Source organism: Panicum virgatum, chromosome 3K, assembly GCF_016808335.1.
Source record: "Panicum virgatum strain AP13 chromosome 3K, P.virgatum_v5, whole genome shotgun sequence".
Lineage (NCBI taxonomy): Eukaryota > Viridiplantae > Streptophyta > Magnoliopsida > Poales > Poaceae > Panicum > Panicum virgatum.
In genome coordinates, this window is record NC_053138.1 from 24,881,573 (window position 1) to 24,949,309 (window position 67,737).

The 67,737-nt window shown below is 47.4% G+C and overlaps 9 protein-coding genes across 12 annotated transcripts; 4 read left to right on the top strand and 5 right to left on the bottom strand.

Annotated features, from left to right (window-relative positions):
- Positions 1-3,099: 3,099 nt before the first annotated feature.
- On the top strand, positions 3,100-8,596 carry LOC120698583 (embryogenesis-associated protein EMB8-like). Of its 2 annotated transcripts, none has more exons than XM_039982271.1 (14): positions 3,100-3,527; positions 3,640-3,729; positions 4,347-4,414; positions 4,503-4,594; positions 4,716-4,805; positions 5,003-5,125; positions 5,228-5,305; positions 5,590-5,675; positions 5,953-6,001; positions 6,236-6,292; positions 7,301-7,431; positions 7,507-7,590; positions 7,829-7,895; positions 7,963-8,596. In XM_039982271.1, exons 1-14 carry the CDS (start codon positions 3,271-3,273, stop codon positions 8,467-8,469), a joined length of 1,779 nt encoding a protein of 592 aa, XP_039838205.1. In that variant the 5' UTR covers positions 3,100-3,270; the 3' UTR covers positions 8,470-8,596. The 2 variants fall into 2 exon arrangements, with proteins under 2 accessions (XP_039838205.1, XP_039838204.1); XM_039982270.1 differs by having other exon boundaries at positions 3,101-3,527; positions 4,497-4,594.
- Positions 8,574-10,174, bottom strand: LOC120698584 (transmembrane protein 18-like). Its single transcript, XM_039982272.1, has 4 exons — positions 9,923-10,174; positions 9,685-9,790; positions 9,028-9,176; positions 8,574-8,932 (listed from the first exon to the last, which is right to left on the bottom strand). The coding sequence occupies exons 1-4, from the start codon at positions 9,974-9,976 to the stop codon at positions 8,837-8,839; spliced, it is 405 nt and encodes a 134-aa protein (XP_039838206.1). The 5' UTR covers positions 9,977-10,174; the 3' UTR covers positions 8,574-8,836.
- A 5,472-nt stretch (positions 10,175-15,646) lies between these two features.
- LOC120698585 (uncharacterized protein At5g49945-like) lies at positions 15,647-18,714 on the top strand. Its single transcript, XM_039982273.1, has 3 exons — positions 15,647-16,788; positions 17,853-18,056; positions 18,143-18,714. Exons 1-3 carry the CDS (start codon positions 15,763-15,765, stop codon positions 18,368-18,370), a joined length of 1,458 nt encoding a protein of 485 aa, XP_039838207.1. The 5' UTR covers positions 15,647-15,762; the 3' UTR covers positions 18,371-18,714.
- Positions 18,715-19,236: 522 nt separating this feature from the next.
- LOC120698586 (bifunctional aspartate aminotransferase and glutamate/aspartate-prephenate aminotransferase-like) lies at positions 19,237-22,939 on the top strand. Its single transcript, XM_039982274.1, has 10 exons — positions 19,237-19,479; positions 19,592-19,802; positions 20,172-20,265; positions 20,349-20,452; positions 20,821-21,069; positions 21,179-21,292; positions 21,519-21,602; positions 22,075-22,245; positions 22,315-22,428; positions 22,546-22,939. The coding sequence occupies exons 1-10, from the start codon at positions 19,394-19,396 to the stop codon at positions 22,684-22,686; spliced, it is 1,368 nt and encodes a 455-aa protein (XP_039838208.1). The 5' UTR covers positions 19,237-19,393; the 3' UTR covers positions 22,687-22,939.
- A 560-nt stretch (positions 22,940-23,499) lies between these two features.
- On the bottom strand, positions 23,500-25,619 carry LOC120698587. The gene is made up of 2 exons (XM_039982275.1): positions 25,367-25,619; positions 23,500-24,172 (listed from the first exon to the last, which is right to left on the bottom strand). Exon 2 carries the CDS (start codon positions 24,135-24,137, stop codon positions 23,844-23,846), a length of 294 nt encoding a protein of 97 aa, XP_039838209.1. The 5' UTR covers positions 24,138-24,172; positions 25,367-25,619; the 3' UTR covers positions 23,500-23,843.
- Positions 25,620-28,665: 3,046 nt separating this feature from the next.
- LOC120701348 (cypmaclein-like) lies at positions 28,666-29,506 on the bottom strand. Its single transcript, XM_039985442.1, has 3 exons — positions 29,336-29,506; positions 29,172-29,205; positions 28,666-29,067 (listed from the first exon to the last, which is right to left on the bottom strand). Exons 1-3 carry the CDS (start codon positions 29,393-29,395, stop codon positions 28,886-28,888), a joined length of 276 nt encoding a protein of 91 aa, XP_039841376.1. The 5' UTR covers positions 29,396-29,506; the 3' UTR covers positions 28,666-28,885.
- Positions 29,507-35,209: 5,703 nt separating this feature from the next.
- Positions 35,210-40,346, bottom strand: LOC120698589. 2 transcript variants are annotated; one of them, XM_039982278.1, is made up of 4 exons: positions 38,909-40,346; positions 38,561-38,600; positions 35,572-38,484; positions 35,210-35,455 (listed from the first exon to the last, which is right to left on the bottom strand). In XM_039982278.1, the coding sequence occupies exon 3, from the start codon at positions 37,727-37,729 to the stop codon at positions 36,449-36,451; it is 1,281 nt and encodes a 426-aa protein (XP_039838212.1). In that variant the 5' UTR covers positions 37,730-38,484; positions 38,561-38,600; positions 38,909-40,346; the 3' UTR covers positions 35,210-35,455; positions 35,572-36,448. The 2 variants fall into 2 exon arrangements, with proteins under 2 accessions (XP_039838212.1, XP_039838213.1); XM_039982279.1 differs by lacking the exon at positions 38,561-38,600 and having other exon boundaries at positions 38,909-40,345.
- Positions 40,347-40,476: 130 nt separating this feature from the next.
- LOC120700757 lies at positions 40,477-51,909 on the top strand. The gene is made up of 7 exons (XM_039984990.1): positions 40,477-40,862; positions 40,956-41,173; positions 41,814-42,325; positions 42,439-43,244; positions 45,770-46,036; positions 46,132-46,349; positions 50,487-51,909. Exons 1-7 carry the CDS (start codon positions 40,733-40,735, stop codon positions 51,801-51,803), a joined length of 3,468 nt encoding a protein of 1,155 aa, XP_039840924.1. The 5' UTR covers positions 40,477-40,732; the 3' UTR covers positions 51,804-51,909.
- On the bottom strand, positions 51,800-58,877 carry LOC120698588 (amidophosphoribosyltransferase, chloroplastic-like). Of its 2 annotated transcripts, none has more exons than XM_039982276.1 (2): positions 57,164-58,876; positions 51,800-52,109 (listed from the first exon to the last, which is right to left on the bottom strand). In XM_039982276.1, exon 1 carries the CDS (start codon positions 58,805-58,807, stop codon positions 57,176-57,178), a length of 1,632 nt encoding a protein of 543 aa, XP_039838210.1. In that variant the 5' UTR covers positions 58,808-58,876; the 3' UTR covers positions 51,800-52,109; positions 57,164-57,175. The 2 variants fall into 2 exon arrangements, with proteins under 2 accessions (XP_039838210.1, XP_039838211.1); XM_039982277.1 differs by lacking the exon at positions 51,800-52,109 and adding an exon at positions 53,087-53,399 and having other exon boundaries at positions 57,164-58,877.
- Between the last annotated feature and the right edge of the window lie 8,860 nt (positions 58,878-67,737).

Below are 67,737 nucleotides of genomic sequence, written 5' to 3' on the forward strand. Positions count from 1 at the left end.
GATTTCTACAGGACGCTGTACACCTCAGAGGGGACGATAAATATGAACCTGGTCCTTGATATGGTTCCAGCCAAGGTGACAGCGGCTATGAATGAGAGTTTGGTGGCCCTTTTTGATAAAGATGAAATAAAGAGGGTGTTGTTTCAGATGTTTCCCACTAAAGCGCCGGGGCCTGACGGTTTGCCGGCACATTTTTTCAGCGTCATTGGGAGCTCTGTGGTGATGAGGTTACTGAGGTGGTACTTCGAGTCTTGCGAGGTGAGGATGATCCATCTTTGATTAATTGCACGTGCATTGTTTTAATACCAAAGGTGGAGAGCCTGGAGGAACTGGGTCAGTTTCACCCAATTAGCCTATGTAATGTAATATACAAGATAGCTTCAAAGGTGATGGCGAACAGAATGAAGTTTGTTCTACCGAAGATTATTTCTGAGGAATAGTCGACTTTTGTTCCAGGCCGACTTATCACAGATAATATAATTACAGCTTATGAGTGCATGCATTTTATGAAGAAGAAGAGAGCAAGAGATAACAAATTTTGTGCGCTGAGGCTGGACATGAGGAAAGCATATGACCGTGTGGAATGTGGCTATTTAAAGGCTATAATGATTAAGCTGGATTTTCACCAGATATGGGTTGAGATGATTATGAGACTGGTCACTACAGTGTCTTTTTCTGTCTTATTCAACGGAGATCGTCTGGATAGTTTTGTTCCGACAAGGGAAATCCGTCAGGGAGACCCAATCTCGCCTTACTTGTTCTTGTTAGCAGCGGAGGGCCTTTTGTGTCTGTTAAAATCCAAAATTCAGTCATCGAGCCTCAGAGGGATTAAAGTGGCTGCCTCGGCCCCGATGGTTAGCCACTTATTGTTCGCGGATAACAGCCTGCTTTTCTTCAAGGCAAACAGGGAGAGTGCGGAGACGGTGACGGATGTGTTGAACACATACTCCCAGGCCTCGGGTCAGAGGATCAACATGGATAAATCTTCTATACACTTCGCCAAGGGGGTGAGTGGCGGCATCAGAGAGGAAATCATGGAGACCTTGGATGTGCACAATAAATCTCTAAGTGAGAAGTATTTGGGAATGCCCACGAATGTTGGTACTGCTACGAATGGAGCTTTCAAGTATCTCAAAGATAGAGTTTGGAAGAAGGTCCAGGGGTGGATGGAGCAAACACCGTCAGCTGGTGGAAAGGAAGTGCTCATCAAGGCAGTGGCACAAGCGGTGCCAACCTTCTCCATGTCTTGCTTCAGATTGCCGAGAGGGCTGTGTCAGCATATCGATAGTTTGCTGCGAGGCTTCTGGTGGGGGAGTAAGGAGGGGAAGAGGAAGACATGCTGGGTAGCTTGGGAGGAGATGACAAAATCAAAATATATGGGAGGATTGGGATTCAGAGATATTGAGCTTTTCAATCTTGCACTGCTTGCGAGACAAGCCTGGCACATTTTGCAGGAGCCGGCCACGCTCAGCGTAAGGGTGTTGAAGGCAGTTTACTTCCCTAATGCAGACTTTCTTGATGCAGAACTTGGCCCATCTCCATCCAGAGTTTGGAGAGTTATCATTGACAGCAAGGGAGTTCTACAACAGGGTCTGATCAAAAGAATTGGAACGGGTGAGGACACAGATGTGTGGAGAACAAATTGGTTACCAAGAGATGGTCTCATGAGGCCGATCTGCTGCTTGAGCAATACACCGCCGGTAGTGGTCAGTGAGCTGATCGATCCGGTGAGTTTGTCTTGGGATCTGGATAAGCTAACTTCCACTTCATACTGATGGACTGGGAGGTAATTAGGAGTATACCCCTATCCACTCGAAGACAGGAGAATTTTTGGGCCTGGCACTATGAGAAATCGGGAGTTTTCTCAGTTCGTTCTGCGTACCGAATGTTGGTGTCTAACCGAGAGCACAGAACTGATTGGATTGATCACAACCCAGGTCAGTCAGATGTGAGAGCAAAACATAAGGACTGGACAGATTTATGGAGTGTTAAAGTTTATTCCAAAGTTCGAGTCTTTTTGTGGAGACTTACAAAACAATCGATCCCGACCGGAGATGTCCGTTATCACAGAAATATGGCGCAGCACAGCAACTGCTCCATATATGGAAGGTCGGATTCCTAGCGCCACTCTTTGCTGGAGTGCAACATGGCCAAGTGTGTCTGGGTTTTGCAAGGTGAACCTGTGCTAGAATTTCTAAGTCAGGCACAATATGAGGATGCTAGGGGATGGCTACACGAGGCAGTGGCAAATTTAAAACATGAAGACTTTGTGCATTTGACAGTCACGATGTGGGTGATTTGGTATGCTTGAAGGAAAGCCATTCATGACGAGATGTTCCAAAGTCCGTTATCTACTCATAATTTTATTGAGCGGTTCTTATCGGATCTGGAAACAGCTACTCCTACGGAGGTAAAACAGAGACAAGGGGGAAGGATCAGGCCTCAGGTGCCGCGCTGGATCCCATCTCCTCAGGGAGTGTTGAAGGTGAATGTTGATGCTGTCCTATCCAAAAATTCAGATACTGCAGCCGTGGCCGCGGTGGCAAGAGATGAAACGGGAATGTTTCTTGGCGCATCAACCCTGGTTGTCGAGGGAATTACCTCACCGGAGGTTGCGGAAGCAATGGCTTGCCGGGAGGGACTTGCTCTCGCAAGCGATCTAGACCTGCAGCAGATCAGAATTGCCACGGACTGTGTCAATGTGGTGAAGAGCATACATGGGCAAGGTATGGGACTTTATAGCCATATCTTTAGGGAGATCAAGGCAGGGGCGGTTTGGTATGTGGACACTCAATTTGTTCACGAAGGTTGGAATTCTAATGGTGATGCTCATAGACTAGTTAAAAGTTCTATCTATGAAGTTATAGGACAATATGTCTGGCTTCTTCCTCCTCCTGATGGAGTTTTTACGAACTATAATTTTTAATTTGAAGGTGGTACTATCTATAAAAAATCCGGACCAGACGCCGGTGTCTTTCACCTAGAATCCTTCTGGAGAGGAGCACTCGGTGTCGCGGTTTGTGCGTCACTGTTGTCAAGCGCCTGTTTTTCCTATCAGCCATTCGGACACAAGCAAAACACGACGAAACGGCTCACGTGTCCGCCCATCGCTTCCCAGGTCGCAAACGACTCATCAAATCGCCCGCCTCCCTCTCTTACTCTCTTCCCCCATCCATCTCCTGCCCCCTCCGCAGCGGCGAGATCGAGGTCCTCTATCACGGCGGTCTTCCCGTGTTGATTTCGGCAAGCTCGCACGCGTTCCCCATCCCGATGGAGGCTGCCGCGGTCTCCATCGACGGGGAGTCGGCGGGCGAGCTGCTCCTCCGCGCGGCGGCGCTGGTGCCGTGGACGCGCTACGCGCTCGCGGCCCTCGCCCTCGCCGCAGTGCTCCTGTACCGGTTCCTGGAGCTCCACTTCCTCGGGGACCTCCTCCGCGGCCTCCGCGGCGGCCGCGTCGCGCTCACCTTCCACCCCGAGTCTCAGGTGTACCACCGGGTCGCCTCCAAGTGCCGCTCGCTCCACGGCAGGTGGGATATGGGATCATACTTACCACGAGGCTGCCGCTGTGCGGGTTCGTGCCTCTACCGGAGAAAATTGCTCATGATTTTTCCAATGTTGCAAAAAAATTTGGTTGCGCAGGTACCTCGCGACGCCGTGGCTGGCGAGTCCTCATCTGCAGACGTTGTTCCTGAGCATCTCCGGCAGACCGCCGTCGTTCACCTATCGGAGGTTGGTGTAAATCATTGTCATAATTAATGTTAAGAATTTAGAGCTGCGTTCTTCCTGCTGTTGTGCGTTTGTAGTTTTCCTGCAGTACTAGTGCGTACATATTGGTTGTACCTGTACAATTGTTTAGTGATATTGATGTGACTGGCATGTTTCTGTGACTGTTATGTGAGTGCACACATGAGGCTTTAATTTGGCTATCCAATTCTTCTGTTTCATGGCTGTTGCACAAATTCTCCAAAAACACAGTTCTGCTACATGCGTGCGCTATAGTTATCATGTAAGTATGATGAATATGAAGATATTGTAGGGAGGCAAAAAGTAGCTTTTCTAAAGGCCTTTTTGGTCCTGCGGATTGCCTGAGTTGCGGCGGTCAAATCAGCTGCCAAACTCTTGGTGAATAATGGTGTAGAAAAGGACAGAAGGGTCACTGCGTTTCTTAGACATACTAGAGGTTTTGTCCCTAAGTTCAGAAAAGGAATTTCGGCAATTTGTAGCACATGTTATGTGGAACCCCCATGTGTTTTTTTAGTTTGGGCGTCACAAGATAAAGCTCCGCAATGCTATATAAATTTTATGGTTGTGCTAATCTTTCAAAGTGATTGGACTATTGATTGCAGGCAGCTGTACACTGTTCGTGATGGTGGAACCATTGCCTTGGATTGGTTGCTAGCCTCTGATCTTGAAGGTTCTGCAGATTTTGGATAGTTTGGGATTGATCACTAGAAACAGGGATGATTAACCTTTTTTGCCTTTGTGCTATGTTGCAGCTGCAGATGCTGATTCTTGTGATGAATCCAGTAGTAAGGATGATTCAACGCCACTTCTTGTTGTGATACCTGGATTAACTAGTGATTCTAGTGCTGCTGTAAGTCCCTAGATAGCTCTACAAACTGATAAGTTGAACAGGAACAAGAAGTTGAATGCATGATCCATTTGTCATTTTGGCTATGAGTTTATCCTAAAAAGGATGCAGGTTTTTGTTGCAGTATGTCAAGCATTTGGTCTTTTCTATGGCAAGCAAAGGATGGAACGTTGTTGTAAGCAATCATAGGGGTCTGGGTGGCATCTCCATAACAGTAAGTTCTCTAATAAAAAAATCTTATGATAAATTGATAATACATGATTTTCTGTTCAAGCAAGGATTTTTTGTAAGTTAGTTAAACCTTGAATATATGTTCTAACACCAGAAAAATCAGCACCAGCATCAGTCGCTAATAAAAGGTTTAGCTGCCTATTGCTACTCGAGTTTAGTACTTATTTTTTCTGTTGGCAGTCTGATTGCTTCTATAATGCTGGATGGACGGAAGATATGCGCGAAGTTGTTAATTTTCTTCATCAGGAGTATCCAGAGGCTCCACTATTCGCTGTTGGGACAAGCATAGGTGCCAATATTGTGGTGGGAGTTTCTGCCCCCTCCCTCTTCCTGTGGAAAATTTGCTGCAGCTGTATTTAATAGCTTGAGCTTATTTCCATTTTGTCTTATATGTTGCCCATTTAGGTCAAGTACCTTGGAGAAGAAGGTGAAAGCACCCCTGTTGCTGGTGCTGCATCTATTTGCTCACCCTGGGATCTGCTGGTTAGTGACAATAGTCAATTAATCTAGAGAGCGGCATCCTTTTTTTTTCTGGTTTTACTATAGTTCATTTGTGCATTAACATTTTGGTTTGCTTCTCAACTATACTTTTCAAATACTGTGACTTCTTTGTCCATTCAATTACTCATTAACTTCCCTAATTGTCTTAGTTAATAAGCTACAAATGATGCTCTTGTAGTACTTCAGCTTACCAACACTACACTTTGATCTTCACTGACTATGTACATGTGTATTGTTAATATTGCAATATCACTGCAATTATGCAGGTGACCAACAGATTTATTTCACGCAAGCTTGTGCAGCGATGTTATGACAGAGCCCTTGCAATTGGCCTCAAGGGATATGCAAAACTGTATGTACATGTTAGGTTCTTCCCTACTATGTTTTAAGCAAGATTTTCATTACATATGATCTGCCTTTACCTTTATGTTTTTTCTGCTGAGTGCTGACTAATGTGTATTAATTACTGAAGAAATCCTTATCTGGTTGCCCATGCTTTGCCTTACTAGATCTCTACCATCTAGAAATTAACGGTCCTTTTATGTGTAACAAAATGCAACTGAATAATACAAGATGGAATCTATTTTTGTTCCATACTCAGTAGTTTTCCCATTGTCTTACTTTCTCAGACACCAACCTGTCTTGGCACGACTTGCAAACTGGGAAGCTATTACCTCGGTAAGCTAGCACTCATCAGTTTTTCTTATAGTCATGCAGTTGTGTCATTCAGTTACCTCGGCAAACTTGCAAATCCTCGGTAAGCTATCATATTTGTGTCATTCAGTTTGCATTAGAAAAACAAAAATAAAGTTATTTTGTTCACTCAGAAATTTGACTGTTTTTTAATAAATTAGCTGGTCTGGTCATACAAAATGGTTGTGCTTATTCATTCTTTTTCCTTTCTTTCATCAGTCAAGCTCTATCCGGGAATTTGACCGTCATGCCACTTGTGTCGTTGCAAAATATGAGGTATTTTTTCTAATGATACACCGTCTGGTTATCAACAACCAGTGAAGTGTTCATATTAGATTGTCTAAAACTCTTGGTTACAATCAGCTCCACTGTTGTTGTTATTCATTGTTAGTGACTTACCTTTTTTATATTCCATTGAGAATTAAGTGGAATCAAGCAAAATGACTGAAATGGAAATGGATAACAAACATCTTCCCTACCCTTGTTTGGTCAGGGGATGGCATCCATATTGCTTATAGTCATAAGTTAGTGCATCAAATCAAAATTCTTGGAGAGAAGTAACTGAATCATCATCAAATTTACCTTCTTGTGAACTACTATTTCCTTTAGAATGAAATGACACACTAGAGTGCATGTGCATCCAGTCGAACTCATATTCTTTTTGTCAATATATTGTTCTTAATATGTAGTTTATCTGACCGGAGTTGAATTTTGTGATATTTATATGATATCGCACCTTTTTCTAAATATGTGGATGTGCTCCTAAAATATTTTCTTAGATTAGCATCTCATGGCTGGTGAGTAATGAAAATGCACAAATTGAACAAATCTGAAGTGACAATGCTCTCACAATACAAAATCAGGCAAGTTTGTATTTGTAGAATATTTAAACTATAGAATTCAGGTTACTCGAACATGTGTCAACTTTTTGACAGTTGGTTTGGGTTCCAAGTACCAACAAGAACTTCATGAACCAGAAAACTTACTGATGCAAATCAAGAACAATCCTGTGGATCTTTTTAATTCAGTTTGGTTCATGATAGCTTAGACCGTCCACAGCGATAGGAGTAAATGGAGGAGTAAATCTACTGTTTGGCACTGTAGATGTACTGTTTGGCACTGTAGACAGAGAGGGCGTGGGAAACGAGGCAAGAGCAAATTTGCTCTTGCTCTTGCCATTGTGGACAGCCTTATACAGTTCGAACACCCTACTGCTGTTCTAGCAACTTATCTGCTGTATAATTTTTAGAAAATAAATTCTGCATAGTGACTAAATATTTTCAGACAGTGGACACATTCTACCGCAAGTGCAGTAGTGCAAACTATATTGGCAATGTGTCAGTTCCCTTGCTTTGTATTAGTGCTTTAGATGACCCACTCTGCACAAGGGAGGCCATTCCCTGGGATGAATGCAGGTAAACATCTGATGAAATCTCAATATTCCGAGCATTTTTATTTCCGTGGATTGATGAGGCGCTCAATGGATCTAGGGCAAACAAAAACATTGTATTGGCAACTACTCCTAATGGTGGACATCTTGCTTTCTTTGAAGGCCTAACTGCTAGAAGACTATGGTAAGATTTTTTTTTATTGAAAAGCAACCAGCATGAGCTTTGCCATTGCCAGGCATATATTAATTAGAGAAGAAGCATCTTAAAAACAACCATGGCTATGGTAAGTTGTTTGGAAAAAATTCTTAGCATCTCTACGTGCTTTCCACTTGCATCTCCTTGTTAACTATGATGTGAGTTGTCTATTTGATCAGCCAATTGTGATTGGCATTCAGTTTATATCTATCTAAATGGTTGACAGGTGGGTACGGCCTGTTTCCGAGTTCCTCTGTGCTCTACATGATAGCTCCTATATGCATCGGCAAAAGGTGGTGTTTGGTTGTAATTCAGTATCACCTTTGCTGACATGGTATAACATGTTATAGTTGAATGCAGGCACAAGAACATGGTTTGCACTCTTCATTGGAATCATCAATTGACAAGAGTCCATATGTGAATTTCATGGAAGACGGAATGGTAGCTGCCGTAACTAATGAAGGTCCTGACAACATTGACTCCTTGGATAACCAGATTGTTGGTGAGATTGAACTCAGTGATGGCATGGTTGCCATACAACAGAATGAACACAATGGAGAAATACAGAATGAGAATTACAGTGGGATGGGTGATAAAAACAATTCAGAAGGGAATGTGACATCTGTTCAAGGCCATGAAGGAAATCATAGACAGAGAGAAGGGCCATATGCAAATAATATAGGTGATGCCATTGTCCCTGTTAGGAGATCCATAAACAAGCTCACCCGGTCGCAGGGGAAGTCGGTCTGGTTGCTTGCTTACATTGCTGTTGTAACGTCTTGGCCGTTGCTTGGAACCCTAGGTTTTTTCCTTTTTAGGAAACGGTTTAGCAATTCTCTGTTAGCTAAGAAGCTGAAGAAACTGTAAACATTTCACGTACACAGATGTGTTTCGTCTGGAACACGTAAAATCCTTGTAGCATCCATTAATACATGTATGTATACATCAATCCATGGTAATAAAGATCCAGCTGAGACATAATAGCATTTGTGGTTTTTCTTGCGAGGATGCTTGCTGAGTTTGTTCCATGAAGGCTAGGTTTGCAAACTGTGCTGATTTCATTGAAATTACATCCCCACGTCAGAGTACATCTACAACCGAAAATACGATGGTACATATGCCAAATCTGTTTTCTCATGTAGTATGCCAACAATAACTATTATAGTTCATGACCAGCAAGAACAGTAGCAATAGGCACCCATTAAGTGTAGCACGTACAGCACGATTTGCTTTCTCAGTCCTGCTTGTCGCGAGCAAGTTGGGCCCGGTGCCTAAGCTCTGCTCTCTTCCATTTCACCATCAACCGACATAATGCAATGAGGCTGCTAACCTGGAATGGTAAGGAATACATCATGAGCTGAATTGCAATTAGATTGCTTATAATGAACAGAAACTTTACATCAGGGCAGGCAGGTTTTTACTAACCACACTGACAATAGATATGAAAATAAGAGGCCCAGACCAAATGACAGAGATGAAAACTCCAGAACGGTCAAAGTAATTCTGACTGGCAAAGCTCTTCCAGTTCTCTCCCAGGTATCTGTTCATCTTTTCCGCCATATACACTCCTGAATCTGTGCAGGCAAAACCATGAATCCAATAAAAGGGGGCAAATCAAGAAACCGGGTTCCAAATTTCCAATCTTAGACATCCTATTTGGACCAAGTGTTGCAAGATAATGTTGACTGTTCCTTAAAAGAAAATATAATGTGGATATTCATACTATCATTCAACTCTTCTTTGAAATCTAGAAGAATGATTTATGTCATACTAGCATCAATTCCCTCAAAGGTCTATAGAAGATGAGGCCTCATAGAAGAGAGCAGGAAATTTATGTGGATTCAAGGAGCACACTAGGGAAAAAATGATCAATGTGTTATGTATATCGGCAGCTCGAGTGAGTTAATGCCTACTAATGTGGGAGACACCAATTTTTAATTTACTTAGTGAAATTTGCACTGACCAGTACACTACTAAATGCAGTCCATATACAAGGCTTGCTTTCCCTCAACTGAAATCCATCAGTCCATATTACAAGGCTTGCTGAGTAAGAAATAGAATATGAGAAACAGTAGAACTCACAAGCAAGGAACAACAGCAACAGCTGAAAGTTAGCGTTCCTCCTGAACCCGACGGCCGTGAGCAGCAGAATCACATGGAATGCCATCAAGGACATCAGCCATGGCTCCTGAAACAGTTGCACATTCAAAGCGCAACGCAACGCACGATGTTTGTTAGCTTTGAAAGGGAGAGAGAGAAAAGAGAACGAGATTTCGGTGATCCGGATGCGATCTCCTATTGGGGGATTCGGGAGTGATACCGTCCAGTCGACGGCGCGGACGAAGGCGCGCAGGTTGTCGGCGGCGGGGTCCATGCCCCGGCGGAGCTCGGAGGAGAGCGCCTGCACGAGACCAGACAACTAGTCCAGGTGCGCCGTCATGGCGGCCTGAACCTCCTCCATCGGGCGACGCGCGCGGCGGGGCTCGGGCTGAACCGGAGAGTTCGGGAAAGGAAAGAGACGAGTTATTTGCGCGTATAGCCCTCACGTGTTTGTATTTTGCACATGGACTGTAGGCATACCCTCAGATCTGACCTTAACTTTTAAGCGTTTATCTTTGTTCATCAAAGATGATTTCCTGAGCGAATGCCAACTAAGTTTTTAAGATGGATTTAAAACCTAAGTTAATGAAAGTCTATTTGCCACTCTAACCTAAGACCAATTTCAATAGAAATGTCATAGAAGTATGGTGAGTATTAAATATTATACCATGTCAGAAAATGAGTATTAAATATTATAGTACCATGTTAAAAAGTTTGCTAAAATGGCCGAGTCATTTATTAGGATAGAGGATAAGAAGCTTAGTGGATGCTTGCTACTTGCTCCAACCCTCTACTACTGTTAAATCTTTATTCTCGTATCTTTTTTCTTCTGGGTACCTTTTATCTTTAATTTTAGAAAAATCAGTTGAAATAGCATGTGTCAAAATTATAAAATATTTTTTGTAGGGGTGGATCCAGCATGGGTGCAGGGGCTCAAGCCGCCTACTGCCAGGAACTCCATGAAAAAAGAAGGAAAAGACGAGAAAGAAAAATATAAAAGAAAGGAGAGAAGAAGAAGAAAAAGAGGGCGGGAGAAAGAAAAATGGAGATGAGCCCCTCAAAGCGCAAGTCGTGGATGCGCCACTGATTACCGTAGGATTTGATTAGAGCTCCACCATCACAAACAGATCTGACCATAGCCGTCCAACCGCTCCACCATCACAAACAGATCTGACCATAGCCGTCCAACCTGACCTCCTCAAGTCTATCTCTATAAATGAGCCGTATGGAAGTGCATTCCAAGTCTGGAGCCGTATGGAAGTGCATTCCAAGTCTGAAGCCGTATCCGTCCAAGGAAGTACAAGCCAGGCGTTCCAACAATTCCGTGGCATGCGAGGCAATCAAGCCCATGCCTGCGGGAATTAGGACAACACTGTTGGAAGCACTCCCGGACGTGTCTATAAAAGACGGTTCTCTGCTGCATGCACGAAGGCATCGGAGAAAGGATCGGAGAAAGGCATCGCAAAGGCATCGCGCACAAGCCAGAGCGAGAGTAGCTAGCAGAGAGAGTTCCAGTTCCTGTTCTCCACTGTGCATGGGCAAAGCTCAGGCCAAATTTTCCGATCTGCTGTAAAACTCGGGCTAGACATGATGTAGGGTCGAGATGGCGGACTAGAGGGGGGTGAATAGTTCTTTGTAAAACTAATTGCGCCGGCTAACCAAAACTTATGCGGAATTGAAACTATTCGCTTAGCCAAGACTTCACCCCTCTAACAATGACTCTAAAGCACCTCCAAAAAAATCCTACACAAAAACAAATGGAGTGCCAAGTTAGCAAGAGCTCTCCTAACAATTCTAATGCCAAGCCACACGAGTCTAAGCACTAGTACTTCACAAACCGGGGGAGCTCCTACACAATTCTAATGAGCAAAAGCACAACGCCAAACCTAAGCTCACTAGATGCTCAAGAACAAGAATACACAATCCAAATCCAAGAGCTCAACTGGCTTAGCTACACAATCTTAGCAAGAGCCACTAATTAAGCTACACAAGCTAAGTAGTTACACTAGAGAGCAACTACACAAGCACAAGATATAGATGAATGTAAATACAAGGCTTGTGATTTGGAGAATGCAAACCACCGAGAAGAGTAGACAAAAATGACACAATGATTTTTATCCCGAGGTTCACTTGGTTGCCACCAATCTAATCCCTATTGAGACAACCTCCAAGGTTGCCGCCGATCCTCTTGCTAGTGGTGACTCCCAAGTCACACTCTCCCACGTGGAGTGCTCACACCGAGCTCTAGCACATGATCCGACCGAACCACTTGTTGCTCTTCACGTCTCACTCAACTAGAGTTGCTCTTCGCGGCTCCCGCGGGGTGAGCACAATACCCCTCACAATCTCTTCTCCGGAGCACCGCACAATCTTTTTGCGGGCTTCAACGGAGTCTCTTGCCCCCAAGCCGTCTAGGAGGTGGCAACCTCCAAGAGTAACAAGCACACCGGCTTGCAACACGATCACCTAGTGCCACTCGATGCAATCTCTCAAAGCAATCGCACTAGAATCGCTCTCTCACTCGATCGGATGATTACTATCAAGTTAGAGTGAGTAGAGGGCTCTCAAGCACTCTCACACATGGACACCAAGTCCCCAAGGTGCTCAGCAACCTCAAATGGCTGGCCACACCTTCTATTTATAGAGGGAGGCCCCAAACTAGCCGTTACACTCAAATCCCATGAAAACAGAGTTTTCGCGGACTGTCCGCCTCACAAAGACCGGACCGTCCGCCATTCAAAACCAACGGCTAGAACCGCAGTGATTATGTGTCAGGGTCGACCGTTAGAGCCCCGGGCGGACTGTCCGCACACCTGGGGCGGACCGTCCGAGGTTCAAAATTTTGAACCAACCGATTTGCAAACGTCTCTGACTAAATCTGGAAGTGACCGGCGGACTGTCCGTTCCCCAGGGGCGGACCGTCCGCCGTTCAAAAGGTCAGCACACATAGAAACCGCAGTGTTTCTGTCCCAGAATTTTTAGTAGGAGGCGGACCGTCCGCCCCCAAGGGCCGGACCGTCCGCAGTACAATTTGGACACCCAAGACAGAACTACCAAGTTTCTGCGCCCGTTTCAACTTTTAAAGGCGGACCGTCCGCCCCCATGGACCGGACGGTCCGCAGTTCATTTTGGACCACCAACAGAGCCAAAAACGGTTCTGTTCGAGCTCATCCGAGATAACGGCGGACCGTCCGCCCACAAGGAGCGGACCGTCCGCAGGTTTATTTCCAGCAGAAATGTACCTCGGTAAAACAGCCATAACTCTTAGCTCCAATGTCCAAATTTGGTGATCTTGGACTCTATGGAAAGCTTATTCAGAGGGCTACACAATCCAACTGAATATTTGATCCACAACACAATGGATCAAGGCAGTATTTCCCTCCAAGAGCCAATCTAATCTCCGAAGAACACCGAAAAATCTTTCTTGATCCCCAAGTTGATAAACATCAACTCCAACTCTTTCTCCTTTGCAAATGTGCCAACAACACCATGTGCATGTGTGTTAGCATTTCACAAACATTTCCAAAAGATTTTCACTTGATCTCACCACGCCACTCGATTCTAGCAACATCGCAATGTTAGATCGCTCAAGTGACACTAGATGACCGATATGCAAACAAGTTTGCCCCTCTTGATAGTACGACCATCTATCCTAAATCCGGTCATGCACTTCTCTACACAACCTTTGACCGGTGAAATGAAATGCCCTACAAGTCATACCTTTGCCTTGCGCATTCCATTTCATCTTCCCAAATATTGATGCCACACAAGCACCAAACTCCATCAAGCCTTTTGATCATCATCATGAGTCAACACTTGGCTTGATCTTTCTTGAATGATATGATCCACTCCATATCATCACATGACCTTTTTGGTCCATCGATCTTGACCTTGCTCGCTCTTCACCGTTGCCTCGGTCCATCGGCGTCAAATCTTGCCTAAGCTTCACCGCCTCGCGGTCCCTCGCTTTAAAGCCTTGACTTGTCCTTCTACATTGCAACCGGTTCATCAAGCCAAGTCTTGTCTTGATCTTCTCCACTTTGGTCACATAACTCCATATCATGTCTCATATGCAATGAGCTCCTCGATCACACTATATAAGTATAGCATCAACCCTTAGTCATTTCTCCTCCATGGCACATGTTGCTCATACTAGTGTCTTTGTGTGGACTAATCTCCTGTGTATCTCAACATAAATACTTATTAGTCCACCTAAGTTGTCACTCAATTACCAAAACCAAACAAGAGCCTTTCACATGAACTAAATTTTTCAACCCAAAACTTGAGACTGACTCCAACAGCGGAGATGCATTTTGGAGAGGCAAACTCGATTTGCCTCATGTGAATAGTGACGCCCTGAAGCTATTTTTGTTGACAACTCCAACAGCGGTGCCAAATCGGAGAGACAAATCGACCTCCGCCACAGCGCCGCTCGCCCTCCGCCACGACCCGGCCTCCGTGCGCGCCGGCCCGCCTCCATCCGCGCCGGACCCGCCTCCCTCCCGCGCACCGGCCCCGCCTCCATCCCGCGCGTGCAGTCAGTCCCGCCGCCGCGCGCCCCTCGTCCCTCGTCCTCCCTCTCGCGCCCCCCTCGTCCCTCCTCCTCCCTCGCGCTGCCGCCGCGCCCGCCGGTGCGCTGCGCTGGCGGCGGCGGCGGCGTGCTCTCCAACGCCTACGGCGCGTGGTCCAGCAACCGCGCTGACTCCGTACCCGGCATCGGAGCCGGAGGTGGTCGCGGCCGTGGCGTGCGCAAGCGCCGCCGGCGCCCGCGTCAAGGTCGTCAGCGGCTTCGCGCACACCATCCCCAAGCTCGCCTGCCCCGGCGGCGGCGGGAACGCGAGCACCCTGCTGATCAGCACAGCGAGGCTGGCGGGCGTGGAGGTGAACGCCGCGGCGCGGACGGTGACCGCGGACGCCGGCACGCTGCTGCGGGCCGTCATCGACGCGGCCGAGGCGTGCGGGCTCAGCCTCGCGGCGGCGCCCTACTGGGAGGGCGTCAGCGTGGGCGGGCTCGTGAGCACGGGGTCCCACGACAGCTCGTGGTGGGGGCGGGGCAGCGCCGTGCACGACCACGTGGTGGGCCTCAGGCTCGTCGCGCCCGCCGGCGAGGCCGCTGGCTAGGCCACCGTCCTGCCGCTGCGCAGGGGCAACGAGCTCCATCTCCACCCAAGAACGGCAGCTCGAGCTCCGGCGCCGCCGGCCACCTCCTCCTCCGGCCTCGGCCACCTCGTTGTGCCTCCTCCTCTGTCCTTCGCCGTCCACCTCCTTCCGCAGCGCCGCGCCACCGCGAGCGGCGAGCGGATCGAGCGAGCACCGGCAGCCTCCTTCTCCCTCCCCTGCGCGCGCGGCTGCAGCTCCTCTGCGCTGCCGTGAGGGCTGCCGCACGGATTTGCCTCCGAGGAGAGAGGGAATCCATTTTTAGCTCACCTCTCTCCTCGCGATGGAAATTACCTGCTCGTTTGCCTCATCTGTTGGACACATCTATCGTCATGCACAGTGTCAATGGTGGTGCAAATATAGCTCTGCCTCGTATTGTTGGGTCAGCCTGAGAAAAACCTACCCAACTCAACTCAACCCAAAAATTATAAAAAGGATTATGTTTTCGTCCAACTCACTTGTCGGAGCCCCTCAATGTCATTTGGGGCATAATATTTAATCAAATCAATTCACTCATTATTAAACCAACTATGTTTGGTTAGTAAAAAATTGGCTCATTTCAGCTAATTTAATAGTGTTCTATAATAAGAGTAAACCAAAATAGCTGAAAGCAAACAAACGGATCAGAGCTAGCAATCCAATTACAGCCAGAGTAATTCGATCGCATTACATTTGTGATGTGGCCTGTCCATGTGCAATTCACATTTTTTGTCCCTGCATTTACAAAATAACAAAATAGCAAAAACCACAAAAATCTCAGATCCGATCCAAACCCAACGATCAACCACTTCGCACAATCGCAAACTCGCACGACTCTTCCCTTTACCCCTCACCTTCTCCACACCGCCGCGCTAGCTGACAGCATCCCCCATCGTCTTCCCCAGCACACACACCTCCTCAGCCATGGCGGCGCCGAGCTGGATCCGGCTCCGGCCGCCGCGGGCCGCCCTCCTCATCCTGCTGCTCCTCGCCATCAACCTCACCTTCTCCTTCGCCGCCAACTTCGAGGGCTTCGACTCCGACGACCTCCCCTCCGCGGCCGGCGGCCTCGATGCTGACGATGACGAGGAGGGGCTCGACGGCGTCGACCTCCCGCCCCCACCGCCCATCTCCCTCTCCACCTCCGCGCCTTCTCCTCCCGTGACGACGACTTCGGCGCCGAACCCTAACCCCGCCACGCCCACGCCTCCGAAGCCGACCCCGGCGCTCGATCTCTGGGACGAGGACGAGTTCGAGGGCATCCCCGTGCCGGAACCGATCTCCTCCGAAGACTCCGCCGCGCCGGCCGAGGCCGCCCCTTCAGATCCCTCCGCGGAGACGGAGGCCGAGGCTACGCCGGCCCCGAAGAGGACCCCCGCGGAGCTCCTCCGCTCCTTTTCCGTCGAGATCGCCTGCGTCAGCTTCCTGATCTGCTTCGTGCTCAACTACTTCACGGGGAAGAAGCAGAACGAGAACATCGCTCTGGCCTGGGCCACTAAGTTCGCCACTAGGGACTCCATCTTCGACAAGAACTTCAGCCTCCTCGGCACCGGGGATGGCAAGGACACGCCGCTCCTGCTCAAGGAGGGCCAGGACGTGTTCAAGTTCTATGCCAGCGGGAGGCGCTTCTGCCAGGGCATGCTCGCTACCATGGAGATGCGCGCGCGGCACGACCTGCTGTCAAAGTTCGTGGAGCTGGTGTTCCCAAGGAAGGACACCATCACGTTCGAGGTGGTGATGAACGAGGACGCCATGGACCATGTGGTTCTGGCCGTCGCCAGGAAGAAGGCGGCCAAGACGATGCAGAAAGAGGAGAGGGATCTGCAAAGGTTTGCCAACGTTCTCACTTCGGCACCCGCTGGGAGGAAGTGGGTGTCAGATGAGCTTGCTGTGGTTGCTGAGTCAAAGGAGGTTGCTGGGGATATGATCACTGAGGCTGTGCTTGACCAGGTGAGATCATACCTTAGTTCAGAATTCTGGTTTTGTAGATTCATGCAAGTAAAGTTAGATACTTACAGTATGTTGCTGACTTCAATATTTAATGAACTAGCTATTGTTACTGTCGAATCTCTTTAGAGCTAGCGTAATCGTTGAAGTTTTGTAACTGAGATAGCATCACAATTTTTTAGTTTTTTTACTATTTTGTGAAACGCTAACTTTGGAATGCGGTTGACGTGCAAAAGTTATGCTAGTAATAAGATTGAATCTTATAGTTCTGATATGCAAAATGAGCCGAGCTTGTCACTTTGAGGTAAAACTGTTATCAATAGCAATTTCCAGTGGTCCATGCCATTGCACCTATCGTTCTTTACAGGTAGCATTTTGTTTCTAATAGGTGGTGAGATACTTTGAACTGATGAAATGGATTAGCCTTTGTTTATGTATGGAATTGTATAAATGCGGATCTACAGTAGCATCTTGGTATATTTTGACTACTTTTTATTAATTTTGATTTGAACATGCCGTTTTTTGCCCTTGAGTTTTTTCATTCTGAGAAAGATTTTGCATATGGTGTGCTTGTCTTGAATATTTTCTTGCTGTTTCTCCTTTTGGACATTGATGAAACCCTTGTGTCCAGGGACATTTACTGCCATGCTAGAGATTTTCCATGATTGAAGTAGTTTCAGTTGTGTAATATGTGATGTGGTTACGAGATTATTGGTACACTGATAATGAGATGGTTCGGTAGACTTTGGCAAGGCTCAGCTTAGCTTTAAATCTGTTGTAAGCTGAATTAGTGTGTTGCTGTATTTACTGGAAAACAATAAGTATATCCGAAGACCCATGTTTGTTTTCAAACATCATTAACCTTTTACTGGCAATTTTATATTCATATTTCGAGGTCAGACAATTAGGAGAGAAAAAAAAGGCTAGTCAGTTGGACTTACATACTGTATTAAGACCTGGGGCCTAGGCTTAAGCTACATTGAGTGGACCAAATAAGCCAATGCAACTGACTCACAGTTTATCTTGTATGCATTGTGCCTTACTGTGCTTCTAATGATTCTTTCCAGGTCCTTGGTGAGAAGGCATTTGAGAAATTTGGAAAGTGGTTCATCTCGTTTCATTTTTCAGATCAATTGGCAGGATCCTACAAGAAGGTCCTCACGTTCAAGTTTGTACTGCCAGATGCAAGCAACATGTCTGAGATGACAAGATTGGTTGCTCTTGTACCATACTACATTGATCTGGTTGGACGTTATAAGCTCAGCTCGCATGTGAGTATCCTCTCCAACCCTTCTTAAAGTTCATGATCATATTGTGGTTATTTACATCTAAAGTTTTCTATCAATGCTGTTGGCAGGCTCGCTCGAAAACTGATGGAGCTAGAACAAAGGCTGCTCAGGAGGCCTTCAGGGAGCTTCAGAGTGCCAGGCAGGAGGCCCTGCAAAGGAAGAAGACCGAAAAGAAGAAACTTATGGAGGAGGCAGAAGCCAAGTTGAGCGCTGAGGCACTCCGAAAGAAAGAAGAAAAAGAAAGGGCTCGGCAGATGAAGAAGTCTGGTCCCAAAGTGAAAATGCTCCGTTCTTAATAACGTCAAGAATCTATCATAGCTCGGGCTTCCGCTATTCACTCAGTTGATTAGCCTATAGTTCAGTACGTGCTAGACTCATTTATGTTCCAATTTTGGGCCATCATATTCCCCTGTTGTGAGAATGAGCAAAAAGGATTGAGGAGAAAAGAATCCTCACAGGTGTTTCGGCTTCATGGATGCGTGCCAGAGAGATCTTAGCCCAATTTGCCCACGATAGTTCAGTCACCTTAAAAAATTGGCAATGCAGCAACCCTGTTGTAAGAAAACTGGAACTTACATGATCCGCTGTGTAGAATGTTGATAGAATTATGATATGAAGTTCAATGCTTGGATTACATGCATTCATGTTTGAGCAAATTTACTGAAGAGCGAAAGGGCCTCTAACCTAGGGTTCGTATGCTTGCTGAAGTGAATTTAAAGTTGGGAATTGGGAATTTTCTTGATCCGTGGTTGAGGTATGAGCCGGAATAATCTATTTGGCTGGTTTGATTGGGTTGATTTCGGCTGAGTAGTATTTTGTAAGAGAGAATAAGCAGAAAACAAACAAGCCAAACAGAATAGCCAAACATAACAGAGACCAACCCTCAAGCCACATATGAGAGAGAGAGAGAGAGAGAGAGAGAGAGAGAGAGAGAGAGAGAGAGAGAGAGAGAGAGAGAGAGATTGAAGAGCCAAATGACTTTTTTGTGGGTGGGCAAAGCAATAATACTTGGAAGAATAGATGGCGAACTTCTAATCTCCTGTACACTTGAAAACGGAAACGAGCCAACGAAACCGTTTCTTTTTAATTTTTTTTGAAACGATCGTTTCTTTTCTTTGGCACGGCACCAAACCCCCAAGCCACCAAACCCAGAGCCCAAGCGCAGCAGCGAAACACACGGGTGGGTCTCCGGCGGCGAGGCGACCCACCTACCACCCCCACCTTCCCCTTCCAAAGCGAGCAGTACAACCGAGCCGAGCGCTGCCCCGCCACTTCGCACCAACGCGCCACCAGCCAGCCAGCAGAGAGCCGCTGCTCCAATGGTCTCCTTCTCCTCCTCCTCCACCCCGTCCTTCACCGTCCCCACCAAAACCTCCCCCGGCACCGCCTCCGTCTCATTCCCCAGGTGAGCCGCCTCGGTCCCTTTCGCTGCCTCTGCCAACTCTTCCTCTGCCGCGTCGCCGTCGCCGTCGCCGTCGCCGTCGCCGTCGCTGAAGGCTCGTCTCTTCGATTCGCAGGGCGAGTGAGTCGCGCAAGCGCGGGGCCAGGATGGCGACGGTGAGGGCGGAGGCGGTGGACGCGACCATCAGCCCGCGGGTGAGCGCGCTCCGCCCGTCCAAGACCATGGCCATCACCGACCAGGCCACCGCGCTGCGCCAGGCCGGCGTGCCCGTCATCGGCCTCGCCGCCGGGGAGCCCGACTTCGACACGCCGACCGTGATCGCCGAGGTATGAGAATCGAGCCCCGCGTTGTCAATTAGTTCCGTAGGCGAAAGGGAAGGGGGTCAGCGGGAGAGCGAAAACTGGAATAGCTGTATCCCTTCATGGTTTGGTAGCGCTTTGGTCTAGATCGCGGATTAGTTTAGATCTTGGTGTAATGCATGTATATCCTCCTAGAGTTGGTGAACGTTCTAGCCAGCTTAATTGTAAGTACCTTAACGATGAATTGTTTCGTCGATTGAAGTAACCACATTTTCGTTTGGATCATAGCAACTCTGAATCTCAGAACAGAGCTCAGAGTAATGCGTTATGTTGCCATTGTTTGTAACTGTGGGAAATCGAGGTAAATTTTTATTTAACTTAGTTGCTTGGGTCCAGGCTGGAATGAATGCTATCAGGGATGGTGCCACAAGATACACGCCCAATGCTGGGACTCTGGAGCTGAGGAAGGCTATCTGCAAAAAGCTTCAGGGTGAGTGTGGACGGATTCCTTGTTCCCGGATTTGCTACATTGGTTAAGGAATTTAATGATCATTGTTCACTTTTGGTATTCAGAGGAGAATGGATTATCCTACACCCCTGATCAGGTGCTAGTGAGCAATGGAGCCAAGCAGTGTATCACACAAGCTGTGCTTGCCGTATGCTCACCTGGTGATGAAGTAAAGCCCACATCTCTCTACCTAGTTCTTCAGGAGCAATTTTCATAATTACTTGCATGTTAATCGCTTAGGCGCATATGCTTGGCTGTTGTAAATATTTAGTTATTTCGTTTGGAAACATCCTTACTCTTAGTTAAAACTGCAAATTCCACAGCTTGCTAATTGCTTCAACTTCTGAACATTCAAACTAATAATTTGAGTATTATGCTGATTCCATGTTTTCCACTGCAAATATGTTTAAATGCAAATATTTATGGCTTAATCCAGATGAAGCAAAGGTTGTTATAAATATATTTGCTTATTGTTCTTAGAACTGGAATGCTCTGCATTGTGTTCTCTAAAAATATTGAATCGCTATCTTGCTGTAGGTTTTGATACCTGCTCCATATTGGGTCAGCTACCCTGAGATGGCCAGACTGGCTGGTGCAACGCCAGTTATTCTCCCTACAAGCATATCAGACAATTACCTGCTAAGGCCAGAGTCACTTGCCTCGGTGATCAATGAAAATTCAAGGATCTTGATTCTCTGCTCTCCATCTAATCCAACAGGGTCTGTTTATCCTAAGGAGTTGCTTGAGGAGATTGCTGCTATAGTCAGGAAGTATCCTAGGCTCCTGGTTAGCACTCGAATCTTATTGTATTCAAGTTATTTTAGAGTTGAGACCTTTTCATCAAAACTTCATCCTGACTATTGGTATATACCACATTATTAATGTTTCCTTCCAGGTTTTATCTGATGAGATCTATGAGCATATCATCTATCAGCCTGCTAAACATACAAGCTTTGCTTCATTGCCTGGAATGTGGGAAAGAACATTAACTGTAAATGGCTTTTCTAAGGTAATTACCTGCTTATTATTTTTCTTTCTTTTTTCTCAATCAACAGGGCTGTAAGGGTCCTTCTGCAGTAGCCCATGGGTCATGAAATTTTCAGAAAATAATTTAGTGGCGAATGGAACTCGATAAGTGAAGAAGCAGATCTCATTCTTTACATTCTGCTATATTCAAGACCTTATGCATGGTCCAGCTAATATTTTGAATATCTGACGACAGTATGTTTTTATAGGCTTTTGCTATGACCGGTTGGAGACTTGGATATTTAGCTGCCCCTAAACATTTCGTCTCAGCCTGTGGAAAGATCCAAAGCCAGGTGGCCAATCATAACTCTTTTCTTTCACTTAAAATGATGTCCAGGTCAATTTTTTTTTTCAAGAACTTGCCTGGGCAAGCACTTGTGTCCAGGCCAATATTAGCTGATCTTATTCATACTCTCTTTGTCTTCTAATGTTCAAGTGCAGTCTATAATCATTGTTGGTCTTGATTCTTTGTGGCAATGCTAATCTTCTAATTTAAGGATCATCTCACCAAAAGAACCTGATTTCCTTCTTGTGTTTACATCCTTATTTATGTTCACCACATTTTCCAAGCTATTTAGACAGCAGCAGCTAGTAGCTCCTGCCCACCATATTTAAAAGGACAGCAACCTCTATCATGCACCGCTCATTGTGAATGGCGTCTTGTTATCGCACATAATCTTCTTATAGAAACTGAATTAAATTTTGAATTGTTTATCTGGCCCTTGTTTATCACCATGAGCCCTGATTATGCCTTGTTTACTTCAGTACACCTCTGGGGCCAGTAGTATATCACAGAAGGCAGGTCTTGCAGCTTTGAACCTGGGTTATGCCGGTGGCGAAGCAGTATCAACCATGGTCAAAGCATTCCAGGAGCGTCGTGATTACCTTGTAAGAAGCTTTGGGGAGCTGTCAGGAGTCAAGATATCAGAACCTCAGGTATGTTTACAATACTTATTGAATATATATAACATCTACCAGGAAAGTATCTAAGTTTCAAGTTTGCAGGGAGCCTTCTATTTGTTTATCGATTTCAGCTCCTACTATGGTTCTGAGGTGGAAGGTTTTGGCACTATCAAGGACTCTGAGTCCCTCTGCATGTTTCTGCTAGAAAAGGCACAGGTAAGTAACTAGTCCGATTTTTTTTTGAAAGCTATAATTAGTCTGATTTTGAGTACATCAGTATGAGATACAATCATACAAGAACATTCACTGTGCTTATTATGGATTGTATTATAGGTTGCACTTGTGCCTGGGGATGCATTTGGAGATGACAAGGGTGTTCGCATTTCATACGCTGCAGCTATGTCAACGCTGGAAACTGCAATGGGGAAGATAAAAGAAGCGATGGCTCTGCTCAGGCCCCCTGTTGCCGTTTAACGAAACGAACGTGTTGCTAGGCCTCTGTGGAGTGTGGACCAAGAGGCTTCTGCAATGTTCTATCATATTAAATACATTCTATTGACGTAAAATAGGATCCATTTTCGTTTCTTCTTGGAAAAACTGTTTTGGCTATCATTCGACTGTTTCGTTATCTGTATCTGAAAACTTGGAATTTATACTTGTTACAGTGGAATGAACTCTATAGTGTTTTTTTTAACATGCAATGGAGATGTCTCCTTTATTTTGACAACTTGAAATCGTGAATGCTTCATAGTTTGTATGGACACCACACCCATGCACAATTGTGTATCCCAGTGAGGTCTTGTATGGCAACAAGTTTTATTTTATCACTCAAAGTATTGCCAGCTGCGTAAATGGACTTCAGATTTGAGCCTCAATGAGCAAATTATCCCACGGCTGTACAATCACAACATATGTTCCCCGGAAAAGGGGAATAGTGGGACAGTAAAACTGTAGACGGACCCATAAAAGAAAATGTAGACGGAAGATGTTTGTTCATTTTTGGAGTGTTCCGTTTAATTCCGTCATGAATTATTTCGTTGGATTTTGGCGATGAATCATTTGCCAAACCAAACAAGAATTTGAGTGAGATAATGATGACCAGCACCCATTTTGCGTTTTTGTGATGAAGAACGTTTTCTTATATCCATCCAGTAGTATATCTTCATTTCAACCATTCAGGGAATCCAGCCTAGAATATTTGTTTCTGCCTTCATTAATCACAGAGTTTAAGGGCTCAACATTACGTTATACCTGACAAGAATATTGACCTAGAAACAGCAATTGAAATACACCAAAACAGCACTTCAGTTTTCAATGCTAGACAGAGGTCGGAAGTTTGATTCATTGATAATATACATAAAGGTACATGACAACTTATCCATGGTGGAAAATAGAAAAGGGAACCCTAAACATTTATCCTAGCTACACACTGGTAGGCGACCATATAGAACTGCAACAATCCAATATAGCTCCTGAAAGGCACCACCTCTCGGGCATTTTCTCAGCAAGTCATTTTAGTATCAATATACGATAACATGGACTTCAAGATGTCTACTAGGAAAAAATGTACATCAAATGAAGGAATCTCCTCCCTGATAAGTAGCACAAAGTCCAGCTGAGAACTAAGGCTATTAGTTTGCGAGAATTACTTCATCAAAGTTCCAATCCCTAACAAGGTCCCTGGACACAGCACGGCTGCGTTGAAGGCGAGGAGTGCCCTCTGCGTTTTGACCAGTCACCATGGGTGGAAAAGGGGTCACCTTTGATGTGCCAACATTAGAAGTTCCAGCTGGCGCTACTCTTCGAGCTAAACAGGCCACAGCAGCTCCACATCGGCTCTCCTCCTCTGAACTCGACACTGAGTAGCTTCTAAGAGAGTGCGAGGGGCTGTTCATGCCATGGCATACAAGGCAAGCAAGACTCATGATTGTTGTCTTGCTGAAACCACCAGTTACTACCACTGCAATGGATTAGGCAATAGTTAGAAAATATTTGTCAGAACATATAGGAAATTCCATGCAACTTGTTGCATATCAAACAGCACTACAGCAGTGTTGATGTAGCACCAAAGTAGCAACAAGCCAACAAGTAATCGATCCCAGTAGAACTCTGACCGAATTTCAAATAATCATAGTCTTGCAACATAGAACAACACTTCTAGCAGCAATGCTGATTTTGTGACAACTGGCGGCAACAAAACATATGGCATGAGTTCCATTTCTGTTTCTTTTGGCTAAAATAAAATGACAAGTCAATAATAACTACCACCAGGCTGCATGATAGGTCTCTGCTGCGTAGGGGCATCAATACTCGACACCCCAATTCATCTGCTGAATTGTGGGAGAAATGGTGCATGATTAGATCATTCATAGATATGCAGGATGAAAATTTTGATTAGCAATCACTAAGATTTGAGTTCAGGGCTCAAATTTGTACAGCTCAAAAGCATAGCACAAAACATTACGCAAATTATTTGAACCAAATATAAAGGAATCACATGCTTAGAAGCATGTATAGCATGTGCAAGGTAATGACAAGGTTTAAATCTTCTTATAGACATTATTCTTCAGTGTTCGAATTTATACAACCAAGAAGTTGGAAGCACAACATGTGAGCCCAATTTAAAGGGAATGACAGATCTAGTCTGTGCATGTTAGCAACGGCAAGTGAAGGATTTTGTAGACATTCACATGCAATTTCACCATGCCCAATGAACTTTCTTCAATATACAACCAACTTTCTCCTCAGGAAAATAAAAGGCAGCGAAGAGTTAGCATTTGAATTTTGAGAAAAGGGGAAGATCCCCTGCCACCAAGGGCGGACCCGATATAGAACATCGGTGCACACATGCACACCCGATAACTTTTCAAAAAAATCGAAGTTAGCAGGTAAAACACATGGTCAGATCCGAATACAAATAGCATAAATTAGGGTTTGGAGTCCTCGATTTCGCACAGCAGGAAGGGAGGGAAGGGACTGGGCGGCATACCCAGGGGGGACCCAGCGTTGGACATGGTGATTTCGCACAAAATTTTTGCAAACGAAATCGAAGTTAGGACTTAGGAGGTAATACTATATTGTAACTGGACCAGATCCGAATACAAATACTTTTGTTAGGGTTTGGGGTGCTCCGCCTCGCGCACCAGGGGCATACCTGGTGGATGCTCGTCGCCGGCGAAGGGCTGGGCGAAGACGTGATGAATGGCGCCGCCGCTCGCCCAGTCGTCGCCGCCAGGGATGGAAGAGGAGAGTCGCGGGGACGGGAAGGGGTAAAGAAACAGTCAAACAGAGATGAGCAGAGGCCGAGGCCCTGAGCCCTGAGCCCTGACCGGGGGAGGGCTGTCAACAAGCCCTGCTAGTGCGAGCTTGCCACCTCTCAAAGCTGGAGTTCGAGCGAACGAGCCGTAGCTCGAGTGGCACGCTCGCCAGGTGCGCGAGCGCGCCCACCCGCGTTCGATGTGGTGTGGGACCGCGAGTGTCGCACTGGGACCGAGCAAGGTGGCGTGTGCGTGTGCGTGCGCGTGAGTTTGCAATCCCGAGACTGTTCAAGCAGTTAGTCTGCGTTAAGTTCGGTTAACATGGACACCCAACCTCTTACATGACTCCCCAGTGCTTCTGGGTGCTTCAAAAAAAACTAGAGTTCGATAGCGATATGAGCCTGTGATGCTGCCAAGCCAACAGTCAATCTAGAACTCGGTTGGCATAGTCATATTTGACAAATATTAGGTGGTTAAAGTATAACTATGATAATAAAAGTGCATAGACACAACAGCTAAATAGAAATACTTGTGAGGTAAATAGAAACACTTGAGATCCGTCGAATAGTTCAATCTTAGATTATTGGAACTTGCGAGCTCCAGGTTAGAGTTGAGCTTGGCGAGTATAGTTTAGTCCGAATTGAACTTTTAGTAAGTTGAACTTAAATAGCTCTCGAACCTTGAGTTTTCATGATAGCTCTACTAAGAGAGTACATGAGCTTCACTTTCCACACTGCAACTACTGGTGCTAGAGCGATGTCACAGCTAAGAAAAACGGAAGCGATACATGTACAGGCATCGATGCCATATGGTTAAATAAAAAAGAGATAAATGAAGATTCCCCATCCTCTACTCTCCGCCAGCCCTTATTGCTTCATTGTTTATTTTCTTTTACTTGTACCGTGGGATTAAGAAGTGATGTCTCTCACTGTAGGCGAATAAGAGCAATGCCTATTTCATACAGTAAAACCCTTTTCATTTTAGGCATTGCTGCCACATTGTGGAGGGCCTGTTAGGCATTAGTCAGTTAGCTGTGATGCACATTATTCCTTAACTTATCTTCTTTCGTTTAAATATTGGACTAACGGAGAAGATAGGTTGTGGATGAAGTGGTGAGACGGGGCACCTACGACTTTTGGTGGCGGAGGAAGCCCAAACCGAGAGGCGGCGGCAGCGGTCAAAACTCCAATTAGTACTGGTTCCGCAACCTGCACAAGGTTGCTTCGGTCAAAACTCCAATTAGTACTGGTTCCGCAACCTGCACAAGGTTGCTTCTTATGCGGTCTGTGGGGGTTCGAAACTGAAACCTCTTACCTCATGCATACACCGCTCACTATCTCATAGTATAAACAATACATCTGTCGAGACTCGAGAGAAGAGATGCTTTCCCTTTTAAAATTGGATAGCACCCTCAAACTATCACAAAAATCTGATTTTTAACATTTCACTACAAAATCAGATAACAAGGGTCATCCAACTGTTGAAATCGGACCAATTTGGCCCTTTTAGGTGATTTCAAAGTGGTTTTTTATTTTGTGAAAATTAAAATATTCAAATTTAAACTAAAAATTCATTTTAAATCAAAAATATGAAATAGGTAGCAGAAGTTTTCTAAAACATGTAACCTATCTATATATTGATATGATACTTTTCAGTTATTCAGATCCAATTTTTTATAATATTTTTATTTTTGAATAACTAAGATTGAAATAGAGCAATAATAGATATGTTTCATTTTTTAAAAAAAAATTGATACTAGTTTTTTTAATTTAAAATGGATTAGTTTTGATTTTTTAGATCTAATTAATTTTTTTTGTTTTTAAAAATACAAAACCACCTTAGAAACTACCCCAAGGGTCAAATTTATCCGGTTTCGACAGTTGGATGGCCTATGTTATCCTATTTTGTAATTGAAGGTTGAAGACCGGACTCCTGCGATAGTTCAATGGTGTAATTTGAACTTTTTCCTCTTAAAATTCACCTGTGAGTATAGGCAATTGGGAATTCTTACCTAATGTGAGTAATAGGCATTATTAATTCCGTGATTTTATTGTCTATGTTTTCATTAATTTTTACAGATACATTTGTAGTGGATGAATTAATGGTTTCTATTAGTCGAGACTGGGGGAGCAAGGAGAATTGGAGAATGAAGAAGTACATAACTAAAGTTGAAATCTAGCACCTCCCTATATTGTTCGGTCAGCGCGAACGATGGTGAAATTGGCCTACAAATTAAGCCAATATATATAACTGGCCGGTCCAGGGTTGAAAAGAGCATGCCGTGCTTGTTTGGCGCTTTGGTTCCGTTCCCAACAGGAGCGAGCTTGCGACACCCATCATCCGTCTGCAGATAAGCTTTTGATCACAAGCTGCTAGCTACAAGAGGCTAAATGAAAATAAAGCTGTATGCATTCGCACCACCAAGCACACGGGGCGGGAAGCATGATGAAGGAAACATTATATTTCTCTTTTTTTTTTAAAAAGGAATCATTATATTTTTCGCTTCTTGACATCGAAGGATGAAGGGCAGTCGCGCTAGCCAGCTGTGCGAGAGTCTCGTCACACTGACACTCTGCCATCTTGACAGCATTTTCCTTTATCTGGAGCTAGCGGGTCGGGAGCCCGGGGCTTGAAGCAATGTTCATTGTTCAGCATATATCTCAGCAGCAGCTGAATTAGCTGCCATCTGCAAGCATCATCTAGCTAGCGCGCGGCGTTCCACAATCCAAAGCGCCCGTGGTGGTCTCGCAGCCCACGCGGACACAGACCGCAGCTAGCGCCGCTGCCAACTTCCTGAGACGGCGACGGCAGTGAGCGACTGGTGCCTGGTCGATCGACCGGCGCGGTGCTGCGATGCCCGCGGCCTATTCCTGGTCACATCACATCGCGTATCGACGGACGACCCGTCTCGCGCGCATCCAGGTGCAGGCAAGAGTACAAGGCGCCCGTGTGCGTAGCGTACCAACAAGCTTTTTCGTGGGGCGTGTGTCCTGCCCACGGGAATCCGCCACCGGAGAAGAACGCCGCGCCGCGCGTGCGCCACGTAGACGCATGCGCACACAAGAACGCAGCGGCAGGCAACTTTGCTGATGAGATAACCACACGGCTTGCACTACTGTTAAGGCAGCGAATGAGCACACCATTTCGACCCCCTTGCATGCGTTTGTATTTAATTCATCATTTATTCATGTGGAGGAGCTTTAATTTTCATGCGTAATCGATATGATCCAGGGGTGGGATCGGAGTACTAGATATAGATCATAGATGAACTGATCGACGGGTACGTCATTAGTAGTAGTAGCTAGGTAGGAGGAAGTAGAGTATCATGAGTGATCATGCTGAGTGATCGTCGATGGTCGCGTCATGTCTTGGTAACAAGCAAGCATGCATGCATGCTGGCGATGGAGGCCGCCGGATCACGGGCACTTGTGCTTGCCGTGCTTGGTGGTCATGTTGGCGTAGCAGGGGCAGACGTCCTCGTTGCCGGAGGTGCCCGGCGGGACGCATCCGCAGCGCTGGCAGCAGGTGTTGCACGCCCTCAGGCACATCTTGGGGCGCCCGGCCTTGCTGCACCGGTACGAGCAGCTCGCCACGCAGTCTGCACACAACCAATTCAATAATTCGTCGACGACGCGGCCGGAATCAGCCAAATACAAGAAACAGATAAATTGGGAGGAACGATTCCATGGGTGAGCTGATTACCGATGGCGTGAGCCTGTCCATGGGGAGCGGTGGTCTGCACAATGCAACACGAAGAGAGCAACAAGCAGGAATCAACCAATGCATGCAATGTTTTTTCATCGATCAGGGAAGGACGAATCGAGAGGCGCTGTGGTTGGCCAAGCTCGTCGTGTGTGTCTGCTCACCTCGACGAGGAGCAGGACGACGACCAGCGAGAGCGCCAAGAGCAGCCTGACCTTGCCCATGGCGGTGGCGCGCGGAAGCTAGCTTGCTTCGCTCGCTCGCTTTGCTTGGACGATGAGAGACTACTGGCACACGCACGCACAGAACAGGTGGTGACTCGTGCGAGGGAGATGATGAGGACGATGGACCCGTGCGCGGAGGCCAATTTATAGGCCGGCCGCGGCCGCGCGGGTAGGAGAGGATTCCGGCCGACGCGCACCGGAACGGTGGGCGGCGCGCGCACACTTGCCGCGTGACACGACCCCGGCGTGCGCGCGCGCGCGGCGCGCCGTTGGCGCGGTTCCGTGCCGCTCGCTCTCTCTTCCTCCGCGAACGCTACACACACAAAGCTAGCTAGCTTGCAACCCCCGCCTGCCTGCCCGATCGATGAGCCGCGCTGCCGCTCGGTAACCTGCCATTAGGAGCAAGCTAAGCTTCATCGACGCCACGCACTAGCTCGATAAGAAGATAGTGGGTGCTCGAGTGCGTTGTCGTTATTACCCGGATCGAGGCCGGAGCTTTGGCGTGGTCGGCCATGCTTGTTCTGCCTGCACAAGGAAATCAAACCGCCAAGCGGACGACACCAACAGGCAGGCTCCGGCTGACCGCTCGTCAAACCACGGCTACAAGAGGCATCTCCTAGCTTTCTTTTATTCACGGATTACCATTTTGCAAATCGGATTTTTGAAGTGCCGTAGACATGCTACTTTCACGTGTTTCTTCAAAATTCAATAATTTGATTTCTAGAAATTATATTAGCACGGAATTAGTAAATAATTTAGCCAACGCTTTTTTAAAACAAGTTGAAGTCGCGTACTAATAATTGTTCGTTATGCTCCTCCAAAAGTAAATGAAAACACGCTCATATTATTTTGGTAATGATTTTGTTACGGCCGGCCGCACGTTTGTGTTATTGTACGGCAGACTCAATTCACCCTCCACTACCACGGTATAGTGGCACATGCAAGTAATTTTAAAATTAAAAAAATTGTAGTTCTTAAACGATCTATCAAATTCAAATTCTGACTACACAATTGCATCTCTTTTGAGGAGATCTTCAGAACAAGACCCCACTTGAATATATTTGGACAATGCTTTTCAAAACTCATAAATTGCTTTATGTACAATGAAAAAATACCAAAATAAATTAGTTAAAATGCTCAACCGATCTGCTAAAATTGCTCATTGTTGATCATGCAATAAAACATAGTGGTGTTTACCCTTATCCACTATGGACACTAAACAGTCTATCTTCATAATATAAACATCAATATCTACTTAACTGAACTCAGGCACGCAAAAGCAGCATTATATAAACTCATAAGCAACTTTTGCAAATATCGTAAACAAATTAGAATACATGAAAAGGTATTTTTCTCTCACCAAATTATATCATTAAAACATAGTGGTGTGAGATCTTGTTTTGAAGTTTTTATTGAAACAAACACACCTGTGCAATCGGATTTTGATTCCGATGCTCGGTTTTGAAACTATAATCTTTTTTATTTTGAAATTATGTGCATGCATGTGCTTTTTATTTTTTTTTCTTGACCCTCACGTGCATGCACACACTGCTGACAAGCCGGCCGTACCACCGGTTCAATTTACGGCTGGCCGTAAGTTAGCCGCGTCCTATTATTTTTCTAATCGAACTTTGAGCATAGATTTTGATAATTCTGTCCATACACCTTTCCTCTACACATAACGTTTCGAATTTGGTGGAGCAGCGTGTAAGCTTGTAACACTTTGCATTTTTACGACCTCATAGTTGTTGTGATTAGAAAAGAATGGGTCACTCCAGTTAAAGATAGTAACATAAACCTGATTTGTTGATTCAAGTTGCATTTTGTCAAGAATCATGCTATAGCTTAGTTGTTGGTGGAGGTGGTTGTAGCCCTGTTTATCTGGGATCAAACAAGGTTTGTCTTATTACGTGTCTCACTAACTTATGAGGGAAGTGTATCAACTTTTGAAGGGAAGTGGTATGTGACTTACGACAACGACTGAGCGACGTCTATGGTGAATTTATCAATCTCAAAAGACATATTATTGATCTAGTATATTGGTGTATTTTATTTTAATATGGCATCAACATAATACAATCCACTTGAGCTTTTGCTTCTAAATATTTTATCTTTTCTGTTAGAGCCTGATGATTTGGAGAGGGCTAAATGGGCTGACGGACTGGGCTAATTATGAAACAATTGTCACTAAACCAGCCCGATATTTTATCTTTGTTACGTGAGGGTGCGTTTGGTTGGAAAGCAAGCTGGTATATTACATCACATTTTTCATGTATAGGATCACTCCATCCCAATTTTTAGTAATGGGATGGCCCCATCCCATTATCACATCTTAATTGGGATGGTTTTTTTTTGAACGGTTAATTGGGATGGTTGTGTTTCACCAGTTTTATAGGATGTGTTCGTTTAGTATCTAGGAGAGGATTTTTCTATGAGAGACACTCTACTTTACCTCATCTACCCACCAAACACATGAAAGAATAGGATTTGATGATTCCATCCTACCACATCCCATGAACCAGAGGAGCTTTGACTTTTCAGGATCGAGATTTTCTCTAGCCCGGTGCACCCGCCCCTTGTGTTCTTCGCCTGTGATGCCCTCACCTTTCTTTTGCGCACCCAAGTCAAATCTCAAAGCAGCAATGTCCGGTCAAAAGTTCACCAACTCAAAGTTTCGATTCGAACTCCATGCATGTTTGATGGTTGGGTGTTTTTGGAATCAGGACTGGTTCGACGATCTACTGCTTAAAATAAGTTTCGACCCCAGCTTTTGAATTCTCTGCTCGATGTCGATCGAGGGATTGCGATGATGACTCCGCTGCGGGCGGTGGAAAACTGGAAATAAAGCGATCGACTGCGGACGGTGGCTCGCCGTCGCTGGTCTGGTGGGTGGTGTCCAGGCTGCTGGCGGGGCAGAGACGAACGCTGGAGGATCATGGATTCATAGGCCATGCGCATGCAGCGTGACTTCAGCCTTGTTTTCTTGCGGACAACCACGAGCCCGACGGGCCTGCCCATCCGATCCGTGCCCATCCGATCCGTCGCGCCCGCCACGGATGCCCACTCGTCTCGCCCGTGGCGCGCCCGGCGCGTCATCCAGCGAGAACACGCGCGTTTCCGACTGGGCGCAGTAACCCATTGCCATTTTTGCTAGTCGCGCCACCGACGAGCCTGCTTGTGCGTGACTGCGTCGTGGATGCGCATCAAGTTGTGGGCGGATGGACTTGTCTGACGGCGAGGCTCACCACCTGAATAAAAATAATAGCAACGCTCCCTTGCTTATCTATCTCTTTGTCGAGATCACTAACACGGCAAATCATGAAGTCAACTTGCGGCAGATAGATAAAGAAGTGGACACGAGGGCATAGGCCATCTCCAGATGCCACGGCTATATAACGCCCCCAACCGCAGCTCCGGCGGCGACGATGCCTGCCGGCTCCGGGGTTCATCAGACGTCGTCGTCGTCGTCGTCTGGTCCGACGACCTTGCTCGATCAGGAGGACTTGTCAGGACCGAATAATGGCGGACGGTGGTGCCGGCGCGGCGGCGGAAGGTGGCTCCGTCGCTGAGGCGGTGGACCACCGCGGCCGGCCCGCCTCCCGTGCCTCCACCGGCGGCTGGAAGTCGGCTTCCTTCATCATAGGCAAGTCGCGCGCGTATCATCCGCGCAGCCTCGTGCGCAGCTCTCCTCTTGGCGTGTTCTGTTCCGGTGGGCTGATGACAATGCGCGTGCAGCGGTGGAGATCGCGGAGCGCTTCTCCTTCTATGTCGGCGAACCTGATCACCTACCTGACGGGGCCGCTGGGCGAGCGGGTCGCGGCGGCGGCGTCGGCCCTCAACGCCTGGAACGGCACGGCGCAGCTGCTGCCGCTGCTGGGCGGGACGCTCGCGGACGCGTGGCTCGGCCGCTACCGCACCATCGTGCTCGCCTCCCTCATCTACATCCTAGTAAGCGAAAATTAAAGCAGAATGCATTTCCACTTCTTTAGTTTTGAAGATTGCGTGTATATATATTTCTTTGCCCTTTTCTTGCACATAGAAAATAGAAGACGAAAATAAAGTTCCCAATTGGCTGGCTTCTGCATGAAGCAGGTATCTGGATTCGTGGCACAATTTTAACATAAAAAAGCAGTATTAGGGCGCGACGTGATCCATGCCTTTTCTTTTCGCCGTAAATTAAAGCATCCAAATGATTTCTTTTTAGAGCATTTCCTCCAATGTTTTGTGGGTACGTACTATACGTAGTACTTGCAGAAACTCAGTATTGAGACTAGCTAGAACTTAGTTGAATCCATCAGCCAACGTGTACCATCACTTCAAACAATCAACCCTACTTCACCCAATTGCGCCACCACCAAGCCAACTTTCTGAATTTCTGGAAAGAGGAAACGAGGAACCTGGGGATCACATGCACAACCAGATTGTGATGACGAGGTCTCGATGACTTGCTCAGGTGAGTTGAAAGTCGACGCGAGTGAAAACTACTCCTTTTTGTTTTGTTTTTATGCTACCGTCGATCTATGTGGCTGGGAAGAGAGGCAAGACTTTGTACAAACACGAGCGAAGACAAATAGTAAGACATAAGATCGAGACACGTGGACCTTTTAGTCCAATCAGACTACGTTGCTTGCTTTGCTTGTTGCACATCAATGCCATTGATGTTCTTGATGAGGACAGAGACCAGTGGGAATGTGGCATTTGTACTTGTACTTCCTCCATCCCAAAAACAAGTCATCCAAAAAATTTTAGGACAAATTAACAGAAGATAAAATGATCATTTTTATTCCTATTTTTAGTAATTTTTATCCCTATTTATTATCCATATTTGACACTAATTGATTCTTGCATGTATATGCACTTTTTAAATAAGATAAGATGACTTGTTTTATTGTAGGATTATTTTTGGAGAATATATCAAGTACAAACCAACCTCTACGTGGAAACTATGCAAACTTCAATGTGGACCACCGAATCAACATCCAAGGGGTATGGAGGAGGGGGATAATTTTACAATTAACAGCCCGCCTTTGAATTAGATAATCACATTTTTACAAATCCCCCCTCTCACTTCCCATGCGCCCTCCCCTTGGATGTTGATCCGGTAGCCCAAATTGAAGTTTGCATAGTTTTCACAAATAGGTTGATTTGCACCTGATACATTCCCTTATTTTTGAATTCTAGAGTGACTTACTCTTTGGGATGGAGGGAGTGGGTCTTATCTCTGCCTCAAGTGGGAGAAACGTATACACATTTAGTTTTTGGAGTTTCCTACCACATAGGCCTGCTAGGCTGCTATAGAAGTTGGGCATCCATTTGTTTTTGAGGGTGGTGGGGTGGGGGGGAGGACATTTCAATACAAAAGCCGTGCAAACTTCTAGTAATGTCCATAGCCTCCCATATATCACACTTGCACTAGGATCATGCCCGTGCGTTGCAACGGGAAAAAAATTATGAACAAATTTATCAGCGGCGGAGATGACTATAGTTTCTTAAATATACTTGATACGCAATAGGCAATATTATCTAGAGATGAAATAAGACTGCTTGAACATAATAAAAATAGTTTTTGTTTGCTAAGCAGTAAATCCATTGTTCCGCGATGACACGGGCGGAATCGTCTTAACATGCTTCGCGACGCTACGCACGGGCATTTTTGCGTTGGCAGGGGGTTATTTCATTGGGCGACGCCATGCCACACACACACCCTCCCTTCATCCATGATCCAATTCTGTCCATGATCCAATTCGCTGGTACATCTACGTTGGTCCATGGTGGGAGAGTGAGTACAAAAGATAATACATGTGCATTGCAACATGAGTAAAAATCAAGGGTAAAAAACCATCTGTAATCGATATCACAGTAGTATTATAGGGTGAAATAAACAAGTAGAATATCACCTTCTCAAAAAGCGGCAAACAAGTACATTTTAGCACAAGAATTAATTTAGTACAAAGATTATACATAAACAGTAGCCTATTGACACCGCTATGTTAAATTAACAAAAGCACCAGCAACATATTTGTATGGAGCTCTCTAGCCGCAATATATCCAGGATTAGACCTAAGACACAATTCCAAGAGTAAGTCAGCATGGCAAAATATTTAATTTCGTACAACAATTATATTATACAATAATATTAGAATATGTAAGAAACAAATAATTAGAACTTACATTACCTTACAACTATGGCGTAAGAATCTCCTTATATACAATATTTTTCGTGAATGTACCATTCCCGGTTGGGATATATTTGTTCTCATTTTTTTTGGTCTTCTCTTTCCCGTTCTTTTTACCCTTCTTCTCTATTTTTTTGGGATTATCATCCTCCTCAACTGCATTAGGCGGTTTCGCAAGAATCTTGATGTTCTTCCTCGAAGTGGCTCTGGACATCGCAACATATAACTGACCATGAGAGAATACCGGCTCAGGAAGGTACACACCAACATTTCGGATTGTTTGACCTTGTGATTTGTTGACAGTCATGGCAAAACTCAATCTGATTGGGAACTGCTTCCTCTTAAATTGAAAGGGAAACATCTCGTCGTCGGACGGGCATAAGGGTATCCGGGGGAGGAAAACACGTTTCCCAGCATGCTGACCTAACACAATTTCTGCATCAATTGTATTTCTTTGGAAACCTCGTACAACCAGTCTTGTACCATTACAGAGCCCGTTAGCAGGATCTATATTCCTGAGCAATATAACAGGGCAGCCAACCTTGAGTTTTAGAACATGAGGGGGAAGCCCGTTTGGCGTAAGAGTATTAAGAAACTCAGCTGGATAATAGTTACGAGGATCATCCACTGCTGCATCGAAACTATGGTACTCAATCTCACCACCTTGGAAAGTACCAATCATCTTCATATTGATCTTATCAACCCAATCATTTCTTGTAGATAATATAGCTCTCGAAGTGATCCAGTCTCTATTCAACATGTTCTCATTGAGATTTGGGAAAATGCTACTAATTAAAGTATCGAGGTCACTTGCCTTCCCGGTATATGGCACACAAATCTCATCTAGAAGTCTGACCTCACTGTCGGAATTAACCTCTTATGTTCCACCACCGATGCGCAATAAGTAATCCGCGAACCAAGGGTCACTTTGTGCCCTCATATTGCGAACCAGCTTAAGATGTCGCATGGAACCCCAAAGGTATGATCTCCGCAGCGAAGCATCAATAATTTGAGCCCTTGAACCCTTTCTAACAACCGGCAGTACCTGCCTAAAGTCTCCACCAAACACAACTGTCTTACCCCCAAAAGGCATCTCAGGCTGATCCATTATATCGCACAGACTATTGTCTAGTGCTTCAACAGCTTGCCTCTTCGTCATGGAAGCCTCGTCCCAAATAATAAGAGACACCTGACGGAGAAGCTTCGCAGTACCACTTTGTTTTGTGAAATTACAAAAACTTCCATTCTCAATGGTAAGGGGTATCTTGAAACGTGAGTGAGTCATTCTCCCACCAGGCATTATTGATGTTGCAACACCAGACGTTGCTGTTGCCACAGCAAGTTTGTTCTGACTCTGTAGTATCTCTAGAAGAGTTGTATATAGGAAAGTCTTTCTGGTGCCGCCAGGAGCATCCACAAAAAAGAGTCCACCTTGATCCGAATCAACAGTTGCAATGATCTCCTCGTAGGCGTTCCTTTGTTCTGGGTTAAGTGAGTCCACCAATGACACATCATTGATATCCACCTCGACACTTGCCTCCTCAAATATTTCACGAGGAATGCCATTAGCATCATCATACGCCACGTCAATCACTGGAAGAGGAAATGACTTAATGTCCTTCCCCATCGACTGCAACATATTTCTAATATCAATAAGTACCATTTGTGTGGCTATTTCAGGTGTTGGACTATTTCGTTGATAGTCCTCTAACATTGCGTCCAAGTGTTTCGGCCATAGTGCAAACACATCGCTTGGTTCACAAAACACCAAAATGGTTGCAAATAGCCTTCGTAGTGAAGAAGGCATTTGGAACATAGAAGCTTCCGTAAGGCAGTTATCTAATGTATTATCTTCTTCAATCAGACCTCTTCTTTCGGCTGCCTCGCGGAATGTAGGTTGTACAACACCATCAACCATTTTAAGATGCTCGTAAGAGATAGCTCCAACAACATGGTTAAGTAGAACGTGAAGATAATAGCGTTCCCCCTCAGCCGGGTGTGCAGAGACAATTCTACCAACCTGCTTGCGTCCCTCATGTACCCTTCGCTGCCAAAATTTACCATTCAAGTGCCAAGTATAGAACTCCGGAAAATCTTGATACAATATCCCACGTGCAAAATCATCCACCATATTTTGAGCAAAATATGTTGTAAGCATTGACTCTTCCACACCGGGTCGATTTACTATATTTTTTTATATTAGAACACTGATGGAATGACACCATATGCATATCGGGGAGATAGAGCTGCAATTGTTTGACTGGTGGGTGATTTTTGCTTAGGTCGAAACCATATATCCTCCACATGGCTTCTGGAGGTGTCACCCACCGAGCATCCCTAAACTGCTTTATCTCGTCAACATTACCACTGCTATCAGCATTATCACCTTGTCTGACAGCAACCGATGCCCTATCATGGCCCGGTGGTGGGGCGGTAGGGCAGGCAGCCGCTCGGCAGGGGGGCGGCAGGCCCCTCCTCCCCGCAAGTTAAACCTTGAACGTCAGTGCGGCAGTGCGGCATTAGATGTGGTTTTAGATATTTTGGATAGAAATAAAAACCGTTAGTAAAGTAGATGAATATGAAAAGTATAACTTAGCAATTCATACACATACGCAACTGAGAACGAAATAGGTGATGCATGAGAACAAAATAAGTATAACATGACGACATGTCCATAACAAAAATACAGAAACAACTAGAAGCACCTCCTAACCACCCGGCCATGTCGACCTCTTTTACGCTATGCGTGGACGTGGTATGTAGGGTAGGTGTGTCGGTCTGGAGGCCGTACGTCTCTACCTGGATGTCCGGTGGCCATAGGTGTCTGGAAGGTAGGATCGGCCTGCTGGTTAGGTGTAGAAAATAACCGACTCCAGTCTTCGAAGTTCGCCTCAAAGGTATCATGTGTGGCCCCTATACAGTAGCAATTAAGATATCTTAATCATCGTCTTATAAGTCATATATTTGGGTGCATATTCATCATACGTACCTGTTGGTGGTAGATACGAAGAAGGACCCATATCAGGAAGCTGGTGGTGCGATCATGTAAACCGTTCAAATTATTTAAAATATTCATAGAAATAAGAAGAATATGATAAATTCGGGCTACGGATTAGTTATTTATCTTGCGTTCCTTCTGCTGTCACCATATGGTAATACGAAGAAGGTCCCACATCATATAACCCAAATGATTTTTCTAAAAACTAATCCTAATTCTACCTAAATTATAATAAAAATAGTACCTAAATCGCTAAAATATCATTACTGTTGCATACACTAATTATAGAATTAAACATACAAAAAATTTAGAATGAGAAAGTTGAGAAATATTTATTACCTACGGTTCGGATCCAAAATCCGGTTGGGCTTCGCCGTTGCAACTCCCTCCCTCACCCCTCCTCTCTCTCTGGATGTCGTGGGAAGCAAATGAGGGGGGAGGGGGGAGCTCAGCCTTTTATATAGAGGGGGGAGCCTGCCGCCCCCCTGCCGGGCGGCTGCCTGCCCTAACGCCCCGCCACCGGGCGGCGCGTACCTGCCGGACGGCAGGCTCCCGCCAGGGGCCTCCGCGCAGAAAAAATATGTTTATTTATATATAGGTCCCTGCCGCCCCCCGTCAGGCGGCCCGGCAGGGGTATAAAACTGTAAATTGTGAAACCAAAAATATATTTCTGTAAAAATGTTTTTAAAAAATATAAAAATAAAAAAGCTGCTCCTGTTGCCGTCCTTCCTTCCTGTCCGATGTGGTGGGATCCACCGTTCCAGTCTGGCCCGTTCGATGGGGCTTCTCTAATTTACGGTCGCCTGTTTTTTTCCTATCCGTACGGTCGATTTCAGACAACCTGACAACCCACCCCACCTGGTGGCTAATCCACGGTTCCCATACATTCTATTTTCCGAAACCAGCTACTAGCGCTATTCGATAGATTCACTATGTAAGGGTGCAAAAAATTAGTAAAAAAACTTTTATACTAAAAAAATTTATATTACAAAATTACGCTTGAGGTATTGAAAAAGTTTGTGCAACAAAAAATCCTGAAAAGAAAATTTTAATAGAAAATTATTTTGATAGAAAAAATGAAGTAATTTTTTCGATATGTTAAGCAAAAGTATTTTCAAACTATTTGAGAAAAAAGTTTAAAAAAATTCCCATGGAAAAAATTTTATAGTACAAACTTTAATACATAACATACTTTCCATAATTATACTTGCTACTGAAAAAGTTGTGCAGAAAAAAATTGACGTGTGAAAAAATTGATAGAAAAATTATGACTACAAAAAAGTTACAGATTTGTTTCCTTGAAACAATAAAAAAACAATGAAAAAGAAAAGAAAAAATGGAGCGCCGCATGCCACCGAGACGATGTGGCTGGGCTTGCTGGAACCTGGAGTCGCCTAGAGCTCGATGGACTCCCCCGCGAAGATTCACCGCCCGGAGCTCGCTGGAGTCGCTCACTAGTCACTGGTGCTGCGCTGAGGTCCGCACTCAGCAGCTTACTCGTTGTAGCCGCCTCTGTTCCTCGCGGGGGCCGAAGCGCGCGGAGCTTCGCCCTGGCCGGAGACGACACCCTACCCTATCCCACGAGCTGCACTGCACCGGCCTGCGACCCCCCTGCTACGGATCTATTCGAAGAAAATAGAAGGGAGGAAAGAGAAGGTGAACAAGAGGAAGAAAAATAGGAGGGGGAAGGAGGTAGGAGAACAGGAGGGAGGAACTGAATCTGGCGTATCGGGAGGAAGGAGGTGCCCAATAGTTATTGGGGTCATGCGGGGCCCATCCACGTGACCGTGGCGAGCGCTGTGGGCCGCAAAAGTAGTTTTGGGGATGGACCGGGGTGACGGGTGGGGGCGGACGGATCGGGGTGACCGTTTAGAAATTTACGTCACCCGCATATTCATCATCACGGGTCGATTTGTCTGTGCCTGTGTGGACACCGGCCGGGACCCGTCGAGCAATGATTAGTTCGAGCGGCGTGTTGTAACAGCAGAGCTACTCCACTGTCATCTCATTTCGCAAAGCCGCCGCCGCCGCCCGTCCAGGCGCCTGCGGCCTGCCGTTCCTCGGCTCCGAGCGCCAGGCCGCCAGAGCTTCTCCGGCCGTTACTCTTGGCCGATCGACGACCGCGTAAAAAATTGAAGACCCGGCCCCCCTCCTCCGGCGACGATGCCTGCCGGCACGGACCCGCTGCTCGCCCGCGCCGACGACGGCACGGCGGACGCGGCCGTCGACCACCGCGGTCGCCCCGCCGAGCGCGGATCCACCGGCGGCTGGAGGTCGGCGCTCTTCATAATAGGCAAGCACCCAAGTCTCTCTCTCCCCCAGTCCCCAATTCCCCACCGCAGTAGCGATCCTTGGTCGAATGAAATCTTGCTGGAGCTGTGCGCAGCGGTGGAGATCGCGGAGCGGTTCGCGTTCTACGGCGTGTCGTCGAATCTGATCAGCTACCTGACCGGGCCGCTCGGGGAGGGCACCGCGGCGGCGGCGGCGGCCATCAACGCGTGGAACGGGGTGGCGCAGCTGCTGCCGCTTCTGGGCGGGGCCCTCGCCGACAAGTGGCTCGGCCGCTACCGCACCATCGTCATGGCCTCGCTCCTCTACGTCCTCGTAAGCAACCCCTCATCAGACGCCAAATCGGCGCATCGCCTTCTTTTGCTCTCTCGTCTCCTTAAAAAAATTTAAATTCCCCATGTTCGAGTAAGAAATCCCCCTTCTGGCTGGATTGCGAGATCTGGGAACCTACACTACAGGTCGCCTACGCTAGTGCATTGCATCTGAGCAGCGTCGTGACAAGTTGATCCTAAAATATCGCGGGATTGACAGGAGGTTGTTGGCGTCGTCGCGTCACATCACCCAGCAGCACTAGTGCTTGTCGTTAGGGTTAGCGTCATCGCTGATGGAATCATTGAAAACTGAGGGGAGCATCTACCGTCCTGCTCCTTCAATGGACTCTTCAGATTTTTTTTGTTTGTGTTTTAGAGGTTGGCGTTCACCTTCTGTTTGACCGTTTCGTTGTTTCATGTCCTGTTCCCTAAGCGACAAAGATTCTGGGCCGGGTTTCAAACAGCAAAGAGAATTGCGGCCCGCACTCATTTGGGTTGCAAACTTTTTCCAGCAGCAGGGATTAAACCGCCCATGGCCCATGATATAATCTGTACAAATACATTCGGGCTTTAGCTCTGCCATCATTCATTGACCTTGTTGTCGTTCAGTGTAGTGTACTCTTGACTATGGAAAATGCATGCAGGGTCTCGGCATGCTGGCCTTCTCGACGTTGCTCTCCTCCGGCGGCCACCACCAATGCACCACAACCGCCGGCGGGCAGCAGGCCTGCGCGCCGTCCACCCTCCAGGCGGCCTTCTTCTACGCCTCCCTCTACATCGTGGCCGTGGCGCAGGGCGGGCACAAGCCGTGCGTGCAGGCGTTCGGCGCCGACCAGTTCGACCAGAGCGACCCCAAGGAGTCCGTCTCCCGGAGCTCCTTCTTCAACTGGTGGTACTTCGGCATGTGCGCCGGCACCGCCGTCACGCTCGTGCTCCTCAGCTACGTCCAGGACAACATCGGCTGGGGGCTCGGCTTCGGCATCCCCTGCGCCGTCATGGCCGCCGCGCTCGCCGTCTTCCTGCTCGGCACGCGGACGTACCGCTACTACGTCGCCGGCGCCAAGGGGGCCCTCTTCGCTCGCGCCGCCGAGGCCTTCGCCGAGTGGCGGAGCAGGCGGAAGGCGGGGCCTCTGGAGCAGGCTTCGCAGGGGATCAGGTACTCTGTCACTGTACTGTATGCCGGCGGCGTCTCACGATCTTGCACAGAAGGTGTTCGATCGACGGTTACGACATGGTGCAATTGTTTCCCTTTCGTGTCACTTTTCGCAGTGCTGGTGTCGATGAGGAGGATCAGGCTGTGGCGAGCAACGCAGGCTTCGTGCAGGAGGCCAAGGCCGTCCTCCGTCTCTTCCCGATATGGGCGACGTGCCTGATCTACGCGGTGGCGTTCGCGCAGTCGTCGACGTTCTTCACGAAGCAGGCGGGGACCCTGGACCGGCGCATCGGCGATCACTTCAAGGTGCCGCCGGCCGCGCTGCAGAGCTTCATCAGCATCACCATCGTGGTCTTCATCCCGATCTACGACCGCGTCGTCGTGCCGGTGTCGCGCCGGTACTCCGGCAAGCCTTCCGGGATCACCATGCTGCAGCGCATCGGCACGGGGATGCTCCTCTCCCTCCTGTCCATGGTGATCGCGGCGCTCGTCGAGACGCGCCGGCTGCGCGTCGCGCGGGACGCCGGCCTCGTCGACAGGCCCAGCGTCCCGCTGCCGATGAGCCTGTGGTGGATGGTGCCGCAGTACGTGCTGTTCGGCGCCGCGGACGTGTTCACCATGGTCGGCCTGCAGGAGTTCTTCTACGACCAGGTGCCGGACAAGCTGCGCAGCCTCGGGCTCGCGCTCTACCTCAGCATCTTCGGCGTCGGGAGCTTCATCAGCAGCGCGCTCGTGTCGGTCATCGACAGGGTGACGACGGCGAGGGGCCAGAGCTGGTTCTCCAACAACCTGAACCGCGGCCACGTCGACTACTTCTACTGGCTGCTCGCCGCGCTCAGCGCCGTCGAGCTCCTCGCCTATGTCTTCTTCGCGGTCATCTACAAGTACAAGAACAAAGGAGCCGTGCATGCGGCTGTTGCTGGTTAGCTACGTGCAGCTGTGCACTAGTGGAGATAGTACAGAGACTACATAGTAGGTGACATGGTACCAAGGGTGTAAATGGCATTTTCCCTCCATTATATGATTCGTGATGGAAACTTATCTTCGACGTTGATGCCCATTTGTATCAGCTGAGAGGATCATGCTCCAATTCTTAAGCCAGATTCTCATACAGTAGTCGGCAAATTAGTCATTCATTTGGTCAGTTACATAGGCAGTTTATATTTGTGACAAGTTAAGAATTAAGATAACAATACTTAAGGATTATTGGCGATCGAGCTGGTTAAGATCACTGTCCAAAAGGCGAGGAAGAGTAACTGCGGATCTGAGATCAAAGGCAGGTACTGCGCCTGTCCGCTGAACGAGAGGAAATTGGCATGCGAAGCAGGCCTGTGGTTTCGAATCCACTAGAATCTTCAAAGAATAGTTAAGTAACAGTTTGCAAGGGCATATCCGTTCCTTTTTTAAAAAAATAAAAAGTTTCTCTTGTTTTCAAAACACATTACGGACACAGATACTCACATACACACACCCACGTGATGGTCTAACATCTTTCCTGCAATCCAAAGAGCCTAAAGTTCCCGTTCCTGTGTTTTATAATTCTTGTAGTTTTCACTTTTTGCTCTACCTCGTTCCTGTATTTTGTTTTCCTGTCCTCTATTTTGCATTCATTTTTCCAAACAGGCCTTTAGACCCCCTTTGAAACAAAGGTTAATGGAAGAATTTTAGAGGACTGGAATGTGATAGGAAACTTTTCTACAAAACCCTTTGGAATAAAGAATTGAGTTCCTATTGAATACACTCTTCGTTTCAAGTTGTAGGTCGTTTTGACAAATCTATATTCATATATTTTTCTATGCGCCTAGATAAATACTATAGGTCGTTTCAAGACAGGCTTAGCACAAGAGAATTACTCAAAAGGAGAAATATGGAATTGCCTGCTTACAATTGTGTCTGCTGCCCACTGATGGTGGATGAATCGCTAGTGCATCTATTTCTGCATTGCCCATTTGCACAATCTTGCTGGAATGGCTTGGGCCTTATAATAGGGCATAACAACCAATTTATCACACTTGAGCAGTTAAAAGATCAGCTGAATCTGCCTTTCTTCATGGAAATAATTGTTGTTATGAGCTGGCGCATTTGGATGCAAAGAAATGATCAGATTTTCAGGGAAATTCAGCCATCTCTTGCCACCTGTCTGTTACACTTAAAAAAGAATTTTCTCTAGTTATTCTACAGTCAAAAGACATATTTAAGGGACCTATGTCCTTATGGCTAGAATCACTTTTGTAATTTTCTTAATTTTCTTTCTTTCTTTTTTTGTTTCTTGATCTGTTCTGTACGGAACTTTTCCTCTTATTTTAATCCACGAAAAAATAGCGTGTTATTTTCGCGCTATAGCGCCGCTATAGCGGGGCGAAGCAAGTGACGCGATGCTATTGCTAATTTTTGCACTATTGGCGCTTTTGGCGCTATTGCGTCGCTAAACGCGAATAGAGCCATAGCGCCGTTGTTTTCCCGCTATTGCTACCAGGCCAAAAATAGTATGCGCGGCCCGTTACTTCATTGCCTTTATGGTTGTTTAGTGTTTAGTGTTTATTGTTTGTGTGTGTGAAACTATGAACTTATCTAGCTTTTATTGCCCTTATGACTTATGTTATCAAGTATCAACTTATCATCGATTATATTGGCTGTTATTATATTGGAAACTCATAAATTATGTTGAAAATTCATGGATTATGATCAATTTATCATAGATTTTTATTTTTTTTCCTGTCACTTGTAAACAAATAGCGCGCTATAGCGGCAGCAATCAGCTAACGCTACTCCGCTTAGCTGCCGCTATAGCGCGGTCATAGCGCCGCTATAGTGGCACTATAGCGCCAATAGCGGCCAGAAAAGTCCAAACACTATTTTCAATAGCTCGTAATTTTTTTTCGTGATTTTAATATATAATCAGTGGTTTACTCCTCCTGTTTCATCAAAAAAAGATAAATACTATATCCCAATACATGGCTAAAATTATATATCTAGGTTTACGGAAATGATTAAAAATATGAAACGGTGGGAATAGCTATTTGTACGGGGATTTCTGAGGATTTCTACCAAGAGGTTGAACGTGATTTGGTTGGGCACTTGGGCGTATATGGCCCAACCCGGCCCGCTGGTCTCAATTTTGGTTGCCTGGGAGGAGCGGTGGACCTGGCTGAGTAATAAATGTAATGGGGGACAGAAATGAAAATGAATTCTACGTTTTTTTTCTATTCCTGCATTTCTAGAATTCTACTCCAAAGAGGGCTTTAGATCTTTCTGTTTGGGGGCAAATTCAAACTGTTGCTAGCCTACCGTCAAGATGAACCTAGACAGTCCGTACGCTGTCTGTCTACGGTTTGAGTATTAGCACTCATATTTCTACTAAAATTTTTATTTTAGTTAAAGTTTATCACACCTTATCAGCACTTGGATCCAACCCTCTTTATATCTCCACCAAACATTAGCATTTAGCAACGACCTGGTCATCGGACATTAGCACTGGCACCAGCACGCCCCAGCTGCCACACGCCCGTACCCAGCCCACCGCTTCGTCGTCCAGACCTCAACTCCTCGAGACGCGCCCCACCTTCGCCGAGAAGGCACTGCACAGACCCCCTGCCTCAGTCACCAGCCAGCTAGCCATGGCGTCGGAGTCGGGCCCTGGCGCCACGGACCCGCTCCTCCCCTGCCGCCGCGTGCCGTCCAAGGGCGGCTGGAGGTCGGCGCTCTTCATAATCTGTAAGCCATGATCTCGCCCAGCGCGCGCGCTCGAGCTCGATCCGATTCGATGATGATTCTCGCGCTTACTGTTGAAAGAGCCGCGCGCGCTGCAGGGGTGGAGGTGGCGGAGCGGTTCGCGTACTACGGCATCTCGTCGAACCTGATCAGCTACCTGACCGGACCGCTCGGCCAGACCACGGCGGCGGCGGCGGCGGCCGTCAACGCGTGGTCGGGCGCCGCGGCCATGCTGCCCCTGCTCGGCGCCGCCGTCGCCGACTCCTGGCTCGGCCGCTACCGCACCATCGTCGCCTCTTCCGTGCTCTACATCATGGTCAGCGCCCCCTCCTCTTCCTCCTCGATCTCACCATCTCGCCGAACTTCTCTCTCTATCTGCCCAGAGCGGAACCACTTTTTTTTTCGGCATATTTTATTGGTTCCAATTTCATCGCGTGCATCAGTTTTCGCTGTCATGTCATCGCTGACCTGTCCGCGATCATATGAAAATGAAAGCCCGCCGAATAGTGTATATAAATTCCTCACGAGAGGCGCATGGATGAAATAAAGCCGCGTAGCGGTGATCCTACTGAATCCGTCGGGAGCGGATAGATTCAGAGGAGCAGACAAGCATGAGCCAAGCTGACGCCCATGCAGATACAGCCTGCTACCCCACACTTTTAAGTCTTCTGATATCAGCAAACTAACCGTAGTGTTAATAGCTCGGCAGTAGCTGATCTGTGCGTCGTTCTGTCCGGACGCGTAGAAGCGAAGCTGGACGGAACCGCCAAATTAAAACTCTCAATTAAGCGTAATGAGCGTCATTTGAACACATCGGGCACATTAGCTTAATGGTTTAATTTGACACTTCTTTCTCAGCCCACGTCCCGATCGAAACAACACCGATAGTCCCACACGAAGGTGAGCGCAGATGGTACAAGTACGACATGCGTTTGAAAATACAATGATATACACAAGACTCAACCGAAAATTTTACAAAACCAAGTTTGAAACATACATAATTTACAAACTTTACATTACTAAAACTAAGGTTCGAACAGAGGTAAAAGTCTACGACTACCACACTTGTACGCCGAGGCGACTCCTAACTAAGTGTCTGGCTCCACAACCTCCCATCCCTCTGCGTCCCGACGGACGAACTTAACGCTGCAGGGACAGAAGTCTACGTCTGCGTGTTCTGAAATAATGTTGCAACAAAAGCCCTTAACAACTAATACTCAGCAAAACTTACCCGACTATTGGGTATATTTAGCCCACATATCTAGACATGCAAAACTTTTGGCTGGTGGTTTATTTTGCAGAAAGACATCTAAAAGTGGATCCTTATTTTTCAGAATTTTTGCTCCAGGTTCTATATAGATTAACCATGATCTACTATTTGCATAAACCGTCTAGTTCGAACATGGTAGAACATTAAGCACAAATCAAAGTAGAATCAACATATATAATATAATCCATGTTCCATCTCATATTACTACGCTGCGACTCGGTGATCAAGGTGCCTATGTCCGAGAGCGACCGATGGCGAATCAATTCGATTTAACCTTGCAAGATGGACCTAACCAACACGGCACGCAAAAGCCCCGTCGGACCACACGCACCAACTTTTCCCCTCCCCGCCTCGAACTACAGAACCGCCCCACCTGCATATAGTCAGCCAAGACCTACGAGAGACCATCAAAATTAAACTCATGCATCCCAATTCTCCGCAGCCACTCGATTCGCCCTAAGGGGTGGGTAGAAGTTCTGTACTTTCGAAGCAAGGTAGTACTCGGTTTACCGGTTTCGACTACCTCCTACTCCCGGCATGCGGTTAGTACAATTCAAACATGACCAGCAGGGCCGACAACAGTATGGTCCTTAACCGACACAGATGGAGCTATCCTTTCTCCGCCCGGTCTCAACTTCTATTTTTCCTTTCAATTCCAAGATTAGTAACTCATGTATGAGAACGTAAAATATCCTATATCTCGCGAGTAACTGGAAATTACTCGACTTCTACCGAACCCTATTTAGCATAGCACGTCTATCGTCTGACATATACTAGTATAGAACTCATGGTACCTAAGGGTTATGCATCTAAGGTACCATTCAACTCATATGACTTTAATGCACAAGAATATATATATATATATATAATGTTGCATAATTTGAAATAGGGATTATGCACCGGGGCTTGCCTTCGGGCTGCTGCTCAGAGCTGGGGTCAAATGGGCCTTGGGTCGGGTTCTCACGCTTCTCCTCCTGGGCTTGCTCCGGCTGCTCCTGTGGCGCCGCAATCGCCTCATACACAACGTTCTCAACTGCAGATGCTACACGAATACAGATGAAATAACTGAGTGCAACCCAACTATATAACTACTATACTTCGAAGTGAAATGTACTACGGACTGTCCGCACCCAAGTTGCGGAACGTCCGCGGTTCAACTCGGCAGACCCCCCAGAACCACCAATGTTTATGGAGAATTTTCTATACTGGCTGGCGGACCGTCCGCTCACCCTTAGCGGACTGTCCGCAATACACCTACGCCAAACCACCAGAGACAACGGCGTCTCTGGACAAATTTCTAATCCTACCGGCGGACCGTCCGGCCCCTCTTGGCGGACCGTCCGCAGTTCACTCTTCCAGTCCACCAGAGACGACAACGTCTCTGGACAAAATCCTAGACTCTACGGCGGACTGTCCGCTCTCCAATAGCGGACCGTCCGCAGTTCAACCCTGCGGAACCCACCAGAGACACCATCGTCTCTGGACAAATTTCGAAATCCACGGCGGACTGTCCGCCCTCCAATAGCGGACCGTCCGCAGTACAATTCTGCGAAACCACCAGAGACAATATCGTCTCTGGACAACTTTTAACCTGACCTGCGGACCGTCCGGTCCTCCTAGGCGGACCGTCCGCGACTCCTGTCTTCCAACACCGCACAACAGGCGCCAGTAAGCGCGGCGGCGGCGGCCGTTTACCGGCGCCGGCGACGCACAACAGGAGGGGAAAAAGACCAGGGAGCGCAAGTAACTCACCACGAATCCATTCCCGCGGTCGGTTCGGGCGGAGGATGACCGGAGAAGCGGATCGACGGTGGAGCAAAGCTTCAAGCGGCTCCAATGGTGACCGATGGTGGTTGGGGCGATTCCGGCCGGGAAGAAGCCGGGCCGGGGGTTGGAGAAGGTGGAGGAGGTGCTGGGGAAGGTGCTCACGCGAAGAATCGAGGTATGGTGGCCGGAGGAGAGAGATCGAAGGAAGGAGGCGACGGCGGTGCGAGCGGACGAGCTCTGCTCGCCACTGGTCGAAGTGAGGAGGAGAAAAGAGGGAAAAATGACATGTGGGTCCTACATTCAAATAAATATCTGGGTGTTGTTTGGGCGGACCTTCCGCCGCTCCCTAGCGGACCGTCCGCGAGGCTGGATGTTACAAAACCTCAGCGGTTATTCCTCCTGAAGCATTCATCCTATCTGTTGTACCGAAAAGAAAAAACTGCTCCGATTTTCAACATCACTGCTGCACTCCGCAGTGTCCGCACGTATCATCTCTATTGAGGCCTTTGGTTCGTTCAGTCGTCGTACGCAGTGCGTCGGCTTCAGCAGAAAGCGTGCCTTGTATCCCTCGATCAGCCGAGCCAGACAACAGAGGCAAATAAAAGTACTCCCTCCGTCCTCATCTTCAAATATAAGTCATTTTGGAATTCAAAAATTGTCTTCAAATATAAGTCATTTTAGATTGACAGTGGACCGAACCATCTTAATTGTGCATCTTTTTTGGTTTTTTTCAATAAAAAGATGTGCATGCAAAACCATGTAAAGGGAGGTACATATGGAGGAGATGCATGAGAAAAGACATGCTAGTTTAATTAGCACATCCCCAATACTTAATAATTAAGGGTAGAAGAGTCTTTTCTACACAACCATAATCTATGTTAAAAACTCTAGAATGATTTATATTTGAAGACGGAGGGAGTAGAGAAGTATCGGCCGGTTGTCCCGTTCGAATTAGAAATGGAACCAACCAAAAATGGGGAGCCAAATCGAATCACGCCATGCCTAATTTGGGTAACAAGAAATGTTCCGCCCTGCGTACCTTGGAGATTCGAATCATTGCTTCTCTAATAAATCATTGCAATAAAGGGTATCCATGTTCAAAGAGTATCGGAAATCAAACTTAACGAAGCTTTATTGCACGAATACCAGAATATTGCAGTCATATATGTAGTTTTCCCCAGGATGTTCTTACGATCCCAGTTAAAGAATTCAGTATCCTTTATTTTTTGTCCCCTATTAAGTGATTCCGGTACCTCTGTTTTGCTCAGCATGGAATGTTTGAAATCTGATACCTCTAATTTGCGTTAAGGTGCTGTCCCTCATTTTTTCTGTTGAAATATCGCCACACCAATGCGTTAAGCTTTGATTCTGCATCAGAATGACCACCCTCCACATCCAAATTTGTCAAATCTGCAGGGGCTTGGAATGCTGACGCTCTCATCCATGTTCCCATCACCTCAATATTGTGGTGGCGCCGCCGACAGCCGAGGAGCATGCTCGCCTTCCTCCGTCCAGACGGCCTTCTTCTACATCTCCCTCTACCTGGTGGCCATCGCCCAGAGCGGGCACAAGCCCTGCGTCCAGGCCTTCGGCGCCGACCAGTTCGACGCAACGGACCCCGACGAGTCCTCGTCCCGGGCCTCCTTCTTCAACTGGTGGTATTTCGGGCTCTGCGTGAGCGGCACCGTGACGATCGCGCTCATGAGCTACGTGCAGGACAACGTCGGCTGGGCCCTCGGCTTTGGCGTGCCGTCCATGGTCATGCTGCTCGCGCTCGCCATCTTCCTGCTCGGCACGAGGACCTACCGGTTCTACGGCTCGGGAGGCGGCAGCCACAACGGCAGTGCCGGCGCGTTCACCCTCGTGGGCAAGGCCTTCGTCGCCTGGAGGAAGCGGCCCAAGGAAGCCTGGTCAGCGGAGCTGGAGCTGGAGCTGGAGCGCGGCGACGGTGAGCTCACCGAGGATGCGGTGCTCGCGGAAGAGGTGAACGGGATGGCGAGGTTGTTCCCCATCTGGGCGACGTGCCTCCTCTACGGCGTGGTGTTCGCGCAGCCGCCGACGCTCTTCACCAAGCAGGCGGGGACGCTGGATCGGCGGGTCGGGCCGTCGTTCCAGATACCCCCCGCGGCGCTGCAGTGCTTCCTCGGCGTCAGCATCATGACCTGCATCGTGCTGTACGACCGCGTCCTGGTGCCCGTGGCGCGCAGGGTCTCCGGCGTCGCCTCGGGCGTCACGATGCTGCAGCGGATCGGCACGGGGATCGCCCTGGCCATGGTCGCCCTGGTCATCGCCGCGCTGGTGGAGATGAAGCGGCTGCGGGCGGCGAGGGATGCCGGCCTGGTGGATGGTGGCTCCGGCGCGGCGGCGGTCCCCATGAGCCTGTGGTGGATCGTGCCGCAGTATGTGCTCCTCGGCGCGGCCGACGTGTTCACCATGGTCGGCATGCAGGAGTTCTTCTACAATCAGGTCCCCGGCGCGCTCAAGAGCCTCGGGCTCGCGCTCTACCTGAGCGTCCTCGGCGTCGGCAGCTTCATCAGCAGCTTCCTCATCACGGTCATCGACGGCATTACGACCAGGAACGGCGGCACGAGCTGGTTCGCCGACGACCTGAACCGGGGGCACCTGGACTACTTCTACCTGCTGCTTGCGGCGCTCACCGCGCTGGAGCTTCTTGCTTTCACTTATTTTTCGACGTCCTACGTTTACAGGACCAAGGCAGTCAATAATCATTGATTCATGGACAGAGGCATATTGAAGCGTCCCCTCACAAGAAAAGATTTAAATATGATACAATATCAGTTTCAAAAGGCTAATAACACATTTATTACATCAGATGGTACATCACCGTATAACTCTACGCGCCGGAACTCTACATCGCGAGAATAACAACTACAATCCAAACAAAAACGTGAAGCACGAAGAAGTCATCAGAGTCTTGCGCCATACGAAGCTCTCTACGGGTGACCCTATCCACAGCCAAATTGGGTACAGAACGGAATCCCTACTCAACGTCCTCGGGAATAAAGTCTGGATCTTCCTCTGTAAAAATTAAGTAAAGGGTGAGTACAAACGTACTCAGCAAGTCCAACCACACCCACGAGGGGGGTATAAACAGAATATATGCACAGAATAGATTAAGGATAAGGCTAGGGTTTAATTTGCGGAAAGCTAATTTTTATGCATGGATTTATTTGAAAAAGACTTTTCTTAAAACAATTTTTTTGTAACTGAGTGGGGTTGATCCACACAGGATCAAAGTTTTAAATTGCTACCGGACTCCTCATCCGCTGTAACACACGGCACAGCTGCCGGACACTTTTCCAAAACAACTCACGCCAATCCATCCATTCCCAGAAGAAGCACCAGTTGTGTGACCAAACCATAACTCGCCCAGTACCGTGGGCACGACTATTCGAATAGATTTTAACTCTGTAGAGGTGTGCAACTTTACCCACAAGCGGGGTACCACAGCACGATCACCGTAGTATCGGTGCAGATCCCAATAAAGCCATTATCCATCTTAGCTAGACCTGACTAGCCACCACGGGATCCACCAAGGGGCCATTGACCTATCTCCGAGGTTTAACCGGGGCATAAGTCACACATAGCTTATCCCTTCTCCTTAGTCACCCGTTGCTCTCAGCTCTCTTGATGGCTATCAGACTAACTAGTGGGGTTTATGCTAAGCCGTTGCCACATACAACGGTCGAGTGGTTTGCATGATAGTGGAGTTAGGCAATATGACACATCAACTCGGTCCTTAGTTGTGATAAGATGGATATCTCCCAACCTTGCTCAACCACACAGGTACGAGCACACCATTCAGCAGTTCACACAGAAGTGACATCTATCTCATCTAACTCATCTTTCGAAAATTCCACATTTTCCCTACCCACACACTCACACATTTTTCTTTTAAAAAAACAAGTTGTATCGTGTTTAAGATCCTAAGCGTTCTTGCAGCGATTAACGTCCAAACAGATCACATTCAGACATTAATCTAGATGGTCAAGGAATGGTTATCACAAATCAAGGGGTGGCTATCCAACCATGTTTTCAGCAGTCAAAACATATGCAGTTTGATAAAATAGGCCAATAAGTTGTGTTTATAAAACTGGGACAAAACATGCATCAAAGGATGTGATTGAACTTGCCTTCGCTCAACAAACGGGTATTTCAACTCGCGGTACGCGTTTCGATTTCCGGCTCGCGGTACTAGTCCTCGTGCTCGTGGTACGTACTCCAGGCTTCTGCTTGCGGTACAAACTTCCTATCTCGCGGCACCGGACTCCAGGCTTCTTCTCGTCGTTGTTCGCGAACTCTCGACGACTATTACGCGACACAAATCAAACAAACAAAGCATACATAAATATAAACTGAACTCTATAAATTATAAAACTAACAAAGACAGTTAGAGTTAGATTTTAGATAAATTTAGGAAGATGAATTAGGCCAGATAGCATGCAGTGCTTACCAAGAGCACGACAAGCTCGAGAGATTTTCCCCTAAAGGGTGGTCGGAGAGAGAGAGCAACGAGCAAAATCTTGCTCTAGTGGAACCGAGAGGGTGAGTGAGCCAGGTTTGGGAAGGTGGCCGTGTTGGTTGGAAATGAGTTGGGAGTGATGGAGGAGCTACGCGAATGCGCCTTTTATAGACCAAGAGGAGGCAGTGGCCGACAGCGGCGTGACGGGGTACTGGTGCAAGAACAGAGCCAACACTGTAGCGAGGAGTGGCATTGTCGTCACACGCGCGACGAGATGGCAAAGCCGGCGCGGGCGGCAAAGCATCATGGTGCCACAGTGCGGAGCGGCGCCGAAAGCTGCCGGACAATGATGTGTGGTCTCATCGTGGGGCTAGAGTGTCGCGACATGCATGCGTGCGGTTCGCGCGTGTCGCGGGCTCAGCGAAAGGGGATGGCACCGCGAGGGCACCTAGAGCAGGATGTTGGCACGTGGCGACGAAAGGCTCGGTCTTTTGGCCCAGTGTGAAGCGGGCGCGCGTGCTCGCATGTCCCGGCACTCCAGGTCCGCGGCGCACGGTGGTAAGGCAGCGGCTAGGCGGGGCGGCGGTGAGGTGGCGCACGTTCAGGAGCAGGAAGAGGTCAGCTTGTTAATATGGGTGCATGCATCATCAGTGGACTGAAGCTTGTTGTTCAATGTGTACGAGTTGTTAACACAAGTTAGTTAGTGGTGGCTTGCATGCAGGTAAGTGTGGCTTGCATGCAGGGAGGCGTGGTCAGGCCACGAGTGCTCGGCCATGTGGTGGGACCGGACGTGGTGTGGTGTGTGTTTATTTAAACTGTGTAATCAGCTTGTACTGCGTGTGTGTGGAGGTGAATACCAGTGCAGTGCTGGTGTGCAGCACGGAAGAGTTTCTGTGTGAGTTAGTGATCCTCTCAGAGTTTGTGTCCCTGCATTTGTTTTCCTCAAGTGTATGTGTGCGTGTTTCCATCCACCGAGAGAAACTAGCAAGGTGCTCTTACTTGCCTTCGTGTAAACATCAGAGAGTGCGCGAGAGGAGCCGGTCATTTTGATCAGTCCCGACACATGCGAGCTCCGGTATCCCGGTTCATGGCGGCCAGCGACTGCGGTGGTGGACGCGGGCGATGGCGAGGCAAAGGCAGGGCCTTTTGGTCCCGGCTCAGGTGGTGTTCGGCGCGTACGCGTGCGGGCGCTCGGCAACCCGAGGTCACGGCGGCTGCGTGTGCTCAGTGGTGGCCAAGAAGGAATAAAGGGGTCGGCACTGCTGCACCGAGCGTGTGCGTGCACGGGCATTCAGCATAGCCGAGGCCGCGACATCGCCGCGACGCTCGCGGAGCTCCGGCGTAGCCGGGCCACGATGGCGTCAGGCGGCAACAGTAAACGGATGGCGACGGCGTTCGGCTCCTGCACAAGAACGGTAGGACAGGGAATTCCTAGGGCCAACTAGGATGTTCATCGGCCATCGGCCGGCAGCACATGGTGGTTGGCAAGGATAAGATTCGGCCGGCGCTCACCGTGGGTCGACGGTGTAGGCGTGGCCGGCGTGACCAAGGCTCGGTGCGGCACGGTGGTGCTTGGGCTCGGGGTTCCGCTCGTCGCGGCCATTGGCGTGTGACGTAGCTCTCGACGGCGGTTCCCCAGCGCTCAACTCCTCGTGGCTGCTCCGGCTCGGCGTGGCCGCCGTTGCGGCGGCGTCGGCGCAGCTCCGGCTCGTCGCCTCCTTGGGCTGGGGGTTGTCGGCAGCGTCGGCACTCGCTGTGGCCGTCGTCGTGGTCCTGAGCGACGGGCAGGTGAAGCCAAGAAGAAAAAGAGCTGGCGCATGATGCTTGGAGTGGAGCCCGTGCTTGCTGTGGAAATCGGAGTGGCTTGCTTGAGCTACTAGCTTCGGCGAGGGAGGGAGCGGGGATACGGTGGTGTGCACGAGAGAACTAAGCTAGTGCTGGATGCTTGCTCGGTGGAGAGACAGAAATTGGAGATCGAGAGGGAGAGCCCTAGTGCTTCGCTCGGTGGCCATGGACTGCTTGCTCGTCTCCTCAAGTTTTTGGGAAAAAGAAACGGGCAAGAAAATTAATAGAGCATGAGATGCTCTCTGGATCACTAGAGAAGAAGATGCAGCAAGCTGTTGTTAGGTAGTGTCGACTGGAGAAGCAAGCAAAGGGAGAGAAGTTGGTGCCTGCTTGTTCTTGCGGTAGAGAAATCAAGGGAGGGGGATCGAGTGGAGAAGCAGCCCTGGTGGTTGCGGTGGTCAAGAAAATTAGAGGAGGAAGAGAACGGAGGGAGCTGCTGCTGTTGCACAACAGGGAGAGATAGAGCTGCCTGCTGCTGCTTCTTTGTGGCCTTTGCCCACCGACGGGGAGAGTGAGAGAGAGAGCTGCTGCACGAAAGAGACGCGTGAGAGAGAGAGAGAGAGTGAGAGTGAGAGTTATTGCTGCTGCTGCCGTCTGCTAGTGCGTGAGTGTGCAATGAGCGAGAGAGAAGAGAGTGTTAAATGTGTGCATGCATGCATGCATGTGTGGGGACATGTGTGCTGTGCTGACTGCTACGGGAGAGAGAGTGAAGAGTAAATGTTGGTACTGTGTGCTTGCTCGATTTGCTGGCGTGCGAGATAGATAGAGGAGGCTGCTGGTTGATTTGTTCGATGGAGAAGCAAGGGATGAGGTGATGTTGGTTTGCTTCGATATTTTTGTCGACCGACACAGAGGGAAAGGGTGAGAAAGATTTGAGAAATAGAGAAAAAACAGTAATTTGATGATAGTGGTTAAAAAAAATAGATAACTTAAATTTGGAAGGGATTTTTCATGCAAAGGTAGATGAGCTCAACAATCTTAAAATTATATTTTTGAAAATAAATTTCGAGAATGAATTTTGAATTTATACGGTTTTTATTTGTGTGAGATTTTTGACTGTTACACATGATGCATATGTCTATGGAGTTCAGATTTGAGTTTAGACTGTTACACATGCATATGCCCATCAGAAGGCAAGAGCAAAAAGTAGAATAAAACAATCACAAACAGCACAATCCTACAGGCTACAGTGAAAGAACTCTCAACCTTTGGGAAATGGTAAAGACGGTGAACAAGTACGCATTACAGTGAGTCAATGACGGCACCAGTAAGGCCATAGGGCACATAACGATTTCACTGTTGATTCATTGTAAAGCAGGCCATAGCTGCTTCACGAAGAATAAAAATGTGCAGAAGAAACTTTTTAGGGTGTGCTTGGTTCCCAATATGCCAAATTGCCAAGCCATATTTAGGTCCTGCCCACGAAATTTAGCATCCACTTGGTTTGAAGCCAAAATTTTGCAATGCCAAAATTTTACAAGGTTATGGGTTTTGCCATTTCCTTTGCACTGAATTTGGAATCACCCAGGTTTTGGAATAGCTAAACGTTGACGCTAGTTGGGGTCACAAACAAGATGTTTAGCACTTCAACTTCTGATCTTATTGGTAATTTGGTACTCAGCTTAAGGGAACAAATCCATAAGTATTCCTTCAGCAACATGATAGAATGCTCAACCCTTGAGGCAGACAAAATTGTCCTACCACAACTGAATCTAACAAAACTACAAGTACAGCCGGTGCAGAGCAGGGAAGCAGCAGAGCTCACCTGCTGACCGTCTCACTCCTCGGGCTCGGTGGCCGGGTCGGCCAGAGTTGGAAGCACGGGGTACTTGCGCGAGAAGCACGCGTCGCAGTAGTCCCCAGCCTCGTCGCCGTAGATGCCGTGCAGCTTGCCGAGAGAGAGGAAGGCGAGCGAGTCGCTGCCGATCTCCCTGCGCACGCCCTCCAGGTCCATCCGGTTGGAGATGAGCTCGCCCTCGCTCGGCGTGTCGATGCCGTAGAGGCAGGACCCCACCACGGGCGGGCTCGCGATCCGCATGTGCACCTCGCGCGCGCCGGCGTCGCGGAGCAGCCGCACGATCTTGCTCGAGGTAGTGCCACGCACCAACGAGTCGTCCACGACCACCACGCTCTTGCCGGCGATGACGCCGCGCACGGGGGCGAGCTTGAGCTTCACGGCGAGGTCGCGGATCGCCTGCGTCGGCTGGATGAAGCTGCGGCCGCTGTAGTGCCACCGGATGAGGCCCTGCTGGAACTCGAGCCCCGACGCGCGCGCGAACCCGAGCGCGGCGTAGAAGCCCGAGTCCGGCACCGGGATGACCACGTCGGCGCCCGGGGCCGGGGACTCCTCGGCGAGAGCGCGGCCGAACGCGGTGCGGCGCTCGTGGACGGCGTGGGAGAAGACGACCGAGTTGGGGAGCGAGAAGTAGATGTGCTCGAAGACACAGGCGCGGCGCGGGCGGTGCGGGACAAGGCAGGCCGAGGCCACCGACATGTCGCGGCGGTCGACCACGACCACCTCCCCGGGCTGCACCTCCCTCTCGTAGGTGGCGTCGATGAGGTCCAGCGCACAGGTCTCCGACGCGAACACGACGGCGCCGTTCCGGCGGCGGCCCATGACAAGCGGGCGGAACCCGTGCGGGTCGCGCACGGCGAACATCTTGTCGGCCGTGAGGAAGAGGAGCGAGTAGGCCCCCGCGAGGCGCTCGCACGCGTCGCAGACGCGCGCGAGCAGGGGCCGCGACAGCGACGTGGCGATGAGGTGGAGGATGACCTCGGTGTCCGAGGAGGTGTTGAAGATGGAGCCCCGGGCCTCGAGCTTGTTCCGCAGCGCCTGGTAGTTGACGAGGTTGCCGTTGTGCGCGACGGCGACCTGCCCGAAGCGGTAGCCCGCCAGGAACGGCTGCACGTTACGCAGCGACGCGGCGGCGCCGGCGGTGGAGTAGCGCACGTGCCCGATGGCGGCGGGGCCCGGGAGCGAGGCGAGCCTGGAGGGGTCCCCGAACACGTCGGCCACGAGGCCCAGCCCGGTCACGGACTTCAGCTTGCCGTCCCCGCCCACGGCGACGATGCCGGCGCCCTCCTCCCCGCGGTGCTGCAGCTTCTGCAGGCCGAGGTAGCACAGCGACGACGCGTCCGGGTCGCCGGCGACCCCCACCAGGCCGCACTCCTCGCGCGGGTGGTCATCGGCGTCCTCGTCCACGCCGTAGGAGAAGGGGGTGACGCGGTCGGGCAGCAGCGCCCCGGCCGCCGCCTCGCGCCGGCCGGAGCCGCAGCGCAGCGGGAGAGCGTGCTGGGTTGCGGGGTACCTGAGCTGGTGCTGGTGGCGGCGGTCGGAGCCAACGGCGGCGTGGTGGTGGAGGAGGAGGCGAGACGGGGACGGGGCGGCGGCGGCGGCGGTGATTCCCATTGGAGTCGGGAGAGGAGGGGATTGGAGCGGGGTCGAGGGCACGGGCGATGCCCCTCTCTGGGTGCGCGTCAAGGGGCGGGATTTAAAGGGTTTTGGGTGGTGGGCGCCTGGCTGCCGTTGGATTGGGAAAGCCATGTGCGGAGCTCGGTCGCCAAACCGGGGCCTCGTGCTGGATGGCGGCGGTTTAACCAACTGACATGTTGGCCTATCACTCAGCCGACTTGAGGTCCATGGACCAGGACGCGTTGAAACCAGCACACAAGTGATGACCTGTTGACTCAACAGTTAATACAAGACCAAAGCCTTAGCCTATGGGCCACAGGCCCAGGAAGTATATTGTGCCGACTAGCCAATCTGGGTCCGATTTAGAAAAGAAAAAAAAACTCGACCCGCACAACAGGCCACATGAAACCATCCACAAAGGCCTCTCTCAAGAAAAAAAAAACATCCACAGCGGCTCATGTTTCTTCCTTTTGTTGGGACTTGGGTGGGGGTGCGATTATATATCGCTTGAGGCGATACTTTCATAAACCATCACCTGAACCTGTGGTTGGTATTCTAAGTTGCAATTAAGTCTATTTATGATTGACCATACCGCTTCTATTTAAAGAAAAAGATTCTTTACATGTAAAAGAGGACAGAGATGATGACATCATCTACATGCATGTATATTTGAAACTAAAAAAAACTACAAATATTAAATTGAGCATCTAAATTAAAATTGGATTGCACTATTATCTTTCTTATGACAAGATCTTCAAAACAAGACCACACTTGCCTATGTTTGCATGATATTTTAAAATAAATATTTTTTAATACTAAAAAATGATTTTCGACTGCTGGGAATAAATATTTTAACAACACGAACAAATGATTATTTTATACGAACAAAAAGTTAAACATAATGAACAAATAATAATACACAACGAACAAAATATTACACATCACGAACATTTGATTGTATATGCTAAATAATGAATTTGAATATCGCGAACAAATGAGTCAACATTATAGAACAATTTAGTCTACGAAGAGAATAAATTATTTGGTGCTACGAATAAATTAGTTATACATGGATAAATAATTTTACATAAAGGCAAATGCATCTACATCATAAAAACTTATATTTATAACCATATAAACATGTGATAAACAAGTTATAAAGAAAACAAATATTTTCACACCAATTTATGAATTTAAAATAGAAATAAGTTAGTATAGTATGACTCAGTCTTAAATAATGTGAATAAAAGTTTTTATACTATAATTCTTCAATCCGAATATACAGTTTGTATAGAAGATAATCCAATCAAGTATATAATTAATAACATACAATCGTAAACCAAATACAATTAATACAAACAATAAAAAATAGTAGAAATTAGTTTGAAAAATATAAAGAAAAAATCAAGATACGAATACAAAAGGAAAATAAGTATAAATGAAAGGACAAAGGAAAATTATTTTGTATATGCAGATTTAGAATAAAAAATAGACCAAGAAGATGAAAAAATGAAAGAGATAAAAAAAATAAGAAAATAAAAGAGAACAAAAACTACTCCCGTGATCAGGCTGCATGCATGCATACATGCACATGCAAATTTAATTGCTTCTATTTTTCTCATTACAAGCTAAGACGAATAATCCATCAGGTAAATCAAATAAATGATAGGAGTATTATAAAATGAGAAAAATCTAAGATTGTTAAAAGAAAAAAGTGAAAAATAATAATAGAAAGATAAAAGATAAAAATAAATACGAAGGAAACATAAATGAGAGGAAAAGATATAAATAACACAAAAAATAGTGATAGGATGCGACATAAATAAAAAGGAAACAAACACATAAAAGGAAAGAAACAAAGAAAAAGAATAATACATTCGTGCATGTGTTGAGGTGCTTTTGCTAGGTTACAACACTATGTGTCAAATCATTATATACTTTTGCTAGCTTAGATATATGGGTGCTGCATGCGGAGCAACACTGGCGCGCGTTAGAATGGGTTAGAAGCTTGCACATGTATGCATGCCTGAGCAATATGGCACCACGGGTCTACTCTTGTCAGAAGAATCTAGAAATACTAGTGGGCCGGTACAATATATTATTTGGGCCTATTTGCTTTTCAAATCTGCTAACGAATCCTTCAGGCGATGGAATATCAATATGTAGCGCGAGCGATACATAGCTTTTCCGCTTGGGTGGGGAGGAGAATGCAACAGGTAGTACCGCAGAGTTCTCACAGGTCACAAGTCAGAGAAACCAACAAGTCACAAGTCAGAGAAACCAACTATCATGAAATTTGTATTGACAGTACATTTATTTGGCATGCAAATGTTACTAGATATTTTCTATAAATTTGATCAAAATTAGATAAGTTTGACTTAGTACAAAAAATATGGTGGTTAACAATTTGGAATGGAAAGATCTCATCTAACTTCAGTTTGGACATCTCTGCAATGCTGGTGAAAAAACAAGCATGCTTGGTTGCCGAGTGCTATCATAGTTGCGTATCAGTTCAGATGATCGTAAGATAAATGTTTACGTTTTCTTTTTGTGAAGATAAATGTTTAGTTGATCTAGTGATATTTCCATGATATGGTTCCTGGCCTCCCGGGAAAACCAACAAAACCAATATTATATATATATATATATATGGCTGGTCTATTTAGCTCCCCGGGTGTTGAATAATATTTAGCACCCACGGTGGAGCCTCCATCGGAGCTCCGGTGACCACTTTGGCTACAAATTACTCCATTTTCATGCACGGTAGTAAAATTTGAATCCAGCATGTATTGAGCTTTGATTTTAATGCTCTTTTGATTGGTTGGCATCGGGAGATATTCTAGGCGTGTGTGACGTGATTAGATTTTCCTTGCATGCATGGATCATTGTGAGGTGAGTAAAAAGCTATCTACATGTAAATCATAATTTGTCAGCAAATCCATCCCGCTGCAGTAAAAATGACCATGACCGTAGTTGGATCAATAATCTCTCTTCTACCATGACCATGGAGTCTATAGAGTTCATGTTCTGTAAATATTATCATCGTATCTGATACGGTTTCCTATCATCATCGCCGCGGAGGCCGAGCTGGCATGGTCGCATCTTTTTCTCATGGCATAGATGTCTCCTAGTTTGGGTGGGGCCAGCGCATGCGTTTGAATCATATCGCTCCTTGCATCTTGCTTGCAATGAAGCGCTTGCGAATTGAAACAGGGAACAGTTAGCATTTGCATGTGCGCATGCTAGCGTGAGGTTTGAAGAGGAATACATGCATGTGTTTAGGAGGGGGGGGGAGGGAGAGAGAGAGAGAGAGAGAGAGAGAGAGAGAGAGAGAGAGAGAGAGAGAGAGAGAGAGAGAGAGAGAGAGAGAGAGAACCATGCATGCATATGCAATTTGAAACCTGGTTCCACGGTGCTAAATATGTTAACAATTGTGAGGAGACCACGCGCTGTAATAATCATTCTTTCATGAAAATTACTTTTCAAGATAACTAATGTTAATTATCTCTCCTAATTTAAACTCCTTTAGACCATCTCTCCTCATTTAAACTCTTAATTTCAAGATAATTATTAGAGTATAAAAGTATTACTTGAAATTGTGCAGAATACTACTCAAAGATGAACAAAAATACTACTCCAATACGGGACAAACTAAGAGGATAATATTCACATGTTAAAACACATGCGTAGTATTCCATATTACATAAGAGTATTTTGTATTATGTTAGGACAGCTAAAGGAGTATTTCAAATGTCTGGATGTTTTTTGAAATGTTAGGAGTATTTTCACTTGACTAGAGTAGTATTTTCAAATTATAGGAGTATTTATTATTGATATTTTGAGTATTTTTCAATCCACAAGAGTAATTTTTTTCATGAAAGTAATTTACAGAACTTAGAGAAGTAATTTTGAGTATCATTTTGAGATTGGCTAATTTTGAGTATTTATTATTGAAATTCGGAAGTAATTTTCCAAAACTTAGAGAAGTAATTGTCTAATGGAAATTAAGCTCACAGCGGTATAGGTCAATGAAATTGAAAAAAAATAGACTTGGACATATAATCTACTGGAGTAATTTTCAAGTATTGGAGAAGTAAAATTAACTCATGATATCGGCCCAATGGTAGAAATGCTATTTCTTTATTACTCCTCTAATTCTATGACAATACACTTTGAGATTGGCAATATTACTGTTCCTATCATTACTCAGTTACACTGCACAAACTTAAAAAGGCTCCCTTGCGACATGCACAAACTTCCAACCATTAACTAAAACCCAAGAATTACTCTTGTATGTATAACCTTTTATAGAAACAGAAAGTATTGGACTCAGATCCAGCTATTGATCTTGCTGTGAAACATCAGACCATGAGAATAATAATTCTTATCTTGGGGGACTCACAAACAAAGACAAGGTTACTACTATATCATTCTAACAATTACTACTAGGTTGATTTAACCAACGCTTTGACCGATGTCTAATAAGAAGTAATCACACACTCTTTCGATGGGTGACTGCTTTACATCAATTTACAAAATATCTCCGAATATCCGCAAGTTCTCTGTTCTCTGCACATATTCAGAAAAAGTCATGTTCATGGAGATAATTGAGATTCCCCGAAGAAACAACGTCTCCTGTGAACAAGGAAGAAATGTTAGAACATAGAAGCATGAAACAACTCAAAAATTGGTTTACAATAAACAAGCAGGAACCATGCTGCTTTGTTTCTCAAGAAATTACTACTCTATATCATAAATTATAAAAAATACTACTATATATCATAAAAATTACTACTCAAAATTATAAAAATTCTTCTCTAAATTATAAAAAAATACTACTTGAATATGAACATAATACTACTATAAATTATTAAAAAAATACTACTATTGATGCATCTGCCTTGCGATGTGGAAGCGCAAATAATAATTTTTCCTAACTTTTATGCTCTGAAAGACTGAAAATTACTACTACAATATTGTTTATACTAAAATCATTGATATTGGCTCAATTGACGTAGCCATTAGAAAAAATAATTTTTTATCTTTATGAAGGCATCGCTTGTGCCCTCCAAATCCCACAGGAAAGCGACTAGTAGTACTAGTTAATTACCTAAAAGTGGATAAATCAGAATGGAAAACATGGTCTAGTTAGTGTGTGATTTAATTTGGAATTGAGGGCACACAGGAACAGATCTGAAGGGGAACGAATTGAAGAACTCATTCAAAAATGGAACAGTCTAATCAAAGAACCATGAAACAAAAAGATATACCTTAAAATAGATCTCACCACCAATGAAACCCCCCAATTTGGGTTTGGCAACGGGATCCCCATGGCTGTCAAGGTTGCAAGAGGATGTGCCCCCAAAAGAGGTGCTGCATGCACCAGCAGAGGCAATCAGGCAGTCTTGTGAGGGAAGGCGCTAGTGGTTCGGCCGGTGTGCCGCCGTGCCGCGGCCGCCACTGCGCTTCACGAAGATAAGCTACAACCGCTAAGTGCAGGTTAGAAATATTTAATGATTTGAATGAAATAAATAACCATCCTCTGCAAAGAATCCATGATAAAAAAAGAGTACACAAGAAATCAAGGACACATTGAGGAGAGGAGGGGCTCACCATCGTATCCAATGCTCATCGCCAAACCACAAAAGGAGTAGTGCCAATGGTGAACGCAGGAGGTCCTAGATCTCGGAGGTGGTGAATACGAGGAGAGAGAAAGAGAGGATAAATATGAGAGGGTGTGTAACTTATTTTATAATTTTATTCCAAACTTTTGCTGTCACGAAGGGGCGGCCGAATTTTTGGCTGACCTAGTGCATTGAATGATATTAAATGCGTGTGACTTGATTTTGCTATTGGATTGGGAGGAAGAAAATTCAATAGCAATCAATTATGGTGGTGTTGCCGTCCAAGTATAAGAAGCGTTTAGTCGTCTCTTGGCATTATAAATTTTAGGCGTCTTGACCCGGCGGTCTGGACCCAACTAGTGATGATGCTGTGTGTTCCTCATCCCAGATGGTTGATGCAAGAGGCAACACAGTAACGCACGGATTTATCCTGGTTCCGACTGTAGGGTCGTACGTCCAGCAAAGGGGTGTGCGAGAGCACTGTACTGTTTTGCACCGGGGGTGCCTGTAGTAGGGGGTACAAGCGAGGCGAGAGAGGGAGGGAAGCTCCCAAGTCTCTGCTAGAGGAGTTGATTGAGGCGAGTGCTAATATCGGGGCTCAGAAGAGCATATGTGCTCTGTGAGTACTGCTGAGTGTTGTATTCTACCGGATCGATCCCCCCTAAGATAAAGCCCGCCTCCTCCTTTTATAGACACAAGGAGGGGCGGTGTACACGCACAGGAGATCATGGAAGTCGTCGTCTTCTCCCCGAATCGCGGTGATACAGTGGTCGAGCACTGTAGAAGGTATACTGCGGGGTATGGCGTCTGGTGTGGCAGTCGTCCTGGGTGTCGTCCTTGGTCTTGCGGAGATCACGCTAGCATCCTTGTAGCTCCAGCGGGCGGTGTGGTCGTTGCTGCAGGAGGTACCGTCCTCCAAGCGTGGCGTGGCGACGTTCCGAGGGTCCTGCAGGCCAGGGTCTCGTCCTGGTCAAGGCCGGGGCCGCTTCCGAGGGTCGTGCCCATGCCATTCGAGGGCTCCGCGGAGGGGAAAGTTTGAAGGAGGTATGGGGAGTTGGCAGTACAGCGGCTGGAGCAGTGCCGAGCACGTCTTGTACTGCGTCGCAGGTTCCCACAGTGTCACCACAGCGTCCGGGATGGCGGAGCAGTGATCGGCATGGTTCTCATGGCGTCACCTAGGCGTCGCCTAGTCGTCGCCTAGGCGTCTGAGCGATTTTCCAATTGAGGCGCCGCACCCGTGAAAAGGCGATGCGCGCGGGAGGAAAAGGGGCGCGCGGGAGGAGACGGAGCGGAAAAGGGGCGCACGGGAGGAAAAAGAGCATAAAAGGGAGGTGTAGCGCGGGAGGAAAAGAAGGGGCTCACGCGCGGCGCCCATCTGGAATCCGCACCATCTGAGAGTGGGAGGGAAAGAGAAGAAGAAGGCTGGAGAACCTGGAATCCGTCGCCGCTGCCGCCTGCCTCATCCGCGACTGCGAATCCTGCCTCCCGCCTGCGACCGTGCTCGGGACTTCTCATCTGCGACCGCAAATCTTGCCTCCCGCCTGCGACCGTGCTCGGATCTTCTCAGCCGCCTCCAGCCCCTTCCTCGATTCATGTATGTATAGATGTTTTCCCCTATCCTTGCTCTGTTCTCCCCCCAATCCTCCCGTACTCTTTCCTCTGCTATACTGCTTTTCCTCCCCCTCTTCTTCTACTCTGTTTCTTAGTACTCGTGCTCTGTTCTGCTCCTCTCTGCTATTTGTAGTGCTATCAGGAATAGATAGCTCGTAGGTGTGCTCCATTCTGCTAGTATATGCCCCTGTGGTTGCCTAATTGGGTGAATATGTGCTTGTCTGTTGGAACCTTGTTGCATAAGAGATGAACTTTGGAGCAAAAAGGTATGCATTAGTGTATGTTTGTGCTGTCCCATGGAAGATTAAGGTGTGCATATAGCGTCGCCTCGCCGCGCGCCATACTAGCCTAGGCGTCTGGAAGGGGGTGGGTCGCCTCGCCTCGCCTTACCGCCGTAAAAACCATGGTGACCGGAGTTGGCGGACGGGACTCCGGTCACAGCCACTGTGGGGAATGGCGGCCTGACGCCGTCTGACCCGGGCGCTGTTGAGGAGTGGTTGGCATTTAATGCCTCCGCACGGCGGGCGGGTGAGCGGAGGGGCCGTTTGTCCTTTCTATCGAGGGGTGGCCTCAAGCGAGGCGGATACGCGGGGCGCGGTCGAGGGCCTCGGCGGGGAGCCTTCGAGCATGGCGGAGATCGCCCCGCGGGTTCGAGGGGGCTTGGATGGGCCGCACTGTGTACGTGGGCCGCGTATTGGGCTTCTTTGAGTCCTTTCATTTCTTCTAGATTGGAAGGAGGCTGTAGGCCTTCATGGGCCCAGTTGCCTGACATGTGTTTGCATTTTTTAGGCGATTTTAGTCCCCTGGTTAGGGTGCCCCTAATCATGGTACCCGACAGTAGCCCCCGAGCCTTTGGTCGAGTCAGGGGATTCGACCAAAGGGTATTTGGCAATTTTCCCCCTTGATGTGATCGATCGGCGTTGCGCTCCCGCCGGGCGCATCTGGGCGGTTGCCTGGTGGGCGTGACAACTCATCGGTCGGGGTAGTGCGCCTGCAGAAAAAGTACTCCGAGGCGTGCACCCCTTCTTGTTTTACTTTGGTGACAAGACGTGTCAGCGTGCTGATGTAAGGATCACCGGGGTGTCCGACCCTAGAGGGGGAGGGGGTGAATAGGGTCGCTAATTCGCTTTCTAACTTAGGGCTCAATCTACTTGCATAAGATAAACCTAACACGTCCTACACATGCTAGTTATGACTAAGGTTTATCTATGCTACTCTCTACTTACCCAAAAGACTTGCAACCTATAGACAATCCTAATCAAACTAACTAGGAAAGTAAAGGCACGCAAGATAGAGTAAATGCGGAAACGTAATACGGTAAGTAAAGAGGTAAGGGAGAGAATATGCAACCTCCCGTGAAGACACCAAGACACACGATTTAACGTGGTTCGGTTAGGACACCGAGTCCCTCCCTACGTCCACGACCACTTGTCCACCAAGAACAATTGTGATGCCGAGTCTCTTCGCTTGATCACCGTCTTGCGTTCGCCACCAAGGCTTCCGGCAAGCAAAGGCTAAGTGACGCCAAGTCACCAAGACAAGGCCACCGCCACCGTCTCTCTCGAAGCGTCACCAACGACACCGTCTTCACTATCGGAGCTTCTCACCAAGAGGGGTCTCCTTCCCCGCACAAAGTATCATTGCCTCTCCACACCAAGTCGGAGGGTCACATGACTAGTACACGGTTGTTTG

Excerpts from the sequence above, each read along its gene's own strand:
- LOC120698583 (XM_039982270.1), top strand. The coding sequence starts at position 3,271 with ATGGAGGCTGCCGCGGTCTCCATCGACGGGGAGTCGGCGGGCGAGCTG. Across the intron at positions 4,415-4,496 it reads GCTAGCCTCTGATCTTGAAG|CTGCAGATGCTGATTCTTGT; the intron begins GTTCTGCAGATT and ends GCTATGTTGCAG. Across the intron at positions 4,806-5,002 it reads TGGGTGGCATCTCCATAACA|TCTGATTGCTTCTATAATGC; the intron begins GTAAGTTCTCTA and ends TTCTGTTGGCAG.
- LOC120698584 (XM_039982272.1), bottom strand. The coding sequence starts at position 9,976 with ATGGACCCCGCCGCCGACAACCTGCGCGCCTTCGTCCGCGCCGTCGAC. Across the intron at positions 9,791-9,922 it reads TCCGCGCCGTCGACTGGACG|GAGCCATGGCTGATGTCCTT; the intron begins GTATCACTCCCG and ends CAACTGTTTCAG. Across the intron at positions 9,177-9,684 it reads GTTGCTGTTGTTCCTTGCTT|ATTCAGGAGTGTATATGGCG; the intron begins GTGAGTTCTACT and ends TTGCCTGCACAG.
- LOC120698585 (XM_039982273.1), top strand. The coding sequence starts at position 15,763 with ATGGCGGCGCCGAGCTGGATCCGGCTCCGGCCGCCGCGGGCCGCCCTC. Across the intron at positions 16,789-17,852 it reads CTGAGGCTGTGCTTGACCAG|GTCCTTGGTGAGAAGGCATT; the intron begins GTGAGATCATAC and ends GATTCTTTCCAG. Across the intron at positions 18,057-18,142 it reads GTTATAAGCTCAGCTCGCAT|GCTCGCTCGAAAACTGATGG; the intron begins GTGAGTATCCTC and ends TGCTGTTGGCAG.
- LOC120698586 (XM_039982274.1), top strand. The coding sequence starts at position 19,394 with ATGGTCTCCTTCTCCTCCTCCTCCACCCCGTCCTTCACCGTCCCCACC. Across the intron at positions 21,070-21,178 it reads GGAAGTATCCTAGGCTCCTG|GTTTTATCTGATGAGATCTA; the intron begins GTTAGCACTCGA and ends GTTTCCTTCCAG. Across the intron at positions 21,293-21,518 it reads CTGTAAATGGCTTTTCTAAG|GCTTTTGCTATGACCGGTTG; the intron begins GTAATTACCTGC and ends ATGTTTTTATAG.
- LOC120698587 (XM_039982275.1), bottom strand. The coding sequence starts at position 24,137 with ATGAGTCTTGCTTGCCTTGTATGCCATGGCATGAACAGCCCCTCGCAC.
- LOC120701348 (XM_039985442.1), bottom strand. The coding sequence starts at position 29,395 with ATGGGCAAGGTCAGGCTGCTCTTGGCGCTCTCGCTGGTCGTCGTCCTG. Across the intron at positions 29,206-29,335 it reads TCGTCCTGCTCCTCGTCGAG|ACCACCGCTCCCCATGGACA; the intron begins GTGAGCAGACAC and ends TGCATTGTGCAG. Across the intron at positions 29,068-29,171 it reads TGGACAGGCTCACGCCATCG|ACTGCGTGGCGAGCTGCTCG; the intron begins GTAATCAGCTCA and ends GGTTGTGTGCAG.
- LOC120698589 (XM_039982278.1), bottom strand. The coding sequence starts at position 37,729 with ATGCTTACAACATATTTTGCTCAAAATATGGTGGATGATTTTGCACGT.
- LOC120700757 (XM_039984990.1), top strand. The coding sequence starts at position 40,733 with ATGCCTGCCGGCACGGACCCGCTGCTCGCCCGCGCCGACGACGGCACG. Across the intron at positions 40,863-40,955 it reads GTCGGCGCTCTTCATAATAG|CGGTGGAGATCGCGGAGCGG; the intron begins GCAAGCACCCAA and ends AGCTGTGCGCAG. Across the intron at positions 46,350-50,486 it reads CTTCCGTGCTCTACATCATG|GGGCTTGGAATGCTGACGCT; the intron begins GTCAGCGCCCCC and ends TCAAATCTGCAG.
- LOC120698588 (XM_039982276.1), bottom strand. The coding sequence starts at position 58,807 with ATGGGAATCACCGCCGCCGCCGCCGCCCCGTCCCCGTCTCGCCTCCTC.